The following is a 72,089-nucleotide window of genomic DNA, read 5'->3' as shown; positions in this document are numbered from 1 at the left end:
GATAGAGATTACATTAACTGTAGATTGCTGTAGGTAGCATAGACATTTTCACAATATTTGTTCTTCCAATCCATGAGCATGGAACATTTTTCCATTTCTTTGTGTCTTCCTCAGTTTCTTTCATGAGAACATTATAGTTTTCTGAGGACAGATTCTTAGCCTCTTTGGTTAGATTTATTCCTAGCTATCTTATAGTTTGGGTGCAGTTGTCAATGGGATTGACTCCTTAATATCTCTTTCTTCTGTCCTGGTGTTGGTGTATAGAAATGCAACTAATATCTGTGTATTTATTTTATATCCTGACACATTACTAAATTCCCATATGAGGTCTAGCAGTTTTGGAGTGGAGTCTTTGGGGTTTTCCACAAGAAGTATCATGTCATCTGCAAAGAGTAAGAGTTTGACTTCATTGTCAATTCAGATGACTTTTATTTCTTTATGTTGTCTGATTGCTGAAGGTAGGACTTACAGTAATATGTTGAATAGCAGTGGTGATAGAGGACATCCCCGCTGTGCTCCTGATGTTAGGGGAAAGGCTCTCAGATTTTCCCCATTGAGAATGATATTTGCTGTGGGTTTTTCATAGATGGCTTTGATGATATTGAGGTATGTACCCTCTATCTCTACACTTTGAAGAGTTTGATCAAGAAAGGATGCTGTACTTTATCAAATTCTTTTTCAGCATCTACTGAGAGTATCCTATGGTTCTTGTTCTTTCTTTTATTAATGTATTGTATCACATTGATTGATTTGCAAATGTTAAACCCACTTTGAAGCCCAAGAATAAATCCCACTTGGTCATGGTGAATAGTCCATTTAATGTACTCTTGGATCCTGGTGGCTAGTATTTTGGTAAGAATTTTTGTATCCATGTTCATTAAGGATATCGGTCTATAATTCTCCTTTTTGATGGGATCTTTGTCTGGTTTTGGGATCAAGAAAATGCTGGCTTCATAAAATGAATTTGGCAGTTTTCCTTCCATTTCTATTTTTTGGAACAGTTTCTGGAGAATAGGAATTAATTCTTCTTTAAATGTTTGGTAGAATTCCCCTGGGAAGCTGTCTGGCCCTGGGCTCTTATTTGTTGGAAGATTTTTGATGACTGCTTCAATCTCCTTACTGGTTATGGGTCTTTTCAGGTTTTCTATTTCTACCTGGTTCAGTTGTTGTAGTTTATATGTCTCTAGGAATGCATCCATTTCCTCCAGATTATCAAATTTGCTGGCATTTAGTTGCTCGTAGTACGTTCTTAAAATTGTTTGTATTTCTTTGGTGTTGGTTGTGATCTCTCCTCTTTCTTTCAGGATTTTATTAATTTGGGTCCTTTCTATTTTCTTTTTGATAAGTCTGGCAAGGGGTTTATCAGTCTTATTAATTCTTTCAAAGAACCACCTCCTAGTTTTGTTGATTTGTTCTAGTGTTCTTTTGGTTTCTATTTCATTGATTTCTGCTCTGATCTTTATTATTTCTCTTCTCTTTCTGGGTTTAGGCTTTCATTGCTGTTCTTTCTCCAGCTCCTTTAGGTATAGGGTTAGGTTGTGTACTTGAGACCTTTCTTGTTTCTTGACTAAGGTTTATATCACTACATACTTTCCTCTCAGGACCACCTTTTCTGTGTCCCAAAGATTTGAATAGTTGTTGTTTTCATTTTCATTCGTTTCCATGAATTTTTTCAATTCTTCTTTAATTTCCTGGTTGACCCATTCATTCATGAGTAGGATGCTCTTTAGCCTCCATATATTTGAGTTCTTTCCAAATTTCCTCTTTTGATTGAGTTCTAGTTTCAGAGCATTGTGGTCTGAAAATATGCAGGGCATGATCCCAGTCTTTTGGTATGAGTTGAGACTTGATTTATGACCTAGGATGTGATCTATTCTGGAGAATGTTCCATGTGCACTAGAGAAGAATATGTATTCTGTTGCTTTGGGATGGAATGTTCTGAATATATCTGTGACATCCATCTGGTCCAGTGTGTCATTTAAAGCCTTTATTTTCTTGATGACCTTTTGCTTGGATGATCTGTCCATTTCAGTGGGGGTGTGTGTGTGTGTGTGTTAATGTCCCCTACTATTATTGTATTATTGTTACGTGTGTCTTTGATTTTATTACTTGGTTTCCAGAATTGGCTGCTCCCATGTTAGGGGCATAGATACTTAAAATTGTTAGATCTTCTTGTTGGACAGACCCTTTAGGTATAATATAGTGTCTGTCCTCATCTCTTATAGTCTTTTGCTTAAAATGTAATTTACCTGATGTAAAGATTACCACACTAGCTTTCTTTTGATGTCCATTAGCATGGTAAATGGTTTTCCACCCCCTCACTTTCAATCTGGAGGTGGCTTTGGGTCTAAAATGATTATCTTGTAGACAGCATATCGATGGGTCTTGTGTGTGTGTGTGTGTGTGTGTGTGTGTTTATCCATTCTGATACCCTGTGTCTTTTGATTGGGGGCATTTAGCCCATTTACATTCAGGGTAACTATTGAAAGATATGAATTTAGTGCCATTGTATTGTCTGTAAGTTGACTGTTACTATATATTGTCTCTGTTCCTTTCTGGTCTACTATGTCTAGGCTCTCCCTTTGCTTAGAGGAACCCTTTCAATATCTACTGTAGGGCTGGTTTGGTGTTTACAAATTCTTTTAGTTTTTGTTTGTCCTGGAAGCTTTTTATCTCTCCTTCTATTTTCAATGATAGCCTAGCTGGATATAGTATTCTTGGCTGCATATTTTTCTCATTTAGTGCTCTGAATATATCATGCCAGTTATTTCTGGCCTGCTAGGTCTCTGTGGATAAGTCTGCTGCCAATCTTATATCTCTACCATTGTATGTTATAGACTTCTTGTCCTGAGCTGCTTTTGGGATTTTCTCTTTGTCGCTAAGACTTGTAAGTTTTACTATTAGATGACAGGGTGTGGACCTATTTTTCTTGATTTTGATGGGGGTTCTCTGTGCCTCCTGGATTTTGATGCTTGTTCCCTTTGCCATATTAGGGAAATTTTCTACTATAATTCATTCCAATATACCTTCTGCCCCCCTCTCTCTTTTTTCTTCTTCTGGAATCCCAATTATTCTAATATTATTTTATCTTATGGTATCACTTATCTCTCATGTTCTCCTCTCATTGTCCAGTAGTTCTTTGTCTCTCTTTCACTCAGCTGCTTTATTGCCCATCATTTGGTCTTCTATATCACTAATTCTCTCTTCTGCCTCATTTATCTTAACTGTAAAAGCCTCCATTTTTTTATTGCACCTCACTAATAGCTTTTTAAATTTCAACTTGGTTAATTTTAGTTCTTTTATTTCTCCAGAAAGGACTTTTATTTCTCCAGACAGGTTTCTCTAATAACTACCAGGCCTTTTTTGAGCCCAGCTAGCACCTTGAGAATTGTCATTCAGAACTCTAGTTCTGACGTATTGCCAATGTCTGTATTGATTAGGTTCCTAGCTTTCGGTTTTGCCTCTTGTTCTTTTTTTTTTTTTTTTCCCCTGTGGTGAGTTTTTCGACCTTGTCATTTTATCCAGATAAGAATATATGAATGAGAGAATAAAATACTAAAAGTGGGGCAAAGACCCCAGAAAAATGTATGCTAACCAAATCAGAAGAGACACAAAACTGGAAGGAGAAGAAAGGGGGAAAAAGGAAATAAAAATAAAAAATAAAAAAAATATGGTGAATAGAACAGAGCTATCCACTTGATTTTGGGTGTATTCTGGCCTCTTAGAAGAAACATCTCCCAAAATTTTAAAGAAAGAAAAACTTACACATATACAAAAATAAGAGTAAATATGATAAAGGGATAAAATATGACTGTAAAGATGAAAGTTAAAAAATTCTAAAAAGGAATGGATATGCTAATTTGATTGGAAAAAGAAAAGAAAAAAAAAGAGGGAAGAATGTGCTCAGGCTGGAGGATAGATCAAAGCCACTTGCTAGATTTAGGGTATATTTTGATCTATTGGCAGAAATTGTATCACAAAATTTTAAAGGAAAAAAACCCTATATGTATAAAAAAATAAAGTTAAATACACTGAAGGCATAAAATATGACTATAACAATGAAGTTTTAAAAGAATTTTTTTTACAAATTTTTTTTTAAAGATTTTATTTATTTATTTGACAGACAGAGATCACAAGTAGGCAGGGAAGCAGGAGAGAGAGAGAGGGAAGCCGGCTCCCCACCGAGCAGAGAGCCTGATGCAGGACTCAATCCCAGGACCCTGGGATCATGACCTGAGATGAAGGCAGAGGCTTTAACCCACTGTGTGACCCAGGTGCCCCTAGAAAGGTTTTGTTAAGATAAACTAGTTAAAAACATTAAAAGAGGAAGAAGGAAAAGTTGAAAAAATAGAATAAGAAATAAAATCTAAAAAAAAAAAAAAATTAACTTTGCATGTCTAAAGGATCATGGGGAAAATGCCATGAATTTTGTGTTGCTTTCCCTAGCCCTGGAGTTCCACTGTTCTCCTTGCTCCCTCAGCTTGTTCTTGCCTGGGTGTTCTTGCTGATCTTCTGGAGGTGGGGCCTGTTGCAGTGGGTATCAAATGTCTTTGCCTGAGGCAGAATTACACCACCCTTGCCAGGGGCCAGGCTACATAATCTGCTCCAGTTCACTCTAGATAGCTTTTGTTCCCTGAATGCTTTCTGTAGAGCTCTAGATCACAGGAATGAAAATGGCAGCCTTCCAATCTCTGGCCTGGTGGAGCCAAGAGCTGGGGCCCCACTTCTCAGTTTGCCCTCAGTGATAAGCAGTCAATCACTCCTGTCTCCCTGGTCTCCGGCTGCCCTCTATGCTCACCCGGCCTGTGTCTGAGCATTTTTATCTCTGGTGCACAGCTCTGTTTGGAGTCTCCAAACCCAGCAGATTCCTCAGGCGCATTCCTGTGTCACTCCTCCTGGAGGAGGAAGGAGGGAGTCTCTCTGGATCTGCCACTTGTGCAGTCTCTGCTAGAACAGCAGTGGCCCAGCTGTGCCTTGGATCACAGTTTAAGGTAACCCTGGGCTGAAAGCACCCCCTCCCTTGGCTCCATTTCTATAGTCGTCTTCCCTGCTCCAATACCTGGGAGCTCTGCCTCACTCAGACACCCCTGATCTGTGACCCCACGGAACCTGAGACCACACTGTCCCCACGAGGGCTCCACCCCCCACTTAGCCTCTGGAGTGACATCCCTCAGTGGAGCAGACTTTTTTTTTTTTTGTGGTCCGCTGCTCCACTGCTTGCTGGGAGCTGGTCCCTCTCCCTGCGGGTCTATCTTCCCATCGCTTCGGATTCACTTCTCTGCACATCTTGCCTTTCAGAAAGTGGTCGATTTTCTGTTCCTAGAATTATTGCTCTTCTTTTCTATCTCCTGTTGTGTTTGTAGGTGTTCAGAATGGTTTGATAACTACATTGCTGAACTCCTGGGAGCTAATGATATTTCAGTCTGCTATTCCTCCACCATCTTTGTCTTAGTCTTTCAACTGAGTATTCCTTTGAGGAATGGAACTCATTCAGTACATCAAAGGCATTGGGACAACAAATTTCTTTAATCTCTCAATATTCTGTCACTATCTGTTGCTTGACCAGATTGATATGTTCCAACAATGTTGACTGTAAGACAAATCCTATTTTACTATTGACTCACATTAGAATACTGGAGATGTGTTCCAGTGTGCACCTCTTCCCTCTTGCCAAATGGAATGATTTATAAATACTGAATTATGTATTAAGAAGAAATTTTTATTCCCATGATTATTTACAAGGTGGGCTGTTGTTCAGTGTTTCTCTTCTGCCATAGGTCCACTGTTATTTTTATCCTTCTGATGAAGTTCTAGAACCTAGGTGAGGTTCGGTGGGCTGAGGTCCAGAGCCGATGACCAAGAAAGAATTCTTGAGACATCTTTGGTGCAGACTGGTAGTTTATTAAAGCACGGGGACAGGACCCGTGGGCAGGAAGAGCTGCTGCCCCAGGTTGTGAGGGATGGCAGGTTAAGTACCCTGTGGTTGGGGGAAGGTGAGGAGAAGGAAGCTTTCAACGGAGTTTTCATATGCTAAAGAGGGCCTACAAGGTGCCAGGAGACCACTGTTGTCTTTTAGCAAGCCATTAATATCAAGATAGTTGGGAGATTCCTGTCTTGCAGGATTGTGATCTCTGCAAGTTAACTATTTGTTTCTCCTTTATGGTATTACCGAGGAGAGTGGATGGAGAGGGGGTGCAGGGTGCCAACTTTTGCTTTGTCCTCAGCCAGCCTCCTGCTCCCTCATCATTCCCCCCTGAACAATTTTGACCCTTAAATCTTTAAGGTAGTTGAAGTTGGAAAGTCTCATCTTCTGTAACTTCTTCCTGCTGAATAGGGGCGTAGAGCTGTCCCTACCTACTCAGGTCAACATTGATCATTTGAGGAACGTATAGGGGAGTTACGAAAGGCAGAGGCAGCTGCATCCAGTGCTGACAGTGAATAAGTGTCTCTGTGCGTGGTCAGGATCATCTGTCGCTGAAGTCATTGCAGCAATGGAGTCTCGGCACCAAGTAGAGAAACATTGAACAAAGCAACATATTAAGATTAATAAGGTTATAAGAATGAGAAGCCCGAAAAGGAGACTTTTGTTGGCCATAGTCCTCCTCCAAACCAGGAACTTAACCATTCACTGAGAGAGAGAGAAGGATCTTGTAGAGCTTTAATCTGGGCATTCATATCTTTTATTAGTCCTGTGACATTTTTGTGATAGTCTGGGATTTACCTGCAACATTCTGCTTTGATAATTGAGCATGTGCCACCCTGTGCTGCTGTCAGGACATCTAAGGCCATCCTATTTTGTAGGACTGCCTTGTGTATCTGTGAGACTTCAGTATTAAGTAGGGAGATGCTATTTAGTGAATCATTGAGTGCCTTTGTAGTATATTTATTAAGGGCTTCTACATGCCACATGAGATCCTCTAGTCCCACAGATGGAACAAAAATGGATGCTAAGTGATTATACCATTTAAAAACAGATGGTGTCCATCTTTGTTTTAAATTGGGGAGATTAACTGGAGTGGTGATGGTTTTAGTAATGTGCCCATGAATCCAGGCAAATCCTAAAGTACAGCGACCTGTCCACCCTGGAGGAAGCCAGGGCCACAGGTTAGTCCACATATCCAGTGGGTTCCGTTTGGAGCTGACCATCTAATGCCAGGTCGCCTTATCCAATCAGTAGCAAACCAGTCAGTAGTCTGGAGTACTATTACTTGGGAACACATTTCTAATGATAGCCATCCTGGATGTCGTGTGTTATTTGCTCAAGTATCATATGTATGATTTCTTTGTTCCCAGCATAAAACTGCCTTTTGACTGAGCTGTCCAATAGTGGGTGTGAACCACAAATATGTATCCCAGATCTGATATATGCCATCCTCAGTATAGCGATAAGGAGGGATTTGTAACTTAGGCCCATATTTGCTTGGGAGTTATGGCTTGACAGCAATCCCCTTTCCTTTCAAATAGCTCCATGGGCATGTAGTACCAGGAAGGCATATCTGGAGTCAGTGTTAATGTTTATTTTTAGGCTTTGGCAATTGCAAAGTGCTAGTGAGCACTATGGCATACCTAGCTTTTCTTATTTTTTTTTATGAAAACTACTGTCATCAGTAAACCAACTGTCATTCGTATTTTTAACAGGGGCATCTTAAATCTGGCCAAATAGAGTAAGCAAGATCAATAACCTCTGAACAGTTTTTGCTCTATAAAGAAAGAAGCACAATGGTCAGGTTCAGGCATATGGGTAACTAGGTTTAAAGTTTGACAAGTTTTAAGTATTATTTCTGGCATATCTGTTAGTGTAGCCCAGTATTTAATACGTCGGCCTCCATCATCCATTGGTGGCCTTTGGCTTCTAAAACAAATCTGGACCTGATGTGAAGTCATTATAGTCAGGGACTGTCCCATAGTGAGCTTTGAGGCTCTTTTTACAAGGAGGGCTGTTCTATGCTTAGCTAAAGCATCTGTTTGCAACTGTACCTCAACAGAGGTGGCTTCTAGGATAAATATGACTAAGGGATGAAACCATTAAGAAGCCCTTTGAGCGGTCCAGCCTTAATATCCTGAATACAGAGGATCACTGGCAAGTAGGAGAAAACTTGTCAAGAGGTAAGAGGAGTCCCCCATGCATCATTCTATCCAATCATAAAGAAAGTGGAGTCATCCATTTTCTCCACAAGTCCATAGTTAATCCTATGGAGTGCGGTATACTGGCTTTTAGGTAATTTCATTATCCCAGCCACACACAAGGTGTTAAGTTATACAACTGTAGGGGAATCAATCCCATTTTTCTAGTTGTTAGTCATGTGCCATGGGGTTCTAATAATCCCCACAAAATAATAAGATCGACTAAAGAAGCTATTGTGCAACTTCTCTGAAGTTTACCTCAAATTGTTTAGCTTAGGTAAACAACATTTAAAGACAATCAAACCTAGAATTTAACATCCATAAAGGTGTGTTACTAAAACATAATTTTTCTCTCTAAAATAACCCTCATTTCCAGAGATAGCCAAATCAGGACTAATTCACTTGAGAAACAAGTCCAGTTTTAACAAACTTGGCCTAATTATTTACATAAGCTCAGCAAGAACAGTGAGTGTGATCACACAGATCTCTTTTAGAATCTGCTTTGCTGGAACTTTTTATAAGGAATCTCCAGGTTGAACTTTTTTTTTTTAATAATTTTTTTCCCTTAAAGATTTTTTTTTTTTATTTGACAGACAGATCACGAGTAGGCAGAGAGGCAGGCAGAGAGAGAGAGGAGGAGGAGGCAGGCTCCCTGCTGAGCAGAAAGCCCGATGCGGGACTCGATCCCAGGACCCTGAGATCATGACCTGAGCTGAAGGTAGAGGCTTTAACCACTGAGCCACCCAGGCGCCCCTCCAGGTTGAACTTTTAATAGCCTCTCCAGGCCAGAAGTCAAGCTTCGTCCTTGCCATCAGGCATGCCTGCAATACCTGTTGATTTGGGTGAATTCTTCTTCCTGAGTTTCCCAAAGTATCCTGCCAGGAAGTGACATTTCATTACTCACCTGGTGAGGTTGCTGGGAACTCTGTAAGCAAGGTATCAGGCCAACAGTCCCAAGGGGCTTTATGGCTCCAGGTTTCATAAAGTCAACCTTAGTTCCTTAAAGCTGTCTGGTCATATCTGAGTCTATGCATGTCTTTCTCAAACATGACATTCCAGTCAAAGCCTTGGTAAAATAACCCATGTTTCCAATGCTGTCCTGTTACAAGGAGAACAGATTCTTATTGAACTTATGCAAATGACTGATTGCCATGGAAGAAAGAATACTTACTGAGACCTTTTGGTTTCAGAGGGTTCAGATAGAGAGAAGTTGAATGCCTTGATTCATTTACAAATCAATACTTTTACATCTCTGTAAGTTACAGGTAACTTAAGAAAAAGTATCCCAGGTCTGGAAGAGCAAACATTAGAGAACCAGCAATGTTTAAAATAAGACAAAAAATTAAGAGACACAACACTATAATCTTTTAGTTCATTTAGTCCCATGTTACTAAATCTGGTGAATGCACTTTTAGTTAGTTTTGGAAATTCTTACCCATTTCAGTTTTAGGATTTTCAAGTGTATCAAATATCTGTATTTGTCCTGAAAGTCCTTTATATGAATCTCCTTGAAGATAAAACTCATTTTACAAGAGAATTAAAACAATTATAAATGACAAAAACTCAGAATGCATATGGTTAGAGCTGACGATGAGAGTTTACAGTTTAGCTGGCAAGGAAATCAGGTTATTTCTGTGACACATAACATTTCCATAATTACAATATCAAGTGATGATCTCTCAAAACATTAAAACTTTAGGAAATGCATAGAATCTCTAGAATAGTTATAGCATTTTCCCAAATGTGACCCAAAGTTCATCATTGGTTTAGCAGTACTTCATGAGTAACTTCGCATACCAAGGAAAAGCCTGAGTTAAAGAGATTTACAACTTAAATCTTGTCAACATTTGCTAAAATCTTATAAAGTTTTAAAGCACATGCCTAAATATAATTAGGGATGTTAAACACCTGATAAAACAAAACATAGAAACTGGGTTTTCTGGGCAGGCAAAAAGAAAACCATTTGCATTTTCATAACAGCAGATCAATAAATCTAAGAAGACTTTGTCCTTTTGAACAGAGAGAATTTCAGTCTTACACCAATGTACCTTTAAAACCCATTCATTTCAATCTTAGTCTGTCTTGACCATAGCTAAAATTCCTTTTCTGAAGATTTCCCTTCACAAACCTTCTACAACTTTCCTTTGCATTCAGGTTTTGTCCCAAGCCATTTCCTTCCAAACAACCATCTCATTCAGGACAAAATTACCTTCTCTTACCCTCAACAAAATGTATTCCCATTCCTTAAATCCTTCTTACATATCATCTACTTTCCTACATACAGAGTTGTTTCCCTTATTTCCATCAGTCTTACAGTTAGCAGAATTTTGTATTTTTAGAAACACCTTAATCTCTAGTGAAGACTAAGTATTAACCAATTGTGAACTATTACAACAGAATTCTTCAGATGCCAATTTATGAATCAGTTAAGCACAAAACATGTTTACCAACAGATTTAAATATTCTTAGTTTCTTTGCAGAAAGAAGTCAAAAAGCACAAACCTACAACCAGTAATTAATGACTTAGCATTTTATCCTGTTTGGTTAAGACCTAGATGTCCATAATTTAATTCCATTTGTCATCCAACCAAAACTTTTAAACTTTCAGGTTACCAAAGACTTTGAAAGCTATCTCAGCAATTACCCATTAAAACTTTGAGACAGACAATTAACCATCAGTTTAGTCATCTCTTTGCTAACAAATTTTAACAAATAACACGAGCTTATTTGACCTTCAGTAAACTTTGATAGAATAAAAGCTTCGCATTTACTGCTGTAACTTCAAAGACACGTCTATCTTAATTAAACCAACAAACTTAACTTAGTTCCAATACTGATTTACGTTCCACCTGGGCCCACTCCACTTTGAATGTTTACCTGAGACAAGGGGGTGGGTGGGGGAGGATCTGGAGTGGGGGGTGTTAGATCCAGGGCTGCTCTTCTTGCTCCTTGACAGTGAGGAGAAGGAGCCACAGTGCATGGTCTAGAGGCCAGTCATGCAGGCTGCACGCACGTTGGTGCAGAAACACGAGAAGGGGAAACAGAGGAAACAAAGTGCTGCTAGGAGGCAGAGAAAGGATTCCCGGTTTTAGAGCTCATAAGCCCCAACAGAGGAGCAGACACCATGCTTTCCCACTGGCAAGGGGGGAGGGGTTAAGCAGTCCACGTCAGGCCAGAGAAGACAGGGAAACTTCCCTGAAACAAAGAGAGTTTTGGCAGCTGCTTGGAAATATTCCTTATGGTCTCTGCCTCGAGTTAGACTAACCCCAGTTGGCTCCAGTTATAGCCATTAACACAGGAAGTGAGTGAGGGAGAAGCCCCCACGTCTATTAGGAGAAACAGAGAGAAATAAAGTCAGTCCCCTTTGCTAGGGATGGCCCAGCAACCTGGGCTTATCTGAAGTCCTACTAACGTAATTATCATCCAGTATGTCAGGAGGAAGTTTACTAGCTGACTCATTTTGGCAAAAGCCCCTTAGTTTGGGGTCCTGGTGCAGAGCAATGAAGGCCTAGGTATGAGCAATGAGGGTATCCTAGGTCCATTTGCCCTGTTTCCTGCAGAGGAGATCTAATGGATAGATCCCACTGAGGCCATGCAGTGTTACAGGAGCTCAGTCCTTTCCTAAGTTTTGCAATCCAAATTATTTCCAGTGGGTTAAAAGGCACCCCAAGGTAGAGTCCTTGGGAACTTTAGAAGCCTACTGAGGCCATGCTCCCGGAAAAGTAAAGAAGGTCCATTACCAAATCCCCCCTGACTCCTGGGTGGCGTCCCACACAGGATATGTCAGAGGTTCCCGTGTGTCAAAAGCGACCGGAGGTGTCCACCCTCAACAAAAATCGCTATTGATCACCATCCTGCCTTCCCCGGGAAGGCATTCCTGCCATAAAAGGCCCTGGAGGGGTGCCGGCGTCCCTCCTCTTCCCCATCGCATCCTAGGCTGCTGATGGGTGCCTGGTGAATGGACCAAAATACTGTGCCATGCCATGCCACCTTCTGTCCTGAAGACTGCATACTGTTTTGCCATTTTAACCCATGGAAATACTAGGAAAGTTTTTGCAAGGGGAAATTACCCAATTTCATAGCTTTAAGCAGCCTGTAGAAGACACTGACAAGAAACAGTAAAGACTGAAATCCATCATGGTCTATGCGACATTCCAACACATGTGGTCCTTGCAGCCAACTTCCCCAGGAAACGGTCCCCGGTTGCGTTTTAATTCAATCGGGTACTGGTTTCGGCCGGCTCCCAGTGGAGGTCTCTCGGCCAGAAGTGGCTAGACCAGGGATGTGGAGGGGATCACATTAGATCAATCAGGAGGAAACCTCACACGGGAGTCTTAAGATTGGCAGCCGTCCTGGTGACTTAGGTGGCTGTCCCGTGCCCAAGAGAGACAACTTTATAGAAGAACAGGAATAAAGAGAGGCCATCAAGTTTCTGGGTCTTATTGCCATTCCAGTCAGGGTACTAACTTACAGCCAAAAGGCAGATGCTCTCCTCCCCGTAGAGCAGCCATGGGCTAGAGGATTACAGCCTGAACAACTGACATGCAAGTGTTCCAATAAGACCATACTCCTTGAAAAGCCCTGAAATGAGAGTAAAGGAAGAGGAGAGAAAGTACTCACCAATTTTGCACTGAAGCTCAGAGTCCAAATGTAAAGACTCACAGCCCCACGTTTGGGCACCATATGATGAAGTTCTAGAACCTAGGTGAGGTTCGGCGGGCTGAGGTCCGGAGCCGATGACCAAGAAAGAATTCTTGAGACATCTTTGGTGCAAACTGGTGGTTTATTAAAGCACGGGGACAGGACCCGTGGGCAGGAAGAGCTGCTGCCCTGGGTTGTGAGGGATGGCAGGTTAAGTACCCTGTGGTTGGGGGAAGGTGAGGGGAAGGAAGCTTTCAACGGAGTTTTCATATGCTAAAGAGGGCCTACAAGGAGCCAGCCTCCTGCTCCCTCATCACTTCTTCAGGAAAAAGATTTATCCTAAGCCTGCTTGACTTCCTGAGCATACATCTCCACTTTTTCTATGGACCTAAATAGTATTTAGAAAGTATAGGTGTGATGTTATATCTCACCACTATGTACTGTGTTTTAACACAAGGTATTCATTCCAGTGTAAAAATTCCTTATGTAATGATGAGGGAGCAGGAGGCTGGCTGAAGACAAAGCAAAAGCTGGCTCCTTGCACCCCCTCTCCACCTGCTCCCCTCGGTAATGTGTGTGACATTCCTCAGGCACCCCTGACCACCATAAGAAACAAATAGTTAACTTGCAGAGATCACAATCCTGCAAGACAGGAATCTCCCAACTATCTTGATATTAATGGCTTGCTAAAAGACAACAGTGGTCTCCTGGCACCTTGTAGGCCCTCTTTAGCATATGAAAACTCCGTTGAAAGCTTCCTTCTCCTCACCTTCCCCCAACCACAGGGTACTTAACCTGCCATCCCTCACAACCCAGGGCAGCAGCTCTTCCTGCCCACGGGTCCTGTCCCCGTGCTTTAATAAACCACCAGTTTGCACCAAAGATGTCTCAAGAATTCTTTCTTGGTCATCGGCTCCGGACCTCAGGCCACCGAACCTCACCTAGGTTCTAGAACTTCATCATGTAACATTCTTAAATACTTCAAAAAGTAAATTAAATCACCTTTTAAGAAATCAATTATCCGAATTAGAGTTCAGGTAAAGTGCATTTATTTAAAAGGTATCATTTTAGTTAAAGCTCAGATTTCTATCATCTTCTTAACATTGTCAAAATGCTTTCATGTGGTTTATGGTTTCATTTATAAAAAGTAGAAAAAAGCCAAATACTTAGTCCTCAATTGCTACTGATTTATTGTTGAGTTGACTGGGGCCATAAGGTCTTTATAAACTGATAAAATGTCAGACTGAGAATTTTTTGCGTGTGTTTCAGTTTCTAAATGAGGTATTTGTTATCCTCAGACAAGGTACACAACCTCTGGGTTGTTACATTTAAAATAATAATTTATCATTATCCTATTTCCTTAGAATATTCTTAAAAAACAAAATTAAAATTGAGTAAATTTGAAGATCTAATTGACTTCATTAAATGGTTCATGAATCAGGCACTATATCCCACCTAGAGAGTAGATGTTCTAAGAAGTCAGTACAAAAACAGCAGGTTTTTGTAGGAAGGAGGGTGGCACCAGGAAGTTATTAGCAAAACAATGGAAAGGATTTTCAGTCAGAGTCTCCTTCCTCTGGGGGTTGGGGGGAGAAGGTTTTATCACGCAGATTATGTCATCTTCCTCTGGGGGTTGAAGCACTAGTGCTGACCAGAAAGTTTCTGACTAACCTGTTAAGACTACATTTCTGGGGGAGATTGAAACTGCAATTAGGTTAGGAATTAAATCCTGGTTTGGAAATTTGGCATAGCGTAAGTGTTCCATCTTGATTGAGCCTGTGTTTTTTTTTTTTTTAACAGTGTTATGTGAATTTATGGATTAATGATCAGGAAATCTTCTGAGATTCATGAATGAATCTGGCTTTTTAAAGGCGTCTCACAGGTACTCAACTAGTTTATGATATAACTAATTTATGCATTCTGAATATATTCATTATCCTTTCTCTGAACTATTTCATCCCTTTCTCATGTTTTTATAAGAATTTAAGACCTTCCAGATTGAGTCATAACTGTATTAGGGAATATAGCCTAAGATTCTACGTTCAACTGTGGCAATAAGACAAATTTTCTGGGAAGATGGATATGTTTGCTTTTCATGACATCAATCTTAAAAGTTTAGGAACACTCCCTAAAAATTCTAACTACTCCCCAATTCATTAAGGTTTGTCATACATAAATGTACTTTAACATCATTATTAAGTATTTTATATTTGGACCTCTGTGTTTTTCTACATGCTGATAAACAACTAATTTGACTAATCTCTACCCATTGAATTGACTGATTTATTGACAGAATAAGTTGGATGCTTTGATATTTTATAGATGTAGCCAAGAGCACACATAATAGATAAACTGAATAGGGAAAACCGTTGTGACAGTTAGACCTGAGAGCACTGTCAAGACTCCTGGCATTCGAGATCCCTTTTCAGGGAAACCAAATGGCATGACAGGACCAATTGTTAGATCAGGCTAGCATCAAATATCAGTAACCATAAAAAAATATAGGAACTGATGGTAGACCCGAGTCAGGACCTAAGTACCAGGTGTTATCAAATGTATATGTAAGTATAAGTGACCCTCTCACCATCTCATCACATATAAACTGGATTGTCATTTATTTTCAAGATAAAAGTTAAGATAGGAAATTCCAATGGTCTGGGCCATATGCTTCCAGATGATTTACTTAGACAAAATCACTCATTTAAATTGGGTGACGAGGGAAGAAGGGGATATTTATAGAAGTGTAGAAGCCCAAAGTAGCAAGGAAATGGGACTGATCTCATTATAATTGACCAGAATTCACCTGGAGTATTAGAATCCTTTTGGAAACCATCTTTTTAAGAGATATGATCAGACAGGTGTCCTTTCAGAAGAGGATTGCCAATATGATGAAGGAATTCCAAGCCACAGCATAGAGGAACCCAGGGTGTTTAATTAGGAGTGAAAAAAAAAAATGTTTAGGGAGGGCTACTTCATCTACAAGGGATTAAATTTGTTCTGTGTGGCTACTTATGACAAATCTAAAAGCAGATTTCAATTCAGTATCAACTGGAGGCCGTCTTAACAAGAAAGGGAAGCCTTGATAGTATTTCTTATTATTATTGGTTCAGGTACATAGATGGAGGGCAGGAAGATGTAGGGTAGTAAGAGAAGTGCATGAATGCTTGGATCAAGTGAATTGGTAGAGTACTGGATCTGAGTAGCTAATTAATAAAAATGAAAAAAAAAATTGAAGTACCAGTATAGGTCTCCCACTTCTAATTTTTTTAACCAAGTGAGGTCTGATAAGGTTTTGAGGATAACATATTTTGGTAATGGATATCACTTTTATTCTCTTCTTGAGTGAAACACATTGCAAATTGGAGCCAAGCTGTCTGGGTCTGAATATAGACTGTGTCACTTATCAGCTGAATGACCTTAGGAAAAATTCCTTTAATTTTTGTGCCTCAGTTTCATCATCTGTAGAATGGGATAATAATACCTACCTCAAGTGTGAAGCCAATGAATGGCGCCTCGTTCACAGTACGTATCCCATAAGTTATCTATCAGCTCTTAATTGAGATGTAGGTATAGGAGTTAGCTCGAAGATAAACTATCAGTGCTAGCACTGATAAAATAGAAATGGATATTATGGCTTATATTGGTATCCAAGTAGGTATGCTAATACATTACCCCTGCTCAACTTGCCCACCTGGTCTTTGGCCCAGCTGAACCATCATAGGTCTTCTCTGTAGGAGTTAGTCTCTTTCCTATTTGGCACAGAATGTGAACATCCATGAACAAGATTGCTCCAGAAATGGAAAAACTCAGAAGGGGCTAAGTTGAGGATGCTTAGTTCCTTTTTTCCTAGCTTATTAAATCAAATAATTCACTTCTACTCCCCCAGAGAGGAGTAAATGAGGAATAAAAGAGGAGTATTATTCTAGTGGAGCTCTCCTCCCATGGAGATCTAAGACAGAAATGAAGGTTTACCTTCTGAAGAGGACACTAAGAAAAAAAAAAAAACCCTACCATTTCAAACACTATCATTTCATATCCCCCAAATAAAATAAAGCAAAGTTCTTTAATAAACTTAACCTTCTACCACATTACCCTGATTTTTCACAGACCTGCAAAATTTCATTAGGATTTGGCACCAGTCCTTCGACTAGCCTTTGGGAGCCACTAACCAGATGACTTTTAAGTGCTTTTTTTTTTTTTTTTTTAATTTTATTTTTTTAAACATATAATATCTTTTTATCCCCAGGGGTACAGGTCTGTGAATCGCCAGGTTTACACACTTCACAGCACTCACCATAGCACATACCCTCCCCAATGTCCATAATCCCACCCCCCCAACCCCCCTCCCCCCATTAACCCTCAGTTTGTTTTGTGAGATTAAGAGTCACTTATGGTTTGTCTCCCTCCCAATCCCATCTTGTTTCATTTATGAGATGTTACAATTCTATGATAGAATTTCATTTGTACCTGGTCTGCAGAAGAGAACCAAGGGACTAAACCTGGGGCAAGAGACAGGCAGATCCTAAAAATGTGTTTGTGAAAGGGTTGGCAGAGCAGGGTATTTTTTTCTCCTTGGAATCCTTAATCATATTTCCATACTGTCGATATGAAGAAGAATTTATCTAAAAGCCAGAGGCTTGTTGTGAGGAGAACTTGATGTTGAACCTCTGTGCCCAGTTTTGAGCTTTGGGATTTTCACTGCCAGCCTATGCACCATGATATTTGGAAGAAAGTACAGTTGTGTCAGGTTTAGCATCTCTCTCAATAATAACATTTCAAATGTGTTTATTTCTTTGTCTTAGTATTTTATTACCAGCTTGTTGTTCTCCTCATCCCACATTCCTACTCTGCCCCCCTCCTTGTAAATGGATGAAGCTATGTTGCAGCAAATTGAAATAGAAAACCACATATCCAGGGTGATTTATCATTAACATGAAATTCTATCCTAATCTGAAGGTTGAGGAGCAAGAATCCCAAGCTATTTCAAAATTCATATTACAAGACAGACAATCAGATACCCCCAAACCACAACATCTTGTACTCTATTAATTGTACACTGATAGAGCCCTTTGGTTGCATTTGTATTTCTGAATAAATATAAACATATGTCACCATTTTTTATTGATTTTTGACTTTCCTAGGAAGGAAATACTGTTAAATTATAATAAATGGTGTCAACTAAAACAAATAGCATAAAACCCATTAAGAAGGCATTTATGGCAGAACTTGGTTTGATTTGTTGGCTTCAGTTGAAATCTTGCCAAAATAATGTCTTCGGAAACCAAATAAAAATTTGTTTGCAAATTTGTCTGCAGCAAGCATTTCTAGAGCATAAAAATCCTTAAGAATCAATATGGTTTTATTCAGTATGCAAATGTACTAAAAAGCATTAGAGCAAAAATTCCATTGCTGAATTATATGATAGTGTTAGTGAATTAATAAATAATAATAGATGATAAATAATATAGTAACTGAGTGAGATAATACATTTATGAAGAAGTAGAGGGAGAAAAAGATTAAGGGGATAATCTTGGGAGAAGATCAATTTTCAGATAAGCTAAACTAACATTTTATATTCATAAAATTAATGGAGTTTAGTTCTGTAACTCACAAAGTCCAGTTAAACTAAATTTCACTGCAGCCTTTAAAAAGGGAAAGGAGATGAGATGCAAAATGCCTGCTTCTGAAGTGGTAACCATTTGAGTTCTAATATTAGTCAGCCTGCATCTATAATTTGCATAACTGTGTTTGCCTTCCAGGTAATTGGGAATTTAATTGCTATCAGAATAAAATCTGAGTCTTAATTCCAAATGATGTCAGTGCAATGTATCCCAAAGTGCAGTATTGAGAGTCACTGTAATTAGGCAAATGAGAGGGCTGCAGTTGGATCTGGGTTTCAATATAAAATCAGAAAGAGTTTATTTTCAGTATACCCCAGGTTCTCTTCTGCACCAATCCTCTTTCTCCTTTCACTGCCTTCCAGGATGCAGTTACCAAAAAATGCCTCACCTGTGGAGCTGAAGCTGCGTCTGCCTTTCTTTGGCTCTCTCTTCTCCTCCCACTGAAACAGAGCCACCTGAATTTCCACCCTGTTTCTAATCTCATTCCTGGTATGTTTAAAGGAGCTAATTTGATAAATAAGTCAATGTCTTTATGCTTTATTTCTCCCAAGTAGTTTATTTTTATTTTTGCCAAGTAATATAATAATAATAAAAATAAAAACAAAAATAAACTGAATCTCAACTACCAACTACTATCACCACAGTGTCATAAATGAAAGCGCACTTTAATATCCTTCCCCACTTCAATGAAAGTAGGAAGGATATAGTTGCAGAAGAAAGAACAATCCTTTTAACTGAATACATTTAGCTTTATGACAACTCTCATTATGTCGACCTTATTTTTCTGATTTTGTAAAAAATAAGTGAGTCTTCATCACAGCCCAGCACTATTTTGTGAACTGGTGTTTGAACATTATTTTGTTTTGTTTTTAACTTGATAACATTGCTGTGGTGTTCAGAAAAGAGGGCTATGGTTCTTGTTATTGATTTTCTGTGGTAAAGTACAGTTATGGAATAAAGCAGGAAGAGGCTATGGGGCTCATCTTAGGTGTTGGAGATCTGGGGTAAAGTAGAAAGAATGCATGGAGTACAAGAAAGACAAATAAGGCATGATAAGTGGGGAAGGAAACAGAGGCATAATAGGAATTTTACAAACCTGACTGCTCAAGGAGAAATGCCTGCAGGTTCTTTTCCTGGTTCTCACAATCTCTTTGACATGAGTAGTTGCAATTATAGGGTTTTGTATGGCGGGGCTGGCTTTTTGCTGTCCACATCACACTGTGCAGCCAGCTTCCTTGTCTCAATGATTGGATACTGCAATTCCTCTTCCTCCGTAGGGCACAATTGATAGTACCCCATTCTAGGTTAGCAAGACAGCATTTCAAAATCGATTTGAATTTTGCAAAGTGTTTGGTAAGCAAAGTCTTTTAGAATCAGGGAGAGCAAAGTTGCTAAGTTATGTATATGTTATATTGCACATTGTATATTTGTATGTGTATGTGTATTCCAACTTCCAGTATAGATCATACCAGTTTTTTTTCTTTGCTAAAAAAAGGACCAAAGGGACTAAATCAAAGCTTGAACTAAGTGCTATCAGGATTCTGACATTGGGAGTTGTTAGAAGCATTGTGAAGAAAAATCCAACAGAACAGTGCCCTGTTGTTAGCTGTGAGTGAAACCCAGAGACCATCAGAGGGAGTACTTTAGCTGCTGTGAAAGGGCTCAAAGAAAGACAGATAATAAATGTACAGCAAACAATCTAATGTCAGAAATGATCACTATTGCAAAATGAGACTGAAAACCCATTTTTTAGCAATTTCTACTGATAAAGTCCCAACTCCAGCCATGGCCAATATTAGCTAGATGATTCTTTGAATCTGGCTAATGTGGAGTCTTGCAAGGACAAAGAGGATTTGCTCACTAACCAGTAAGAGGTACTGGTCATGTATGCTTAAATGTGCTAATAGTTCTGGTCTTTAATAGTATCAATTTAATGAAGATGATGTTATGCCTTTTTAATTGTTCATCTGTGATTTGACATTAGCTATCCTTTCTGACAACTGTGAAGATTTGTTGGCCAGCACTGACATTATCTGAAACCTAGGTCTTTAAATTATCAGATCATTCCCACATTTCCTTTGTCTTTGCCTTTCCTAGTGCTTGGTACTCTATTGACTGGCCCCACTTGCAACCCAGACCACACCCCACTCTATTCCTAAGTCAATTTTTAAATGACAGAAAATATATCAGCAACCTCAGACCTCTTTAGTGGAGCTTGAAACACTGAGTGAGGAATGAGCTTAATGCACTCATAATTCTACCCCTGAATTTCAGTGCTCCCCACCTCTCTTTCTAGGTGACTTTTGCTTTAATCTCTCATTCCATCCAGTTTGTCCAGTAGTTCCACCATATCTCCCTCTAGGGCTATGCCCCCACTCTATATCTTGGCTACTTCCTGCCAATCTTCTTTCCCTAGACTCTTGCCCCAGCCCGCTCCTTGGTATCCTATCAATTGGCAAGATACGGACAAGTCATGATGATGATGGACACTATGCTTGACTTCTGGGTTGGAAACTTTCTATAATTTCTTGTTGCTGGATTAGATCTCCTCGTTTTGACCATTGTTTTAATCTATGGATACTGCTCTGGAAATCACTATCCTGGCTAAGGTCAGCCTCTGCATTCCGGTCAGGTTTCCTCAGCACCTATCCTAGTTAATGGGTCTTTGCTTGGTCCATCTTCCTTTTCCATCATACTCTGTGACTGAATCTATCTGTGATTTGTCTTTGTAGGTGATGTGATGGGTACTACAAAAAGCTGTATCCTGAAATCTCTACCTGTGATACCTTCAATTTATTACTATTAGGTTTAGCCCTTTGAAATAAGGGATTGTGTCTATAGCAGTCATCTGTTAAAATGCATATGTTCCAGTAATCTTTGTAAGAGTAGACTAGGCTAGTTTGTGGCAATGACTAAACCCAAATGAATGTGTAATATATCAACACAATAATTTATTTCTTGTTCACGTAGTAGTTTGTGTGAATATTCAGATCATCAGGAGGTTCTCCTCCTCATAGTCATTTAAAGATTTGAATTTTCCCTATCTTGTTGCCCCTCAATTTCCTAAGGCCTCATTGACATCTATACCCAGCTGGTGGAAAAGAAGAGTGAGCCTGGAGAGTCAGTAGATTTGGAAGGACAGCTAACAGTCTCTGCCATACCAAATAAGGATAACACACTGATACATTTTTTTAGCTTTTGATACCTTAACACAGTTTTGTTCATTAAATTACTAATACTTTAGGAAGCAGATTACAAAAGAATAGGATATAGGCTAGATGTGGGGAGTGCAATAGGAGAGAGTAGGGGAGTGCATTGCTAATATATGTGTCAGTGATGGGAAAAGTCAGGTTTCTTTCTTTTCTTTTTGTTTTTTCCCATTAATTAATCTATGACCAACGTGGGGCTCGAACTCAAGAACTTGAGATCAAGAATCGCATGCTCCACTGACTGAACTAGCCACATGCCCCAAGGTCAGGTTTCTTTGTTGTGACAAATGTGTGGGAACAGGACTCTCAGGAAACCAGGGGTCAGTAAGAGTGTCTGTTTTGTTTCAGGTTAGACCTGGTTCTACTATTTATTCAAAATGCATGCCAAGTGAGGGTCTTCAAAATGTGAACAATCTAGTTTTATGCCTATTTCTGCCAGTCATCTCTGTCTTTTTCAAGGAGTGGGAACAAAATACTTCCAAAGCCCTGGTTCTCAGTATGCTCCACCAGGTTCCTACATCTCATAAGATTTTTCAGCTTAATACCACACCGGAAGAATTAAAATCCCATCAATTTCATGATTCTGAGTCTTTGCTCAGGTCACAATGAAGCAATAGCTTTCTTTTAGCTATCCAGTTGGTGGCAGACTGCCCACTGGGAACCTTTAATGTATGAGGCAAAATCTTTTCATGTAGATATTGGGTTCTGTTTCCTGTTTGGCCACTTTACACAAACAAGGATGGACCTCTGGTTCATTTTTGTCTTCTCTTCCTCCACAGCCCTACAGACTGTGAGAGACTGACCCATGCTGGTGACCTACTGACACATCTTTAACCACCTGGGCTGGAGCCTGAGTTGATTAGGCAGGAAACAAGGAGGTGAGTGGGAGGGTGGGTGTTGCCAAGCAATGAGCCTCAGCTTTTGTCTGCAGAGTTGTTAATGGAGCTGAATCTGATCTGTGTTTAGCTGAAAGCACTTTGTAAAGGCAGATAGGAGGCAAAGGTCTGGAGATACAGGGGCATAGAAACCATAGCTTTTGCTTTTTAGCTTGTGTCCTGGATATTTTCACTGAATGGCAAAAGAATCATTGAAGGTGGAGAGTCATGGGCAGTCTATCCATCTTGGATGAATAGATATCTAAGAGTCTTAGGGCCTTGTTAGAGGTAGATGGCTATTCAATATGATGTGAGGAGTGCTCCAAAATACCCTTTTCTTGCAGTGCCTTACACCCTATTATTGAAGATTACTGTTTAAGGACTTTCTAAATGAATTTAATAAGTGTAGTTTATTTAATAAATAATTGTGTAGTATTTACTATATGCTAGGCCCTGTCTAAGGGCCTAATAGATATTAACATACTTATTCCTTTTAATTCCAGAGTCTGCTCTTAACCTTTACACAATTCTGCCTCTCAGAACATATGATGTTACATTTATTTTGGAGATGTGTAACCCATTCTAGCAGATATTTTTTTACCTAATCATAATACTATCCCTTCCACCTAGTAGAGAGCAGGACTCCAAATACTTTGAAAGGAAGGGGCATAAATGGGTCTGATGAAACTGTTGGGGGGGATGAGGGTGTCAGGACGAGGGTCTTATTAAAGGGCTAGATCTCCTGGTACCTGTGCTCCTTAAATATGCAGCATTTAAGGAATAGTGCTCTCACCTCTTCTATTTTGTATGAATTTGATTCCAGTGGTTAGCATTTTCAGTCTCATCTCTTGTTTTTATTTTAATTTAATTTTTTTGTTTTGTTTTTTATACTCAGAGGTGATATAGGCTGGATATGAAACAGATGGACTTCCATTCACCCAGGGAACAAAGAGTGTTTGGGGCTGACTAGAAAGCTATGGGTGACCATCTTAAAACTGGTTTCTAGTTCTGTATTCAGAGTTGGTGCACCTTGTGTAGAGGCTGCTATGAGAGATTTCTTCCTCTTGCCTGGTTTCCCTATGGATAATTTGGTGCTAGATGCTGCTTTCCGATCATTCAAAGCTCCCATTAACTTCCTCCACACACTGTACTTTATAGGTGACTGACTGCCTCCTCCATTGGCACCATGTGGCAAAGGGTCACTCTGTCCAGAATGTTTTCACATAGCCCATTGTTTTTAGTCTATAATGCTTTTTATACACCCCTGCACATGGCTCTTCAAAACCGCAATTTTCTGTATTAGACTTATATGTCTCACTAAATATTCCAGAGCAATATCTGATGGAAAGGGGGTTGGTGATTTTGGTATGTATTACCCCCACCAGTCCTTGTCCTCAGAACATTTTCCCCTGCCAGATACTAAGTCCATCATTCACCAGAAATCCAAGCACCCACTATGCTCAGGATGCTAAGTAAACTACTCTAGTAAAGTAAGCATGCTTTAGGCACTCTGAACTGACCTCACTGGGCCATTACACTCTCTGTTCCTAAAGAAAGAAAAGCTATCTTGATTGACAAACAGACTTTTCATTCCCTGTGTGTAACTGGGGATTCAGCTCTTACACATCGGCACTGAGCTCATTGTCTTCATAATTAATGCTAAAAAGAACAGATCTAGAGAGAACACAGAAACAAGAGGCTAGGTCTCCAGAGGGAGCTTTAGAAGTGGACTCGGTGCATTTTCCCCTACACCATTAATCCCCCATGGTCACATGTGGGGAATACAAATGCCTTCCTCAGGCCCTCTGGTTCAATTTCACCATAAGACAGTTGACCTATCGCCACTGTGAGGAGCAAAGCCTTGAACAAAGCAGCTGCCAAAAGGACTTTGTCAAGCTGGAAATGAATTATTAATACGGTTCTGAAAGGGAATGGCATCAGAAACCAGGCTCTTTATTATTTACATTAATGAGCTGGAAGTCAATGCAGTGAAAAAAATCCCAAGTTTGGAGAATGCTACATTTTGAAGTTCAACGAGTAAAGAAACAATGAAATCCAACAAATATAAATCCAGACTAATATGTCTCTGCCCAAAAAGCCCAAAGGGGAAATATTTTCAGAGCAGGAAAGGGCTAAATCAGGGTGTCAAGTCATTACTGAAATTCCCTACTGTCAGTTTGAGAATGAAGTTCAGACTTAGGAAGAAAAAATGCCAAGATTGCCTGCTGAACAGGAACAATACAATGCACCTATCCAAAGGAGGCAGCATTTTCTCTATTAGAGATGTGTTCCCAGTACAATATGCCATTTGTCTCTTATCTGAGTTAAACAGTAAATTATTCCAATACAATATCATATTCTGTGCCTCACATAGATTCCAAATCTTCACAGCTTGACTGGCAGAAGCTTGTGTATATGTGCAGGCTTTCTGTGTACGTCCTCTAATGCTAGCTGCTTTTCTTCTGCTACAGATAGAGTCTTCTTTCCTACCAATAATCTCCTATCCTTGATCAGAAATGGTCTTTTGTTTAACCCTCTCTTTTTTCACTCTAGCCATGTATTCTAAATATTTCTGTGAGCCCAGTCTGGTGATACCATAATCAGGCCTTGCCTTCATGAGAAGCATGATGATTTCCTGAGATGAGAGACAAGGCAATGTTTTGCCTCATTGTAATAAATCCTTTCCCAAAATGGTATTTTTATTTTGTTTGAACTATCCTTTGTCCTATTCTATATCTCTTAGTTTCTCTACATTTTGTCACTTGTCCTCTTTCACATTTATACCTTTTACAGAGCTCCCAGTTTCTGTCTTATCCTGTCTTCAAGTGTTTGTGATCTCTTGGTTATTAGTTGTGTATCAGGCATCTGACCCATTATATACCCTCACCTTTCCTGTTCCCTTTTGCTATGACTCTCTACCTTGCTTAGTCTGCTTGGCCCAGACCCACTGACTACTCTGATTTCTAGAAACTGCATAATCTTTATTAAAATTCCTTACATTACTAGCCTGCCTTCTCTCTTAAGTAGTACTTGGACTTGATAAAATTGATGCTTTGGAGTGATGGCATTATGGCTACTTTTCTTGTAGAACTCTACTATTATTTTTCTAATATGCCTTTGGGTCAGCTTGAGGAGAGATAGAAGGATGGCTGAGGGTGTGCATGTGTATGTGTGTGCACTTGGACACACACCCCTAGAGAGCTACTTGGAAATTAATTTGATTACTCTCTGTTAAATATCTATTGCAGCAAAGCAGGAATTTTAAAATAATCTTAAACAGTGTCAATAATTTCGCTTCACAGTGGTAGACCTGGGCTAAACTTGAATCTTGGTCAGGAAAGCCTTTGGCAAAACTTGAGAAAGGTTTGATCTGATTTAGCAGCGTTTATTAGTAGAGCATAATATAGCACATGTGTATAATCTTTTTTGAAGTAACAATTGTGACTGATCATAAAAGATCTTTGGCATTTAACAGTTTAAAAATTATTTTAAAATATATTGTTATTTAATCTTTTTATTAAGTCAAACTATATGAAATTGCTGCTATTTGAACATTTGGACCTACAAAATGAAATGGTAATCTCATACAGTTCACCCTCATAGTTTACAGATGAGGCAGCTGAGGTTTAGCAAGATTAAATGGCTTCTCCAAGGTCACTCATTTGCACACTAAGTAGTACAGCTGGGATTCAGATTCCCCTGTCTCACCTTTATTTTCTCCATTGCTCTTTTGTTTCAAGTTCAAGATTCTCTTAAAAAGCACTGGCCACAATTTCCAGAGCTCAAGTATTAGTGTTTTTTTTTTTATCTACAGTGGCCCACTGGAATTAATGATTTTGAAAAGTTCCTAAATATTTAAGAACAGTCAAAAATCTTAAACTGACAAAGAAAAAGAATAATAAATCATGCAAATAGTAATGCCCCACCTGTGTGTCTTCTGCTTTGGAATATGACAGTATCTGATATCTGTCTCACACTTGTTTCTCTCCTAATCCCTACTTTTTTATTTGTTGTATCTTTTTTTTTAAATCATCTTCTCTTTGTTATTCTCCATCCCTTCTACCCCAATCTTTTGTCTTGAGCTTAAGCTCTTGAGCTTACTTCTCTCTTTGGAGGTCTTTTTCTTGGCCAAGGTCTGATTGTACAACTGACCTCAATTCAATTAATTTCGCCCAATACTGTGGAACAGGAAAACTGGAGTCCGGAATCAGGCATCCCAGCAGGAGCTATTGTCACTTCTCTCTAAGAGCTTCCTGTTTTCTAACAGGAAGAGTTTCCAGAAGAAGTTGGCTGGTGTCCCACCCTGTGATGCTAGTGATGTTGTCCCAAGGGGACATCCTTCCTTTCTTTGCTGGGCCACAATACTATTGTGAAGTGGTGCTTCACTTAATTAAGTCAAACTGGCGAGCATTGTGCATATTAATGAGCACCGTAATGAGCATTAATTTTTGATGTTCTTTGTTAACAAGCATTATAAACTATGACAAATTTTGGTTTGACTTTGTGCCAAAATGAAGATGAGCACTTTTTTAAAGCTGTAAATCCAAAAGCTTCCCCTGGGATGTGGAAGGCTGCTCATTAATACTTCTGGAGCACCCGGTGTGGTGTGGTGCAAAAACAATGAATACTGTTACTCTGAAAAGAAATTAAAAAAAAAATAAAAAGACAAATAAAGGGCCCAATACGGTTCCTATTGTCCTTTCCCCCACTTGCCTTCATCTTGCCTTTTTTTTTTTTTTTAAAGGGATACTCCCCTTAAAGCACATACACAGTCACACTCAAAACCACTTTTCACTTTAGACTGTTGGGAAAAATGTTCACATCTTGGGAGTTACTAGACCTAGTAATTGCCTGCAAATTTCAGATAATGAACCTTCCAGCTTCAAAACACAAATGCTTGGCAGGGATAAATAGATGGATGGAGAGATGTTTCTTTTAATTGAGAATTGGAAATGTCATTAGAATTTCTTTTAAAGAAGCCATGTTTTGTTCTGCTAGTTGTTAAATAAGAAAAGTGCAAGCAATGATGTGTTTAAGGCACACGTCAAACCCAGAAGGAAGAATAGGGATGTTGGGAGGGGCATGAAAAGGTCTTTTGGTTCCAAAACTTCTTCCCTGAGGGCGTACCAAGGTGCCCCAATTCCCCTCTTTGGGTTTCCTCTTTAGGGGTTTTCTGTTTTAATGGAGCTAATGCTTTATATTACCTGGGAGGAGTAACCCATTAGTTACCTGGTAACAAGATTTGATTATTTCATTACATTCATTGCCAAACCTCAGGCTGAGGGATTAAGGGCCTGAAATATAGAATGAGTTTACTTTGTTGGAAGAATAAGGCTGGGTTGGGTAGCCATAAGGAAGTCATGGGGCAGGAGGTTACTAGTATCTTGGTGTGGATGGGCACTGAATAGTAACTTTTTCCTGCTTTCCAAATTTCCTAAATTTGCTATAGATCTTTCCATGCTAGATCTACTAAAATGAGGACATAAGGGCTAGATGTGTGGAGATTAAGAATATGGATTTTGGCTTCAGATAGTCCTGGGTTCGAATCCCAGCTCAAACAACTCCTAGCTGTGCAGTCTTGGGGAAATCACTTAATCTTCCTCAGCCTTAGCTTCCTCATTAGGGAAATGGGACTATGTGTAGGAACACCTACCTCACAGGAATTTGCATCGATTAACATGAGTTGATTTGTGTAAAGTGTTTAGCACAGTTGCTGACGATAAACAAAAAATAACGAATGTTATCTTTTTGTAAAATGGTCTGATGTGTGGAGTGTGCAAGGACTCAGAGTCATCTCTCTCTCGCTCTCTCCTTTCTTCCTCCCTTCCTTCCTTTCTTCCTTCCTTCCATTTTTCTTCCCTTCCTCTATCTCCACCTCTCTATTACTTGCTTTTTTAAAAAAAATTTTTTTTACCTTTGTTGTGGGTTATCTATGGAGTATTTATCTTTCTCAGATAGATTTCCTCATCAGTCACTGCCATTCTCAGGTCTATCTCCCCCGGCTCCCTCCTCATTGTATTCTTGTGGATGATTTCAACACTGTTTACGGCATCTAATGATTTCACAGCACATCTGCCTTCCTGATCATAGAAGGGATTTCAAATCCAAAATGAAATAGGTTTTGGGTGAACTCTGATATTATTTCCTCTTTCTTCGCTGCCCATAATAAAAGTTGTTCTCTCAATGTGTTACCTTCTTACCTGCCAGTGATGTGGAATGAATAAATGAGATAATAATTTGGTATAAGGGAAGGAGGTAGGAAGAAGGGGTGGATTTTGCAAGGATTCTCTCTATTACTATTAAATCCAGGAGTAAATTTTGGCTGTGCTTGTAGGCATGCAACCACATTTAATGTGACAGGCAGACTCAGTCAACTGACACCTACTTTTTATGTGTCCAGTTCTATGCCAGGTGCCCCAAAGCTACTAAGACTTATGAGACACTACTTCTGATCTTAAGTTGCTTAAAATCTAGCTTAAAAGTTCAGATTATATGTTTAATAGTTAAATAATATTATAAATAATAGTTCATAAAACTGTTAGATGAAAATAAAGTGGAAAAAGTTTTGTGGGGGAAATGGGACCTGAGCTAGGCGTTGAAGGTTGAGTTTGGATAGTAGAGGAAGATGGAAGGCATTCCAGTTATACATATGTTGCCGGTGGTAAGGAATAAAGAGAGATACTACTAATAGTCTAGTAGCAGGAATAAATATGATGTGTGCAGGAGACAAGACAGAATGAATGACAGAAGCAAAAAGTACCTTGTAGAGAGCAATGGGAAATATGACTATAAAGCATAAATACGGCCAGCTTCGAAGGGATTGAAAGACTGGCCGAGGATTTTTTTGTATACAATGTGATGATTTGGTAAATGTATGCTTTGGAGAATGATTACCAAGAATGAGATAATTAACACATTCATCACCTCACATAGTTAATTCTTTTTGTGTGTGTTTGGTAAGAATGTGTAAGATCTACTTTCAGCAACTTTCAAGTATAAAAGACCATATTATTATAAATTGTTACCATTCTCTATACTAGAACCTCAGAACATATCCTTCTTATAAATGAAAATTTGTGCCCTTTGACCTACACGACCCCATTTCCCTTTACCTCCAGCCCCTGCTAACCACCATTCTATTCTGTTTCTATGAAATTAGCTTTTTTTAAAAAAGATACGATATATAAGTGATACTATACACTATTTTTCTTTCTCTGTCTGGCTTATTTCACTTAGCATAATTCCCTCCAGGTTCATCCATTTTGTTACAAATGGCAGGATTTCCTCCTCCTTTATGACTGAAACATATTCCTCTGTGTGTACGTGTGTGTGTGTGTGTGTGTGTGTGTGTGTGTGTGTGTGTGTATTTATCACATGTTCTTTATCCATTTTTCTGATGAAGGGCATATTTTGGCTAATGTGAACAATGTTGCAATAAACCTGGGTTGCAGATATCTCTTCGAGATATTGATTTCAATTTCTTTGGATATATACCCAGGAGTGAGATAGCTGGATCCTATGGTATTTCTACTTTTAATTTTTTGAGAAACTTTCATAGTGTTTTCCATAATGGCTGTACCATTTTACATATTCTTCAACAGTGGACAGGGTTCCCTTTTCTCCATATCCTCGCCAACTTGTCTTATTGGTAATGGACTGAGATTGCATGATAGGTAATAAGGAGTCATCATATGTTGAGTAACAGGGATATAATGGGATTAGAGCAGAGAGATCATTGAGGTAGGGATTAGGTGAGAAGCCATTGCAATGGTATAAGGCCTACAACTAAACCAAGCTCCAGGAGCTTAGTGTTCCCTGGGAGCTTGTTAAACATGCAGAATTTTTCAGGCCTTACCCCAGGCCTACTATTTAAGTTATCCCTCATTGTGTAACAAATCACCTCAAAACTTAACAGTTTAAAACAGCAAGCATTTATCTCACATTTTTGTGTTCAAGAATCTCAGTGTAGGGCTTAGCTGGGTGGTTCTAGCTCAGGATCTTTCATGAAGTTGTAGTCTAAATTTTGGCTGGAGCTATAGTCATCTGAAGGCTTGACTGGGGCTGAAGGGCCTGCTTCCAAGCTCACTCATGTGGCTGTTGGCAGGAGGCTTCAGTTTTCACTAGCTACTTGTTGGACATTTTAATTTATCACTATGTTGGGCTCTCCATATCCTGCCTGAGTGACTTCTCAACATGGTAACTGGCTTCCCCCAGAGTGAGTGATCTAAGAGAGAGAGAGAGAGACACAAAGCGACTAAGAGAAAAGCCACATTGTCTTCTGTAATCTAATCTGAGACATGATATACCATTATTTTTGTCCTATTATTTTGTCTTGGTCATGCAAACCAACTCTGATACAATATAGGAGGAGACAAAATAGGAAGTAAATAATGGGAGTTGGGGAATGATTAGAGGCCATCTTGTAAGCTGGCTACCATATCTACTGGTTCAGTATCTGCATTTTAAAAGTTCTCCAGGTCATATGTATGCATGTTATATATTGGCCTAAGGTAATATTCCTGCAAAAGCAAATGGTGAGGAAGAGAGATGTGAAAGAATAAAGTTATTGATTCAGTAGATCTAGGGAATGAAGTAGAAGGAAGAATCAAAGTAAAGAATCCAGTTTCTAGCTTAGGAGATTAAAAAGTAGGAAGGTTGAGATGAAAAGGGGATGACATGCTCACTTTGACATGCTGAGTTGGAGGCAATGGGATATCTAGATTTGAAACTTTGAGAATGTGATGCTGGCATTTTGGTGGAAGGTGAACTGGGAGAGACAGCAGTAGAATAAATGTAGTGAAATCATAAATGAGTATAGAAAGTTTGAGACAAATGAAAGGACTGAGGCAATGAAGAGGAAGGGGATCTAAAATTAGTAAGAGGTAGTCGAAAGTGGAAATTATAAGCAAAGTAGAAGATGGGTGGGCAGGAGATGAAGCCAGGCAATCTAAAATGCTAGGGAACAATTGTTTCTATTTACATTGTTTCTACTTAAAAATTATTTAATTTTTAAAATAGGTATTACTTAAGTATTTGGTACAATATTCAGAAGGTATAAAAGTAAGTCACCTTTCATTCTTGTCTTTCAGCCAGATGTATCCACCCAGGTATGTTCTTTGCATATTTATTTATTAAACAAATGTTTATATGGCACTTGCTCTGTGTTAGGTAGTATTCTAAGACTTTTATAAACATTAACTAATTTAATCCTCAAAGAGCCCAAACATGGTAGGTAATATTATTTTCCCCATTATACGGATGAGGCAATTGGCACAAAGAAGTCACATAAGTATTAAGTGGTAGCACCAAGAATCAAATTCAAGCTGGTTGACTTCAGAGTTCATACTCTTAACCATTGGGTTCGGCTTACTTTCACATATATATATATATACACACACACATATATACATATATACATATTTATCTATATATAAAAATTGGGGGGAATATATATATTTCCCCAAATTTTAACAGATGGTAGCATACTATAGGCCACAAACGTTGTGGCACTTACTTTTTCATTTAAGTGTATATTTTGAAGAGCATTCTGTATCAGTAACATATGGATGTCTAATGATTGGACTATCATAATTTTTTTTCCTAGTTGCAGGTGTAGTGCTCAGTAATTTATCAGTTGCATATAACACCTACTGCTCATCATGTTATGTGCCCTCCTTAATGCCTATTACCTAATTACCCCATTCTCCCAGCCCCCTTCCTTCCAGCAACCCTCAATTTGTTTCCTATAGTTAAGTGTCTCTCATGGTTTTTCTCCCTCTCTGATGATTTCCCATTTAGTTTTCCCTTCCTTCCCCTATGATCCTCTGCATTTTTTCTTATACTCCACATATGAGTGAAACCATATCATAATTGTCTTTCTCTGATTGACTTATTTCACTCAATATAATACTTTCCAGTTCTGTTGACATTGATGTAAAGGGTAAATATTCATTCTTTCTGATAGCTGAGTAATATTCCATTGTATGTGTGTGTATATATGTGTATATGTGTGTGTATATATGTGTACAATGGAATTATTATTATTATACACATATATACACACACAAACATACCACATCTTCTTTATCCATTTATCTGTCAGTGGACATCTTGGCTCTTTCCACTGTTTGGTTATTGTGGACTCTGCTGCTGTGAACACTGGGTGCAGGTGCCCTTTTGGATTAGACCTACCATAATCTACAAACAAATTCCCTATTGATTAATTTAAAATACTTCTAATCTATTACAAAATCTCGAATTTATATCTTTATACTTTTGCCATTTATTATACATTAATATATATGTAGAATAAGTTCTTAAAAGTGGAATTCCTAGGTCTAAAGGTAAGTATGTCCCAAATTTGATAGATAGGGCCCAATCACTCTCCATTTAGGTTGTGCCAATTATAATCTCTTTGGCAGTTTATGAGAGTGATTATTTCCCCACATCCTCCTCATCACAGTGTGTTAGCAAACTTTTTCATCATCACCAGTCTGATGGGTGGAATATCTCAATTAGGCTTTTAATTTGTATTTTTCTTGTTTTGTATGAAGTTGAGCAACTATCATATACGTAACTTGGTATTTTGTTCTACAAATAATCTGTTTATTATACTTTGATCATTTTCTATTTGGTCTTCTAAAATTGATTTTTAGGAGATCTTGTTATATTAGGAGAGTTCCTATTCAGTGATATAAGTTGTAAATATTTTCTCAGTTTGTCATTTTTTTAACCTCATGGAAATTTTTGCCACAGAGGAATTTTTATTTCTGTGTAGTCAGCTGTATCAGACTTTTCTTTTTTGGCTTCTGGGTTTTGTGTCATACACAGAAAGAACTTCTACACTGCAAGATTATTAAAAAATGACTTCACTCTTCTAGTTTTTTCATGGTTTTATTTTTCATGTTAAAACTGATCTATCTGGAATTTATCTGGGTTGGGTATGAGTTGTAGATTCTACTTTATTCTATTTCTGGAATTCTACCTAGTTGTCTCAACACCATTTATTCACCTTTTACTTCCCCACAGATTTAAATACCACTTTTAGTATATACTAAATTCCTGTATGTTTGGGTTTATTTCTGGATGTTCTAGTCTGTTCTATCGAGGAATCCTTCCCTTTTTGAAAGGACTCTTCAGCTTATTAAAATATTCTTACGGGAGTCCTATAAATATTGGGTTGCCTTTTGTATTTGTGTTTGTTTGTACATCATTAACTACTTGGCAGCAGAAATTGGGGGAAAGAGAGAAGGAGGCAGTAAACTAATTTGTTAACAACATCTGAAACTTTAATGTAAATCAGTGAGAAAATGGGAGTTTATTTATTTATTTTTTAGATTTTATTTTTTCAGTGTTCCAAGATTCATTGTTTATGCACCACACCCAGTGCTCCATACAATACGTGCTCTCCTTAATACCCACCACCAGGCTCACCCATTTCCCCACCCTCCTCCCTTCCAAAAGCCAGTTTTTTTCAGAATCCACAGTCTCTCATGGTTCATCTCCCCCTCCTATTTGCCCCAATTCACTTTTCCTTTCCTTCTCCTAATGTCCTCCATGTTATTCCTGGTGTTCCACAAGTAAGTAAAACCATATGATAATTGACTTTCTCTGCTCGGCTTGTTACACTCAGCATAATCTCCTCCACTCCCATCCATGTTGATACAAAAGTTGGGTATTCATCCTTTCTGATGGAGGCATAATACTCCATTGATATATGGACCATATCTTCTTTATACATTCATCTGTTGAAGGGCATCTTGGCTCTTTCCACAGTTTGGTGACTGTGGCCATTGCTGCTATGAACATTGGGGTACAGATGGCCCTTCCTTTCACTGCATCTGTATCTTTGGGGTAAATACCCAGTAGTGCAATTGCAGGGTCATAGGGTAGCACTGTTTTTAATTTCTTAAGGAATTTCCACACTGTTTTCCAAAGTGGCTGCACCAATTTGCATCCCCACCAACAGTGTAAGAGGGTTCCCCTTTCTCCACATCCACTCCAACACTTGTTGTTTCCTGTCTTGTTGATTTTGGCCATTCTAACTTGCGTAAGGTGGTATCTCAATGTGGTTTTGATTAGAATCTTCCTGATGGCTAATGATAATGAACATGTTTTCATGTGTCTGTTAGCCATTTGTATTTCTTCTTTGGAGAAGTGTCTGTTCATGTCTTCTGCCCATTTTTTGACGTGATTATCTGGTTTCTTGGGAGTTGAGTTTGAGGACTTTTTAAAAAAAAAAAAAGATTTTATTTATTTATTTGACAGAGAGAGATCACAAGTAGACAGAGAGGCAGGCAGAGAGAGAGAGAGAGAGGGAAACAGGCTCCCTGCTGAGCAGAGAGCCCGATGCGGGACTCGATCCCAGGACCCCGAGATCATGACCTGAGCCGAAGGCAACGGCTTAACCCACTGAGCCACCCAGGCACCCTGAGGAGTTCTTTATAGATCTTGGGTATCAGCCCTTTGTAGTGTTATTTGCAAATATCTTCTCCCATTCCGTGGGTTGCCTCTTTGTTTTGTTGACTGTTTCCTTTGCTGTGCAGAAGCTTTTTATTTTGGCAAAGTCCCAAAAAAGTCATTTTCGCTTTTGTTTCCTTTGCCTTTGGAGACATGTCTTGAAAGAAGTTGCTGTGGCTGATGTTGAAGAGGTTACTGCCTATGTTCTCCTCTAGGATTTTGATAGATTCCTACCTCACTTTGAGGTATTTTATCCATTTTGAGCTTATCTTTGTGTATAGTGTAAAAGAATGGTCACATTTCATTCTTCTATACATAGCTGTCCAATTTTCCCAGCACCATTTATTGAAGAGACTGTCTTTTTTCCACTGTATATTTTTTCCTGCTTTGTCAAAGATTATTTGACCATAAACTTGAGGGTCCATATCTGGACTCTCTACTCTGTTCCACTGGTCTATGTGTCTGTTTTTGTGCCAGTACCATGCTGTCTTGATGATCACAGCTTTGTAGTAAAGCTTGAAATCAGGCAACATGATGCCCCCAGTTTTGTTTTTCTTTTTTAACATTTCCTTAGCAATTCAAGGTCTTTTCTGGTTCCACACAAATTTTATGATTGTTTGTTCCAGAATTTGAAAAATGTTGATGGAATATTGATCAGGATGGCATTGAAAGTGTAGATTGCTTTGGGCAGCATAGACATTTTAACAATGTTTATTCTTCTGATCCATGAGCATCAAATGCTTTTCCATCTTTTTGTGTCTTCTTCAATTTCTTTCATGAGTGTTCTGTAGTTTCTCAAGTACAGATCTTTTACCTCTTTGGTTGGGTTTATTCCAAGGTATTTTATGGTTCTTGGTGCTATAGTAAGTGGAATTGATTCTCTAATTTCCTTTCTATATTTTCATTGCTAGTGTATAAGAAAGCAACTGATTTCTGTGCATTGATTTTATATCCTGCTAAATTATTGAATTACTGTATAAGTTCTAGTAGTTTGGAGTTGATTTAAAAAAAGAGTAAGAAATCTCCTGTTTATCTAAAATTTGTGATGATCCTATAAAGCCACTCACAAGGTGATATTCTAGAATATGCTCTGAAGTCAGTCTGCCTAGATGTAAATCTTTGCTATACAGCAGTAATACTTTGAAAAACTGTGGCTATTCTCCAAAGTCCTCAATTTACTGCTTATCTTGCATATTCTTCCACGTTCTTTTGGAACATAGCTTGATAGATTTAACCTCTCCAAGTCCAGTTAACTTTGATCACTTAAGTACCTGGTATATTTGAGTTCTCACTACCACTACTGTTTGATATCTTAGAATTCTAGAGCAGGAATTGCCAAACTACTGCCAGCAGGTCAAATCCAGCCTCCTACCAGTTTTTGTGCTCAGATTTTTAAAGGATTATAGAAAAACCAATCTAGTCAACCAACCAACCAACCAACCAAAGAAGAATATGTAACAGAGGCAGTATGTGAACTGCAAAGCCTAAAATATTTACTATCTATGTGACTTTCTGCAGAAAATGTTTCCTAACCTCTGTTCTGAGTATAGATTAGTTCTTTGTCTTTGAAAAATCATACTTATCTTGTCAATGACAAAGCAACTTTCCTCTTAAACTCTAAATGTAATTACAAGGCATTTACATGGTACAGAAATAGGGTCTTGTTTTATTCTCCATCTTATACCTCATCTAACCCTCATTTTCATGTAGCAGATGATGGAGATTTAAAGGCTCACAAGGGAATTTCCTTTGCATGACTTTGAGGCAGGATTCATGGTTGAAAACCTGCGTGAGCTTTTGAGACAGACTTTTCAGGCTGTGACCCAACCTTGTTGCAGATTTGTTTAGAGTAAATCAAAGTAACTAGACATCAATTTATTTTCGAACCATCTATTTTCTTCTTGGTTTTCTTGTGCACTCTAAAGGAATTATTTGTTTCCTTTGCTGTTCCCCTTTTCCCTCTTCCTCTGTGCATGTACACACATATATGTATTCTCTAGCTGAATCTCTGGAGTCTGGAAATTATTTCTTGGGTACATGAAATCATTGAATCATAGAATATTAACGGAGTCATAATACCATATAATGTTTTTTATAATATTCAGGGAGCCTCAAAAATATTTTACACAATTGAATTGTATACACAGTTAAACCAAGGCTCTAATTTTACACACCAGATAACTGGAATCACGGGAGGTTTAGTTAAATGTCCAAGTTCCCACAATTAGGAAGGGACAGAGCTGGACTAGAGGATGCATCATTATTAATTAATTAATGTTTCATTATCAAAACCTAAAGCACTTTCCCTGCCAAGTATGTCTCCTCTTTTGCCTGAGGTGCTAAAAGTGAGCTGGGTTGGAAAAGAGGAAGAGATTGTCCTTCTAGCTTATTCTCTCTTCCTTAGCATTCAGATTGGGCCTTTCCAGGTTACTAGTTTCTCTCTCCAATATTCCACATTGAGGAGAAAATAACCTATTAAGTTTTATCGTTTTATTCTTACTTTCCTTATTGTACCCTGATTGTTGGGACTGCTCATTTTATAGTTCATTTTTGGAAAAAAAGCTATTGTTGGTTAGATAGAAATGAACTATATTCTTTTTTTCTTCCCAAATATCTCATCATTTCCAATCTCATCTGGACTATAATGAATTAGAGTACATTTACTAAGATAGAGAAGCCCCGGTTTCTTATAATCTCAACCTAGGTATACTTTGGCATGTAGGGGCTAGGATTTCTAGACTTCACATTTTTGTCTTGACTCCCAGTTTTTCCTAGAGCTCAGTTAATCTGTTTCTCTCTCTCTCACTCTAACTCTTAAAATGTGTTTTAAAGACTTGTGCAACTTCTTAGGAAAGGCTTCTTTGTTCATCAGTGGGAAGATAAATAATGTAGTGTCTGCTTCATTTTAGAAACTACTAAGTTCATTCTTTTACAACTCTAGAGAACTAAAATACATTTTTTTCCAAGGTAGAGTGGACCTTAATGGTATTTAACAAGTGGAAGCTGCCTGCAGAGTGATAGAGTTTAACTGAAGTGGAAAAAGATTATTAATTTTTAACCGCTGAGAATGTCTTTGGCTGAATTCAAAGAACTCTCCACATTTCAGAGGGTATCTTAGGTCTTCCATTCTCTCAGCTTAAACTCCAAGCTTTTCAAGGACCACTTAGCATTAGCTATACCTGTTCAGCTAAATCACTCTCCATATTTTCAAAACTAAAATATATTATCAGTGTTTTGGAATAAATGATGGAGACGTTGAGCAAAAAGCTGTGTGAATTAATGCAACATTTTGATGTTGTATTGACTGGGATATGGGTCCTTAGAAGAGCCACTTACAATATTAATATGAATTATTCTGGGTTGCTTGGGTGGCTCAGTCAGTTAAGGCCCCAATTCTTTTTTTTTTTAATGGTGTTATTTTAGTCACCATAAAATACATCAGTAGTTTTTGATTCAGTGTTCCAAGATTCATTGTTTATGCACCACACCCAGAACTCCATGCAATACATGCCCTCCTTAATACCCATCACCAGGCTCACCCATCCTCCCACCATCCTCCCCTCTAAATCCCCTGGATTGTTTCTCAGAGTCCACAGTCTCTCATGGTTCATCTCCTCTGATTTGCCCCAATTCACTTTTTCTTTCCTTCTCCTAATGTCCTCCGTGTTATTCCTTGTGTTACACAAATAAGCAAAACCATATGATAATTGACTTTCTCTGCTTGACTCATTTCACTCAGCATAATCTCCTCCACTCCCATCCACGTTGATGCAAAAGTTGGGTATTCATCCTTTCTGATGGCTGAGTAATATTCCATTGTATATACGGACCACATCTTCTTTATCCTGTCATCTGTTGAAGGGCATCTCAGCTCCTTCCACAATTGCATTATTGTGGACATTTCTGCTATGAACATTGGGGTGCATATGGCCCTTCTTTTCATTACATCTGTATCTTTGGGGTGAATACTCAGTAGTGTAATTGCTGGGCCATACAGTAGCTCTATTTTTAACTTTTTGGGAACCTCCATTTCTTAAGTATTTATATAGAAACAAAAGAGAAACTGTTTCATGCATTTAGGAAAAAGATAAAAAATACTATAAAACATGGGGGGAGTTGCAGGATTTTTTTCTAAAAAAAAGAAAAAGCAAATATCTATCTCTGGTCACGGGGTATCTCTACCTGGCTTCAAGCTTCTTTTCTGACTTTCACTCAATATACATTGGTGCAATGCTTACTCTGCCCAGACAATATCTTTTGTCCTATGGCTCATAGGTCTTTTTAAAAGTGAGAGCCATGAAGGTTGGTTGCAGGCTTCTTTGTAGCTCCTGCTGCTAATGATCATTGGCTTCATTTTGCTTCACTTCTCCCATTTATTACTTTGACACTTGGTGAATTGAAATCCTTACTCCCCTCACTCCTCAGAAAGGCTTAGTGTCTTTAACCGAGTAGCAGGCATTCATGGAGTACACTGGTATGTATACAGTAGATGTTGAAAAAGAGCTAAACTTGGAGGCCCTCCTTAATGAATTAGTACTACATTTTGAGAGATTGGGGGGCCCTGAGGGAAGAAATATTTGAGATGTGTGCAGAGAATGGTGAGGTGTCCTAGGCTGGGAACCTTAATTATGTCATTGACATTTTTAAGTTTCAGAGCTTTGGTTTATTGCACATAAAGCTGAATTAGTTAGGCTAGTGATTCTTACCCTTTTGGACTTTCCTTACCCCAGCACTTTGGTAACAGGAAAAACAAGAAGGTATCATGCTAAGATTGCCTTCTGGTGGCATTCTCCCATTCACTCATACCCTTGAGCAAGCTGACCTTGGTTCCTGTGCACCCATCATTGGAGCTCTATCTGAGCCTGTTTCCTGTCATAGATATTCTTTTTTTTTTAAAAGATTTTATTTATTTATTAGAGAGAGAGAGAGAGCATGAGCACAGGCAGACAGAGTGGTAGGCAGAGGCAGAGGAAGAAGCAAGCTCCCCGCTGAGCAAGGAGCCCCATGTGGGACTCGATCCCAGGACGCTGGGATCCTGACCTGAGCCGAAGGCAGGCGCTTAACCAACTGAGCCACCCAGGCGTCCCTCTTTTTTTTTTTTTAAGATTTTATTTACTTATTTGACAGAGAGAGAGATCACAAGTAGGCAGAGAGGCAGGCAGAGAGAGAGAGGGGGAAGCAGGCTCCCCACTGAGCAGAGAGCCCGACGCGGGGCTTGATTCCATGACCCTGGGATCATGACCTGAGCCAAAGGCAGAGGCTTAACCCACTGAGCCACCCAGGCACCCCATAGATATTCTTAATATCTCCACAACCCATCCTCTCTTAACTGTCATGATTCCTGTTCTCTGAGGACTCTATTCTACTCAATGAAAAAGGATAATCAAGACACCAGATACATGAACCCATGCTAATCTCTTGCTTCTCTCAAGCAAAAATATCTCCATATAATTTTAGTGCACAAGATTCCAGGAAAGTCTAAATGCTGAATCTTCATTCTTGAATTCTCTTACTGGATGGTGAGACTTTTACATATTAGACAAGTCAGTGGAAGAAAAAATTTTGGTGGTGGTGGTACTGTTGTGTTCTTTGGTATTTCCTTTTTTCCCCACTTTTTAAAAAGTTTTTGTTTTAATTCCAGTTAGTTAACATACAGTATTTATAGCAGGTTCAGGTATACAATATAGAGATCCAACACTTCATTACATTACCCGGTGCTCATCACAACATCCCCATCATCCCGGTTCTCATCACAACATCCCACATCATCCCCATCACCTATTTCCCCCATCCCCCACCTACCTCACCTCTGGTCACCATCAGTTTGTTCTCTATAGGTAAGAGTCTATTTTTTTTTAAATTAACATGTAGTGTATTATTTGTTTCAGAAGTACAGGTCTGTGATTCATCAGTCTTACACAATTCACAGCACTCACCATAGCACATACCCTCCCCAATGTCCATCACCCAGCCACCCCATTCCTCCCACCCCTCTCCATTCCAGCAACCCTGTTTGTTTCCTGAGGTTAAGAGTCTCTTACAGTTTGTCTCCCTCTCTGGTTTCATCTTGTTTCATTTTTCCCTCCCTTCCCCTATGATCCTCTGTCTTGTTTCTCAGATTCCTCATATCAGTAGAACACATGATAATTGTCTTTCTCTGATTGACTTATTTCACTTAGCATAATACCCTCTAGTTCCATCCACATTGTTTTAAATGACAAAAGTTCATTTTTGATGGCTGCATAGTATTCCTCTGTGTGTGTGTGTGTGGTATATATATGTATATATATCTATGTACAGATAAATGAATGAAGAAGATATGGTATATGTATCTGTATATAGATATATATAGATATATGTATATAGATATATATATATAGACATATATACCATGTCTTCTTTATTCATTCATCTGTCAATGGACATCTGCACTCTTTCCATAGTTTGGCTGTTGTGGACAGTGCTATTATAAACATTGGAATGCATGTGTCCCTTTGGATCACTACATTTGTCTCTTTGGGGTAAATACCCAGTAGTGCAATTGCTGGGTCATAGGGTAGCTCTATTTTCAACTTTTTGAGAACCTCCATACTATTTTCCAGAGTGGCTGCACCAGCTTGCATTCCCATTAACAGTGTAGGAGGGTTCCCCTTTCTCTGCATCCTTGCGATCACCTGTCATTTCCTGACTTGTTAATTTTAGCCATTCTGACTACTGTGATGTGGTATCTCATTGTGGTTTTGATTTGTATTTCTTTGATGCTGAGTGATGTAGCACTATTTCACGTGTCTGTTGGCCATTTGGAGATATTTGCAGAAATGTTTGTTCATGTCTTCTGCTCATTGTCTGATTGGTTTATTTGTTCTTTGGGTGTTGAGTTTGATAAGTTCTTTATAGATTTTGGATACTAGCCCTTTATCTGATATGTCATTTGCAAATATCTTTTCCTGTTCTGTCAGTTGACTTTTGGTTTTGTTGACTGTTTCCTTTGCTATGCAAAAGTTTTATCTTGTTGAAGTCCCAATAGTTCATTTTTGCCCTTGCTTCCCTTGCCTTTGGCGATGTGTCTAGGAAGAAGTTGCTGCAGTTGGTGTCGAAGAGTTTGCTGCCTATGTTCTCCTCAAGGATTTTGATAGATCCCTGTTTTACATTTAGGTCTTTCATCCATTTTGAGTCTGTTTTTGTATGTGGTGTAAGGAAATGGTCCAAATTCATTCTTCTGCATGTGGCTGTCCAATTTTCCCAACATCATTTTTTGAAGAGACCATCTTTTTCCAGTGGACATTTTTTCCTGCTTTGAAGAAGATTAGTTGACCATAGAGTTGAAGGTCCATTTCTGGGCTCCCTATTCTGTTCCATTGACCTATTCGTCTGTTTCTGTACCAGTACCATACTGTCTTAATGATTACAGCTTTGTAATAGAGCTTGAAGTCCGGAATTGTGATGCTACCAGCATTGCTTTTCTTTTTCAACATTCTTCTGACTATTCAGGGTCTATTCTGGTTCCATATGAATTTCAGGATTATTTGCTCCATTTCTTTGTAAAAAATTGATGGTATTTTGATAGGGATTACATTATCTGTAGAAAGCTCTAGGTAGCATAGACATTTTCACAATATTTCTTCTTCCAATCCATGAGCATGGAACGTTTTTCATTTCTTTGTGTCTTCCTCAATTTCTTTCGTGAGTACTTTATAGTTTTCTGAGTACAGATTCTTTGTCTCTTTGTTTAGGTTTATTCCTAGGTTATCTTACGTTTTCTGGGTGCAATTGTAAATGGGATAGACTCTTTAATTTCTCTTTCTTCTCTCTTGTTGTTGGTGTATAGAAATGCAACTGATTTGTTTGGATTGATTTTATATCTTGACACTTTACTGAATTCCTGTATGAGGTCTAGCAGTTTTGGAGTGGAGTTTTTGGGGTTTTCCAGATGAAGTATCATATCATCTGCAAAGAGTGAGAGTTTGACTTCTTCTTTGTCAGTTCAGACGTCTTTTATTTCTTTTTGTTGTCTGATTGCTGAGACTAGGACTTACAGTACTATGCTGAATAGCAGTGGTGATAGTGGACATCCCTTTTGTGTTCCTGACCTTAGGGGACAAGCTCTGTTTATTCCTAGGTTATCTTATGTTTTTTGGATGCAATTATAAATGGAATAGACTCTTTAATTTCTCTTTTGATATTTCTTGGAAATAACCATGTGTAAAAGTCCTAGTGAGAATTTTTCATACATTTGGATGCCATGGCCTAAGTAGTTGCCATTCCTATTATACTGCCTGGAAACAGAGAGGTTCAAGTAGGTACAGTTACTATAGAGTGGAGGGTAGAGGGACATGTTCTAGCAAAGGCAATGGAAAAACACCCAATTCTACAAAACAAGGCCCCATTATATATGGAAACTGCTGCCAATGTTCAGATTTGCTTACTAGAGGGTAGATATATTCTGTTTCAAGCAAAAGAGATTTTAACCTTTCCTATGACAATGTTTCAGTCACCAACACTCTCAATTCTTCTTCCCCAATAAGTTTTCCATCTTTCAAATACCATTTTCACAGCTTTAGTTATGACTGCCTTAAGCCTGGATAATGACCACAAATAACTCATCAGTTCCCTACTCCCCACTATCATCTTCACTTTCTCCCTTCTGCAACCTTCTCTTTGCAATACATAATAGACACAGCAAAATGTTTATTCAACTGAATGAAATTCCATAAATTAAATTAACCTATAGTGTGGTTGTGATTGGGTCCATTCTTGCTTGATCTCAGTCTATAACTTTCCATTGCCTGAGGAAATAGGTACAAGCTCCATAAAGAGCTCTTCCCACTCCTTTCAGCTTTATCTCTCACTATTTCCCAAGATGAACTGGAGGTTCCTACAACACCCAACTTAGTTTTTGTCTTTTCCCACTGCCCAGTGCTTTCTCTGTATTAAATTTTTTTTCCAAATAAACTTTTAGAATAAAGCAAGACCTGGGTTTGAATCCTGGCTTTGGCACTTAAACACTTAAGTGATTGTTAAAATCACATAAATGCTCTGATTTTTAGTTTCTCTCTACATAAAGTGGGCATGTTAATTGTACCTACCTCACTGGATATTCTACCTCCCTAGCCTTTCATCAACTGATATTTGAGATCAAAATATCACCATTGTGAGCTCAGGTTATGATTTTATTTTTTATCCAAACAAATTTTGTTTTGTTGCATATACAATTGAATGAGCCAGGGTTAAACCACAGATCAGCAACATTTAGAGGCTGATGTTACCCTGGTAAACTAATTTGTTACTATCCACATCTGTCCCTTGATACCTAAGTAATATTTTTGCAAAGAAATTAATCCATTCAAGTTTTCATAGTGAATTACATGCATTTTCTTTTAGGATTTTTTTTCAGAATTTTATGGCGAAATCAGTGACCCACTGAGTTGTCAAACTATGATTAAGAACTATAAAGCTAGGCCCTTCACATTTCATCATTTGTTTATCAAAGATTTACTGAGCACTTACTGTGTGCCAACACTGTGCAAGGTGCCAAGGCTACATAATTGAGTAAGACACAATTTTTGTTCTCAAAGAGCCCATAATTTGGCAAGAGAAACAAATAGGCAATCCAACAATGACAATATAGAGTGATAAAAGCTGTGAGAGTGGAAAGTACAGGTGGCAGAAGAACTCCAGTAGGCCATTAAACAGTACTTGGTGCCCTGAAGAGTAGCTGTGTTTTCCCTTGTACATAGAGGTGACACTTAGAGCCTTGTATCTGCTAGTTAGTTTTCACAGAGCCAACCACATACTCTCTCGGTGACCCCAGTGACCAATGGCACAAAACTTTGAGATGACTGGCCAGAGTTCAGGTGTCAGTCAATGGCTGTGGAAGAAAGCAGAGCTAATTGGCCCACAAGGGATTCAAATTGGCAAGCATGGCCTCGTTAGCACTGTGCTTGCTCCTCCCTTCTACATGCTCTGGCTACCAACTCAGCTTCCCAGAGAGACCTTTAGAATCCAGGTATCTTTGGTCAGGTTTTTGCTCTCGGAGCCTTATAAGCATCCCTGAGAGTATTCCTCACCCTTGATTTTTAGAAGAGGAAATCAAGTCACAAAGAAAATTGGATTGAAGTGAAATTGCTGACAATATAATGAGGAATTTTCTAGGTTCTTTGATGAGTTTTACATCCTCATGTGATCTGTGCACAACCAGAGTGGGTAATAGACAGCTTCTACCAACACTTGATCTTCTAAGCTGCAGAGGGTTGCTCATTGCAAATTGTAACATTAGCTCTGAAAATGAGTCTTTCAAACACAGATGGGGAAAAAGTTTCCTGATCATCCCTTTCTTTGTTTCATCTTCACGCCTCCTCCAAGTACAAACCATTCTGTTCCTCCAAAACACCAAGTTTTTTCCCAGCACTCCCCAGTCCTTAACAAGCTGTTGATGTTCCAGGAAATGTCTGTTCTTATGAAAGACGCATCATGGCAGCTAAACAGCTGGAGTCTCTGACAGCCAATCAGCCAGGCCTTGGGGTATAAGTGTGATGAGCAACTCAGCTAGAAAATGTCTATTCTTTAGCTGAGCAAATGTCATCTCCACCAGGAAGCTGCAAAAAGGATGGTGAGAGACTGCACTGAAGTGTCTGTGAAGCTGAAAAAAAATCTATAAATATAAATATGCTGCAATATGGGAGTGCCTGATTCAAGGGTAAATATATAAATGTATCTCTCTTTAAAATGTTCAGAAGCACTATTTACATGCTCTGCACATTAAATGGAATAATTATAAGTAATATGTCTTAATAGATTATTAACCTTAACAATATTAATTCATAGATTTTCCTAAGATAGATTCTTGCAAGAAATTAATAGCATTGTATAACTATACAGTCCTTTGTGCTTGAAGAAAATGGCTACCTACCACAAACAGGATAAGACCACTGAGTTTGGCTGTTAATTGGAATTGGCTTACTCTAATCCTTGTATATACTTATTAAGGTTATCAACGTTTTTCTGAGCAGAGGTTCCTAGGCCAGTAAAAAAAAAAGGAAAAACTGTGTGTGTGTGTAGATAGATAAATATAGATATATACTTGAGACCTAATATTAAATTGCCAGAATTTTATTTTGCCATGTAAGAACACATATACACACAACTACCAAGTACTGTTGTTATTTTAAAAAGAAAAGGCTGTTTAAAAACAAGCAAGTAGGAAGTCCAGAGTATTAAAATAAAAACAACCATTTTGTTGACTACATTAAATTATATGACTAACTTAGCCTCTGTAAAAAAAAAAGATAAAAAAGAACTTAGACAAAAAAAAGACAGAAACATAATTAAATTTAGTCTTTGTTATCCTTATCTTTGTTTTTATTTCATCTCCAGCAGGGGCAAACTGCATCACAGACTGGCACAGGACCATGAGCTGGCATATGGGAACAACCTATTTTAAGTGTGAGCTGTTTCCAGCTATAAGAAATGGGGTAGGGACTAGCACTCTGAAACAGGTCCCTCACAAAGACTCATTCCAAAAGAGGGCATGGAATAGACCATGCCCTCTTATTATAGGATTTTTATAAGCTCTCTAAGCATTTCTTAAAAGATCTAGGTATAGGTCAGATTCTCTAGTCTGCTGACATTGTAATTAATGGGTTGTGAAAATCTGATTGGTCAGAAAAATTGTTAGTGTGTTACAAAATGAAGCTACTCATATCATGGAAGAGTCAGTCAGTAATGGTAAATTTCCTAAAATTAAACTCTTTGCCCAGATTTCTATTGAAGTAATTTAACATTTAACTAGCTGACCATTATCATACTGCATTAAGTAATCAAACTTTCTGTATGGCTTTGACTATTTTCTTTCCATTAGTTGACTATTTTTTACTTTATGTCTCTTTGACCAATTTTAATTATTTTATCATTTTGGGTATCATGCTGGATTCCCATTATTTTTTTTTTTGGACACTGTGATCAGGATATTAGAAATTGTATGCTATTAAAAAACAAAATTCAATGGAGTAAATTTGAAGATCTAACTGGCTTTATTAACTAATTCATGAGTCAGGCAGCATCCCATCTAGTGGGTAGAGGGGAGCTCTGAGGAGTAGTACAAAATAGGTTTTTATATGAAGGAGGGTAGGGAAAGGAAGTTATTAGCAAAGCAAAAGATTGTTTCAGACCTTGGTCACCTTTCCATATAAGAAAATGCAGGGGGTCTTTTCATGCAGATTATCTCATCATCCTTTGAGGGGGAGGGGAAGGGAAAGGGACCATGTGACAGATTACCTCTTTGGTGCTGATCAGGAAATTCCTGACTAACTGATTAAGACTACATTTCTGGGGGAGATCAAAATTATAGGTTAGGTATTAAGCTGTAATTTGGTGACTTGGTTTAGAGTAAGTGACTCCATCTTGGGCCTGTGGGTTTCTTTTTAACAATGTTGTCCTCTTTATGACCTTACCGTTTTCATCCTGTCATGTTCTCACACACATGGTTTACACCTATCCTAGGTTCCTTCCTCATGCAGACTTTTGATATTTGTACATATTGTCTTTTGGCTATTTCTTACGCTGTTACAATTCTGACATCTTTTCCACTTTACATTTTTTCCCTCACATCTCTCACTGTTCTTACTTCTTTGTTTCATAGTAATGTGTACATGCATTTCTCAACTGAAAATGCAATTCAGTTCACATATATTTGGATTCACTGTTTGGATTCACTGTTTGGATTCACTGTTTGGATGGCACTGTATTTGGCTCTGTGGAGGAGTCAGAGATAAGCGTGGCCCCATTTCTGCCTCTAAGGAATTTATGGTTGAATAGAAGGTAAAGATAAATATTTACCCCAATATCCACTAGTAGCCAGACCATAACAGTTTCCCAAAGAAGAAATATGAGGAAGAAGAGATTTTATAGCTAGGTTCAGAAAGAAGAGAATACTTGAGATGGAACTTGAAGGTGTATAGGATTTTGACAGGTAGAGATAGAATTGGGAGAAGAGCACGAGCAGAGAGTTGGAATGATTTTCCATGACGGGCCATACCTAGAGAATTTGGAGCACAGACATTACCATTTGTTTGACTAAAGCAAAATGTAAGTGCTATGGCAAAGACGAAAGAATAGAAATGATAGTAATTGAAAGACTTCATTGATTTAAAATCAGCAAATTATGGTAATTGGTTTAACACAAGTATTTTTAATTGTGTTAAGAGTAGTGAGTTGAATAAATTAATTAAAAAACACATGGAGTTAATTGAGTTCACATCTATTAGCTGTGCAGTCTTTAGCAGGTTACTTAGCAGAGTTATACCTCAGTTCCCTTACCTGTAGAAAATGAGATAATGGTTAAAATAGTGCCTGGCTTATAGTAAGCGCACAATAAATTGTAGCCATTATTACTTAAAAAGAGTCAGCTTGGGGCGCCTGGGTGGCTCAGTGGGTTAAGCCGCTGCCTTCGGCTCAGGTCATGATCTCAGGGTCCTGGGATCGAGTCCCGCATCGGGCTCTCTGCTCGGCAGGGAGCCTGCTTCCCTCTCTCTCTCTCTCTCTCTCTCTCTCTCTCTCTCTGCCTGCCTCTCTGTCTACTTGTGATCTCTCTCTGTCAAATAAATAAATAAAATCTTTAAAAAAAAAAAAGAGTCAGCTTACAGGTTGAGTTTCAGTTTCTCTCTTGAGTTATCTCTGCATATAGGGAAGGACTATCTACTAATTTGCAGACTGACCACTCAAGATCTATGCCTGGGATCTCTGCATATTGTCATGATCTGGAAGTCTTGTACTAGGCAGAACTTAGACTTGAAAGATTTCCAGGAAGAAAGAACAAATAATGTGTATTCCAAGCTTACCTGAAACACTAAAAGTCATTTTGCTTGAAGTAGACAATTTTCCAGATTTAGTCACAAGATGCTCAGTGCTGTTTCCACCTTTTTGAGCACAGGTGTGAGTCAGTTAGGCATGGGTGTGTGATTTTCTAGTCTTTCAGATGACACAAAGAAAGTCTGATTGCTTTGCTTGGCGCCTAACAATAGGCAGCCTGTGGGTTCACTCACCACATGCTAGGAGGAAACATTGTTTTCCGCCTGGGGTATGTTTAAATCAGGGAGTTTGTTTGGTGGAAGAAGGGTTGGAAGAAATTGCTGCTGCCAGTGACTCTGCATTAGGGAAACCAGGTTTGTCAAACTTACCTAAAAGATCAACTACAGGGGCGCCTGGGTGGCTCAGTGGGTTAAGCCGCTGCCTTCGGCTCAGGTCATGATCCCAGGTCCTGGGTTGGAGCCCCGCATCGGGCTTTATGCTCAGCAGGGAGCCTGCTTCCTCCTCTTTCTCTGCCTGCCTCTCTGCCTGCTTGTGATTTCTCTCTCTCAAAATAAATAAAATCTTTAAAAAAAAAAAAAAAAAGATCAACTACAGGGGCGCCTGGGTGGCTCAGTGGGTTAAGCCTCTGCTTTCAGCTCAGGTCATAATCCCAGGGTCCTGGGATCAAGCCCCACATCAGGCTCTCTGCTCCATGGGGAGCCTGCTTCCCCCTCTCTCTCTGTTGGCCTCTCTGCCTAGTACTTGTGATCTCTGTCTGTCAAATAAATAAATTAAAAAAAAATCTTAAAAAAAAATGAACTACATTGTTGGGGTGTGTGGTATTTAAATGGGGTATCTGATTGGATGGGGGCCCCCAAATGCGGGGCAAGCATCCAGTGGAACCAATGGTGTGGGCATTGTAAAGATTCATCTGAGGCAGAACGAAGGAGATAGAAGTTTATTGAATACACAGCAGGGGGGGAGGGGCAGGGCAGGATAGCAGAGGAGAGGCCCTCTGCACCCATAAGGCAGTGGGTTAGGAATACACTGCAAAGGAGTGGACTGCCAGCAGGCCAGCAAAGAAGAGGATGGATGTGTGCAGTGAGGCAGTGGGTGGAGCTGTTTTTAAAGGGGGAAGGTGAGAAGGTATGACAATGTATGGAATTTTACCATTTTTGGTAACTGTGCTTAGTTATAAGTAGTCTATTGGTTAGTTAGGGTCTAGTTTGTTGAGAGATTTTTGATTACTGATTCCATTTCTTTGCTGGTTATGGATCTGTTCAATTTTCTATTTCTTCCTATCTGAGTTTTGGTAGTTTATATATTTCTAGGAATTTATCCATTTCTTCCAGATTGCCTAATTTGTTGGCATATAATTGCTCATAATATTCTATTACACTTACAATTACATCATAATATACTCTGTTTGTATTTCTGTGGTGTTGGTTGTGATCTTTCCTCTTCCATTTGTGATTTTATTTATTTGGGTCCCTTCTTTTTTCTTTTTGATAGGTCTGGCTTAGAGTTTATCAATTTTGTTGTCTTTCAAAGAACCAACTCCTAGATTTGTTGATCTGTTCTGTGTTTGTTTTTTTTTTTTACTTTTATATCATTGATTTATGTTCTAATTGTTATTATTTTCCTTCTGCTGGTTTTAGGCTTTATTTGCTGTTTTTTTTTTTCAGCTCCTTTAGGTGTAAGTTTAGGTTGTGTATTTGATTTTCTTCTTGAGGAAGGCTTATATTACTATATACTTCCTCTTGGGACCACCTTTGCAGTATCCCAAAGGTTTTTGACTGTCATGTTCTCATTTTCATTTGCTTCCATATATTTTTTTCCATCTTTACTCTTTAGTAGGATGTTCTTTACCCTCAATATATTTGTGGTATTTCTAAAATTTTTCTTGTGGTTGACTTCAAGTTTCATAGCATGTGGTCTGAAAATGTGCATGGTATGATCTCAATCTTTTTGTACTGGTTGAGGCCTGATTTGTGACCCAGTATGTGATATGTTCTGGAGAATGTTCCATGTATGCTCAAAAAAATGTGTATTCTGCTGCTTTAGGATGAAATACTCTGAATATATCTGTGAAGTCCATCTGGTCCAGTTTGTCATTCAAAGCTATTGTTGCCTTGTTCATCTTCTGTTTAGATGATCTGTCCATTGCTGTGAGTAGGGTGTTAAAGTTCCTTACTATTATTGTATTTTTATCAATGAGTTTCTTTATATTGCTTATTAATTGATTTTATATATTTTGCTGCTCCCAAGTTGGGGACATAAATATTTGCAATTGTTAGATCTCTGTGTTGGCTAGACACCTTTATTATGATCTAGTGCCCTTCTTCATCTCTTATTACAGTCTTTGGTTTAAAAGGAAACAGACAACAAAACTAAGAGGCAACCCATGGAATAGGAGAAGATATTTGCAAATAACATTACAGATAAAGGGCTGGTATCTAAGATCTAAAAAGAATTTCTAAAATTCAACAGCCAAAAAACAAATGACTCAGTCAAGAAATGGGCAGAAGACATGAACAGACACTTCTCCAAAGAAGACATACAAATGTCTGATGGACACATAAAAAAAAAGTTCCACATCACTTGCCATCAGGGAAATACAAATCAAAACCACAGTGAGATACCACTTTACACCAGTCAGAATGCCAAAAATTAACAAGACAGGAAACAACAAATGTTGGCGAGGATGTGGAGAAAGGAGAACCCTCTTACACTGTTGGTGGGAATGCAAGCTGGTACAGCTACTCTGGAAAACACTGTGGAGGTTCCTCAAGATGTTAAAAATAGAGCTACCCTATGACCCAGCAATTGCACTACTACGTATTTACCCCAAAGACACAGATTTAGTGAAAAGATGGGGCACCTGTACCCCAGTGTTCATAGCAGCAATGTCCACAATAGCCCAACTGTGGAAAGAGATGAGATGCCCTTCAACAGATGAAAGGATAAAGAAGATGTGGTCCATATATACAAAGGAATATTACTCAGCCATCACAAAGGATGAATACCCAACTTTTGCATCAACATGGATGGAACTGGAAGGGATTATGCTAAGCGAAATAAGTCAAGCAGAGAAAAACAATTATCATATGGTTTCACTCATATGTGGAACATAAGGAATAGCATAGAGGACCAAAGGGGAAGGGAGGGAAAACTGAAAGGGGAGATGTCAGAGAGGGAGATGAACTGTGAGTGACTATGGACCCTGAGAAACAAACTGAGCATTTCAGAGGGGAGGAGGTAAAAGAGTGATGGGTACCAAGTAGGGCACCATGGTGTGATGAGTACTGAATGTCCTATGTAACTAATGAATCATTGAACACTACATCAAAAACTAATGATGTACTATACAGTGGTTAACTGAACATAATTAAAAAAAAAAACAAAAAAATAACATCTAGTTTGTCTGATGTTAAGTATGGCTCTTCCAGCTTTCTTTTGATGTCCATTAGCATGATAGATAGCCCTCCACCCCTCCCTTTCAATCTGGAAGTGTCTTTCAGTCTAAAATGAATCTCTTGTAAGGAGCATATTGATAGGTCTTGGTTTTTTGTTTTTTGTTTTTTTAATCCTTTTGGATTCCATGTGTCTTTTGATTGGAACATTTAGTCCATTTACACTCAGAGTGATTATCGATAGATATGAATTTAGTACAATTGTATTACCAGTAAAATCTCTGTTCCTATAGATGTCTCTTCTCCTTTCTGTACTTTTTTGCTTTTGATATCTCTTTACTGCTCAAAAAGTCCCCTTTAATATTTCTTGCAGATCTAGTTTAGGGGTCACAAATGTCACAACCTCCTTTAGTTTTTGCTTTTTGGGAAACTCTTTATCTGTTCTATTCTGAATGATAGCCTTGCTGGTATATACAGATATAGTATTCTTGGCTGCATATTTTTTTCCCATTCAGCAGGTACTGTTGGCCTCCCATGTTTCTGTGGACAGGTCTGCTGCTAACCTTATGTGTCTACCCTTATAGATTAAAGACCTTTTGGTCCTAGTTGCATTCAGAATTCTTTCTTTGTCTTTGTATTTTGGAAGTTTCACTATTATATGTCTTGGTGTTGACCTGTTCTTGATATTGAGGGGAGGCCTTTGTTCCTCTTGGTCTTGGATGCCTGCTTCCTTTCCCAGATTAGGGAAGTTCTTAGCTATAATTTATACAAGTAAACCTCCTGCCCCCTTTTCTCACTCTTCTTCTTCTGGGACTCCTATGATATGGATATTATTGTACTTCATGAAATCTCTGAGTTTCCTAAGTGTATATTCTTGATCTAATAGTTTCTTTTCTCTCTTCTTTTCAGCTTCATTATTGTCCATAATTTTATCTTCTTTATCACTGATTCATTCCTCTGCTTTCTTCCATCCTTGTTGTGATTATATCCAGTCGAGTTTTTATCTCAGTTATAGGATTTTTTTTAAATTTTTGCTGGACTGGTTTTTAGGCCTTTTATTTCTGCAGCCAGAGTCTCTCTGGTGTCCTCTATGCTTCTTTCAAGCCCAGCAAGTATTCTCATGACTGTTGTTCTACATTCTTGTGCAGATATATTGCTTCAACCTGTTTTGAGCGAATCCCTGGCTGTGATTTCTTCTTGATCTTTCTTCTGGGGAGAATTCTTTCATCTTATTATTATGTCTAGGTTTCTGTCTTTTGTGTATTATGAAAGCTTGGTATGTTTTCTGCTCTTGAGAGTAATACTTTATTAAGCGGGGGTCCTACATTGTCCAGGGCCTGACAATGCATCAGGAAGTATTTATGGTGTGTGCTGTGTGCATACACATTATGGTGTATGGTATATGTTGTGTGCATACATATGCTCCTCTGCTGGTGTGTTTCGGCTGTTGTTTCCCAGAAGTCAGTCATCTGCAGAGTTCCTCCTTGCTTGCAATGTGGAATGTTTGCATCTGTAACTAGGTATACTTTCATTTGTTTGTGAAGGTAAGTCTGATTTTTAAAAAAGTCCTGATCTGAGAAAAGAGAAAAGGAAAAAGAATAAGAAGCAAACAGACAAACAAAAGGCATAAACCTGATTCCAAAGAAAAGGAAAGAAGGAAAAAGAAAGGGGAGGAGCCTGATCCAAAAAATGAGAAAAGGAAACAAGCAAGCCAACAAATGAACAAAAAAACCTATAAGCCTGATGCCAAAGATAAAGAAAAAATATACAAAATTTTAAAAAGTGAAGAAACTAAAGAAAGCCTGGTCGTATTTCCACCAGACCTGAATTGAACCTGATGTTTTAGAGCACTACATGTTCTGAAGCCTTGATCCATGTGGAGGGCCTGTATTGGTTTTCTAAGGGAGAGAGGCCCGCTGTACTGGCTCATAGTCAGACCTGCTCTAATTAATATGCCCATGCCAATTGCTGGGGTTTGGGGTTTGGTATAAACAACTCCAACCTCCAATGGAAGCACTGTGTTTCTCTCTGAAATCCAACAGTCTTGGTGGGCAGGGGCATAGAAGATGATGTCACTGTGCCCTCTCCTTCCCAGGGAGGGTAAATTGTGGCTGCTGTTGTTCAGGAGGCCCTCATGGAAGGATGAAGAGTCTACTCTTCTATATCCCAGGCTCTCATCAAATCCCTGCCTTCAACCTGTCTGTACCCAGCTGTCAGCACACCCAGTGACACAGTTTCCCTGTATTTTTTTTATTTCATTTTATTTTATTTCTTTTCAGTGCTCCAAAATTCATTGTTTATGCACCACACCCAGTGTTCCATGCAATACATAACCTCCATAATATCCACCACCAGGCTTACCCAATTTTTATCTCTAGACAGCTGCAAGGATTCAAAACAACAAATCTTAAAATACCTGGCCAGGCATGGACCTACTCCCTTTCCCTGGAGGAAAGCCCTGTAGCCCTGCGCCCAGCACCTGTCTGTCTCAGAAAAACAGTAGCCATCCTGTGTGAATGCCCAGAGTCTATGTTAAAGCACAGCAAAAAGCTGCAACCAGGTTATCTGCCTTCTGCATATGCCTCTGTTGGTATAAACAACTGCTGTTGAAGATATTCTGTTCTCCTGCTGTTGAATGGCCACTCAATGCTACCTGGTGGGTCTGTTGTCCTTGAAGATGCAATATGCCCTTTCCCAAATGCACTCTCATAGGGGAACATTCTCTCATGCAACCCAGGGGAATCCCCATACCGTAATACCTTGTGTGTACCCTATGCACTACTGTGCTCTCTCTCCTACTTTTTCTTCTCTCCCTGACTCTCTCTGGAAAAGGACTCCCACCCCTCTGCAGTACGTGGCTTTTTTCTCTCCCAATTCACCTCTCTGAACCTTGCATCTGCCACATCACCTCCCTCCAGTTGTGAAGATTGTTTTCTTAATCCTCAGATTGATTTCGTAGTTGTTTAAAATGATTTGTTGTTGATCTAGCTGTGTTCAAGGGACAAGGCAAGCCCAGTGTCCCCACAGTATTCTGCCATCTTAACTCCTCCTAAAAATTTGCTTTATAATCCTGTTTGTTTGCTCCTTGTATTGAATATCTACAAGGGACCAGGCATTGTAATAGGCACTGGAGAGGAAAGGATATTATCTATCCACAAGGATCTTCCCTTCTGGGAAGTGGTAAGTTCAGTAACAGAGACATGAATGAGATAGAGCATGATCACCAAGCTGGGGGTATTGGGGATTTTGTTTTCTTTATCTCTGTGGTCACATGTGTCTCCACGGGCTTGCATGACAAATAGTAAGAGGTCAAAATAGTTTTTGACTTTACAACAGTAAGAGGTAAAGTTTACACAACTCTGCTGCAGTCCAGAGGGTGGAAAATGTCCAGCCACTGAGACAAGTCATAGCATCCAGAGTCTTTTCTGCATCAAAGGCTCACTTCTCCGATGAATGAACTATGAATCTCTCTCTCTCTCTCTCTCTCACACACACACACGCACACACACACACACACACACACACACACACACACACCCCAGTTTTCTGGGCATTTCTCTACCTTGTGAAGATCTGTGCTTAGCTGAGGTCTTTAAGAGCCATCCCATACACTGTTAGAGCCCGGCTGCATTGGTTGTGACAGCTCTAGGGCCCATAAATCCTTCTGGCTGCCACGTTTACTTAAGACCAGACATGGGCAATGTCTTCTTTAAGAAAGATACAAAATGTGGAAACAAGCTACACTTAACCCTATTCTGTTCAGTAGTTAAAGGTGGCTTATGTGAGTCAGGAAAGACGTAACATGGGGAAAGAAAAAACAGAGAAGCTAGAGATGCCATTAGCTGATGCAATAGTTTTGAAAAATCCATTTTCTTGGCCAGCTGAGCCAGTTTTTGTTAGTATTAAAATGTGAATCCTGAACTATGCTGCACAGCTTGGGATACTGAGGAACATTCTTTCTATTTTCTTTCTTCTTTAAAATATTTATTTATTTTTATTATTTATTTTTATTAACATATAATATATTATTAGCCCCAGGAGTATAAGTCTGTGAATCGCCAGGTTTACACAGTTCACAGGACTCACCATAACACATACCTTCCCCAATGTCTATAACCCAACCACCCTCTACCTACCGACCCCCCAGCAACCCTGTTTGTTTTGTGAGATTAAGAGTCTCTTATGGTCTGTCTCCCTCCCTATTCCATCTTCTTTCACTTATACCCTTCCTACACTCCCACCACCCCACATTGCCTCTCAACTTCCTAATATCAGGGAGATCATATGATAATTGTCTTTCTCTGATTGACTTATTTCACTAAGCATAATACCCTCTCGTTCCATCCACATCATCACAAATAACAAGATTTCATTTCTTTTGATGACTGCATAGTATTTCATTGTATATATATACCACTTCTTCTTTATCCATTCATCTGTTGATGAACATCTAGGTTCTTTCCATAGTTTGGTTATTGTGGACATTACTGCTATAAACATTTGGGTGCACGTATCCCTTCGGATCACTACGTTTGTATCTTTAGGGTAAATACCCTGTAGTGCAATTGCTGCGTCATAGGGTAGCTCTATTTTCAACTTTTTGAGGAACCTCCATGCTGTTTGGAATGCCCACCAACAGTGTAGGAGGGCTGCCCTTTCTCTGCATCCTCGCCAGCATCTGTCATTTCCTGACTTGTTAATTTTAGCCATTCTGACTGGTGTGAGGTGGTATCTCATTGTGGTTTTGATTTGTATTTCCCTGATGCCGAGTGATGTGGAGCACTTTTTCATGTGTCTGTTGGCCATCTGGATGTCTTCTTTGCAGAAATGTCTGTTCATGTCCTCTGCCCATTTCTTGATTGGATTATTTGTTCTTTGGGTGTTGAGTTTGCTAAGCTCTTTATAGATTTTGGATACTAGCCTTTTATCCAATATGTCATTTGCAAATATCTTCTCCCATTCTGTCAGTTGCCTTTTAGTTTTGTTGACTATTTCCTTTGCTGTACAAAACTTTTGATCTTGATGAAATCCCAATAGTTCATTTTTGCCCTTGCTTCTGTTGCCTTTGGTGATGTTCCTAGGAAGAAGTTGCTGCAGCTGAGGTTGCTGCCTGTGTTCTCCTCAAGAATTTTGATGGATCACTTTCTCACATTGAGGTCCTTCATCCATTTTGAGTCTATATTTGTGTGTGGAATAAGGAAATAGTCCAGTTTGATTTTTCTGCATGTGGCTGTCCAATTTTCCAAACACCATTTGTACAAGAGACTGTCTTTTTTCCATTGGACATTCTTTCCTGCTTTGTCGAAGATTAGTTGACCATAGAGTTGAGGGTCTATTTCTGGGCTTTCTATTCTGTTCCATTGATTTATATGTCTGTTTTTGTGCCAGTACCATACTGTCTTGATGATGACAGCGTTGTAATAGAGCATGAAGTCTGGAATTGTGATGCCACCAACATTGGCTTTCTTTTTCAATATTCTTTTGGCTATTCAAGGTCTTTTCTGGTTCCATATAAATTTTGGGATTATTTGTTCCATTTCTTTGAAAAAAATGGATGGTATTTGGATACGATTGAATTAAACGTGTATACTGCTTTAGATAGCGTAGACATTTTCACAATATTTGCTCTTCCAATCCATGAGCATGGAACATTTTTCCATTTCTTTGTGTCTTCCTCAATTTCTTTCATGAGTACTTTATACTTTTCTGAGTACAGATTCTTTGCCTCTTTGGTTAGGTTTATTCCTAGGTATCTTATGGTTTTGGGTGCAATTGTAAATGGGATTGACTCCTTAATTTCTCTTTCTTCTGTCTTGTTGTTGGTGTAAAGAAATGCAACTGATTTCTGTGCATTGATTTTATATCCTGACACTTTACTGAATTCCTGTACAAGTTCTAGCAGATTTGGAGTGGAGTCTTTTGTATTTTCCACATAAAGTATCCTATAATCTGCAAAAAGTGATAGTTTGACTTCTTCTTTGCCAATTTGGATGCCTTTTCTGATTGCTGAGGCTATGACTTCTAGTACTATGTTGAATAGCAGTGCTGATAATGGACATCCCTGCCATGTTTCTGACCTTAGTGGAAAAGCTCTCAGTTTTTCTCCATTGAGAGTGATATTCATTGTGGGTTTTTCATAGATGGCTTTGATGATATTGAGGTATGTACCCTCTTTCCCTACACTTTGAGGAGTTTTGATCAAGAAAGGATGCTGCTTTTTCAGTATCTAGTGAGAATATCCTATGTTTCTTGTTCTTTCTTTTATTAATGTATTGTATCACATTGATTGTTTTGTGGATGTTGAACCAACCTTGCAGCCCTGGAATAAATCCCACTTGGTTGTGGTGAATAATCCTTTTAAAGCACTATTGAATCCTATTGGCTGGTATTTTGGTAAGAATTTTCAGATTTGTATTCATCAAGGATATTGGTCTGTAATTCTCTTTTTTGATGGGATCTTTGTCTGGTTTTGGGATCAAGGTAATGTTGGCCTTATAAAATGAGTTTGGTAATTTTCCTTCCATTTCTATTTTTTGGAACAGTTTCAGGAATATACATATTAATTCTTCTTTAAATGGTAGAATTCCCCTGGGAAGCTATCTTGCCCTGGGCTCTTATTTTTTGGGAAATTTTTGATGACTGCTTCAATCCCCTTACTGGTTATGGGTCTGTTCAGGTTTTCTATTTCTTTCTGGCTCAGTTGTGGTAGTTTATATGTCTCTAGGAATGCATCCATTTCCTCCAGATTATCAAATTTGCTGGCATATAGTTGCTCATAATATGTTCTTATAATTGTATTTCTTTGGTGTTGGATGTGATCTCTCCTCCTTCATTCATGATTTTATTTATTTGGGTCCTTTCTCTTTTCTTTTTGATAAGTCTGGCCAGAGGTTTATCAATCTTATTAATTCTTTCAAAGAACCAGCTCCTAGTTTCATTGATTTGTTCTATTGTTTTTTTGTTTGTTTGTTTCTATTTCATTGATTTCTCTCTGATCTTTATGATTTCTCTTCTCATGCTGGGTTTCAGCTTTCTTTGTTGTTCTTTCTCCAGCTCCTTTAGGTGTAGAGTTAGGTTGTGTATTTGAGACCTTTCTTGTTTCTTGAGAAAGGCTTGTATCACTATATATTTTCCTCTCAGGACTGCCTTTGCTGTGTTCCACAGATTGTGAACCAATGTGTTTTCATTATCATTTGTTTCCATGAATTTTTTCAATTCTTGTTTAATTTCCTGGTTGACCCATTCATTCTTTAGAAGGATGCTCTTTAGCCTCCATGTATTTGGGTTCATTCCAAATTTCCTCTTGTGATTGAGTTCTAGCTTCAGAGCATTGTGGTCTGAAAATATGCAGGGAATGATCCTAGTGTTTTGATACCAGTTGAGACCTGATTTGTGACTCAGGATGTGATCGATTCTGGAGAATGTTCCATACGCACTATAGAAGAATGTGTATTCTGGTGCTTTGGGATGGAATGTTCTGAATATACCTCTGATGTCCATCTGGTCCAGTGTGTCATTTAAAGTCTTTATTTCCTTGTTGATCTTTTGCTTGGATGATCTGTCCATTTCAGTGCAGGGGGTGTTAAAGTCCTCTACTATTATTGTATTATTGTCAATGTGTTTCTTTGATTTTGTTATTAATTGGCTTATATATTTGGCTGCTCCCATGTTAGGGGCAAAGATACTTAAAATTGTTAGATCTTCTTGTTGGACAGACCCTTTGAGTATGAAATAGTGTCCTTCCTCATCTCTTATTATAGTCTTTGGCTTAAAATCTAATTGATCTGATATAAGGATTGCCACCACAGCTTTCTTTTGATGCCCATTAGCATGGTAAATTGTTTTCCACCCCACAATTTTCAATCTGGAGGTGTCTTTGGGTCTAAAATTAGTTTCTTGTAGACAGCATATTGATGGGTTTTGTTTTTTTTTTCATTCTGATACGCTGTGTCTTTTGATTGGAGCATTAAGCCCATTTACATTCAGAGTAACTATTGAGAGATATGAATTTAGTGCCATTGTATTGCCTGTAAGGTGACTGTTCCTGTACATTGTCTCTTTTCCTTTCTGATGTACTACTTTTAGGCTCTCTCTTTGCTTAGAGGACCCCTTTCAATATTTCCTGTAGAGCTGGTTTGGTGTTTGCAAATTCTTTTAGTTTTTGTTTGTCCTGGAAGCTTTTTGTCTTTCCTTCTATTTTCAATGATAGCCCAGCTGGATATAGTATTCATGGCTGCATGTTTTTCTCATTTAGTGCTCTGAACATATCATGCCAGTTCTTTCTGACTTGCCAGGTCTCTGTGGATAAGTCTGCTGCCAATCTAGTATTTTTACCATTGTAATTTACAGACCTCTTGTCCTGGCTGCTTTCTTAATTTTCTCTTTGTCACTAAGACTTGTAAGTTTTACTACTGGATGATGGGATGTGGACCTATTATTTATTTTGAGGGGGGTTCTCTGGGATTCTGGGGTTCCTCCTGGATTTTGATGCTTGTTCCCTTTGCCATATTAGGGAAATTCTCTACAATAATTTGTTTCAATATACCTTCTGCTCTCCTCTCTCTCCTGGAATCCCAATTATTCTGATGTTGTTTCATCTTATAGTATCACTTATCTCTCGAATTCTCCCCTCATGGTCCAGTAGTTGTTTGTCTCTCTTTTGCTCAGCTTCTTTATTCTCTGTCATTTGGTCTTCCATATCACTAATTCTCTCTTCTGCCACATTTATCCTAGTAGTAAGAGCCTCCATTTTTTATTGCACCTCATTAATAGCTTTTTTTAATTTCCACTTGGTTAGATTTTTGTTCTTTTATTTCTCCATAAAGGGCTTTTATTTCTCCAGCAAGGTTTCTCTAATATCTTCCATGCCTTTTTTGAACCCAGCTAGCACCTTGAGAATTGTCATTCTAAACTCTAGATCTGACATACTGCTAATGTCCATATTGATTATGTCCCTAGCCTTCAGTACTGCCTCTTGTCCTTTTTTTATGTGTTGAGTTTTTCTGAGTTTCTTGTTTCATCCAAATAAGAATATATGAAGGAGAGAAAAAAAATACTAAAAGTGTGGCAAAGACCTCAGGAAAATGTGTGTTAACCAAATCAGAAGAGACCCCAAATTGTTGGTGGAAGAAAGGGGTAAAAAGTTCAAAAAAATTTAAAAATAAGAATAAAGAAAATATATATATTAGAGTGGTGAGTAGAACAGAGCCACCCACTTAATTTTGGGAGTATTTCGGTCTCTTAGAAGAAAGTGCCTCCCGAAATTTTAAGGAAAGAAAAAAAATATATATATTTATACACACACACACACACACACACACACACATAAGGGTAAACGTGATGAAGTGATGGAATATGACTATAAATATGAAAATTTTAAAAAAATTCTAAAAAAGGAGTTAATAAGATAAGTTGGTTGGGAAAAGAAAGAAAAAGCAATTGGAGAAAATTTGCTCAGGCTGGAGACTAGAACAAAGTCCTGTGGTAGATTTAGGGTATATTTTTATCTATCAGAAGGAGTTGCATCCCAAATTTTTTTAGAAGAAAAAACCCTATGTGTATACACAAATTAAGATTAGATACAATGAAGGATAAAATATGACTATAATAATGAAGGTACAAAAAGATTTTTTTAAGAAAGGTATTGTTAAGATAAACTAGTTAAAAAAAACTTTAAAAGAGGAAAAAGTAAAAGTTAAAAAAATTAGAGGAAGAAAAAAATAAAATTAAAATAATTTTAATTAAGTTTGCAAGACTAAATAATCATGGGGAGAAAGCCATGAATTCCATGTTTTGCTTTTTCCTCCTCTGGAATTCCACTGTTTTCCTTGATAATAAACTTGATCTTGGCTGGATTCTTGGTGATCTTCTGGGGGAGGGGCCTGTTTTAGTGATTCTCAAGAGTTTTTGCCCGAGGTGGAATTGCCCCACCCTTGCCAGGGGGCAGGATAAGAAATCTACTACAGTTTGCTCTCTGTAGCTTTTATTCCCTGAACGCTTTCTATAGACTTCTGGAGGATGGGAATGACAATGGTGGCCTCCCAATCTCTGGCCCAAAGGAGCCAAGAGCTCAGGGCCCCACTCCTCAATGAGCCCTTGGAGAAAAGTGCTCAGTCACTCTCGTGTCCCTGTCCTCTGGCTGGGCTCCAAGCTCACCCAGCCGGTGACCAAGCGTCTCTGTCTCTGGCACACAGCCCTGTCTGAGTCTCCAAACCCAGCAGATTCCCGCCATTGGGATGGGGGAATTTTGTGTCCTTCTTTATGTACTCTGAATTTGAATCTAAATAAGCATATCATCTCTTTTTGCTCAGTACAGTGGTAAAGAACATAGGCTCTGAAATCAGACTGATCTGGATTATATCCCAGTTAGTGATTTAATAGTTGGGTGTCCTTAAACAAGTTTTGTAACCTATGTTCCTTAATTTCCTCATCTGTAACATGTGGGTGAAAATACCTAGTAACTGGGTTGTTTTAAGGATTAAGCAACAGAGGTACGGTTCTTGGCAAGGGTGTTAGCACCAGAGTGAAAATTTAAGTATTTAGTATTATAAATATGTCCTTCTTCATGTCACTCCTCCTCTCAGAAAATGTCCATGATTTCCTACTGCCTAGAGAATCAAGTACTAGACTCTTACCTTGTCAATTTTTATAAGATTGGGCAGTAAGTTAAAATACTCTAAGAATGTTTTGGACATTCTCTGTCCATGAATTCTTTGAACTATAGGGTCAGACTCAATTAAATAAAGGAGAAGACCTTTCCTGGAGAGCAGTTAGTTGTGTATAAATGTAGTTCAAGCCAGTTCTATTTCATAGAATGATACACAGAAATCCAAAATAAGTCCTCTTCATTCATTTTGGGCTACACAGGAAGATTGTGGAAGCCTGCAGAGGAGTACTGGTAATCCATGAATGGGTAACAGGTTCTTTTCACAATTAAAAAACTGATGCCCAAAGAAAATAAATCACCATAGCGACCTTGAACAAGGACACTATAGTCCTTTCAGTTTGGTGGACTTTTAGGCCAGCTTTCATTTACTGTACCATTCTGCTTCCTATTTTCTAGGGTAGGACAAATGTGGAGCTGAATAACAAAGCTCATTTTCAGACATTAATAAATTAATTGTAATTAATTTCTCAGAGCTTCTTGCAATCCCATGTCATATCTTAAGAAGAGAGTCACTTAAACATATAAGTGTAGGTGAGAGACATGAGATACTACAGGGAGGGCAACATCAGATGGTTCTAGCAATGGGAGGCAGTATGAGGGCACTGGGCATTTGGAAAGCAGAGAGTCAGAAGAGGAATGAAGGCATGCTTTAAGCAAGATAGTTTTTTACCTTTCAGGTGTACTTCATTTACCTTTGGAGCAGTAATATGGATGGGAAGTATAATGATGTTTAAGATTCAGGGTTGACTTGAAATCTGCTGAATTGAGGTCACCTATTCTTGACCTTCATCCTTTGACTGATGGTGAATTCAGCATTCAAACAAATTACTCTTTGCAGTTAAAATCTCCATAGATGAGTTCTATTGTAAGCTATGCTTAGTATTCTTGTGAATCATGCTTCTCTGTAAGTTTATCATTGAAGGGCTGATGAAGAACAGTCTATCAAAAATCATTTATATCTTGGAGGAGGAGTCAAGATGGCGGAGAAGTAGCAGGCTGAGACTACTTCAGGTAGCGGGAGATCAGCTAGATAGCTTATCTAAAGATTGCAAACACCTACAAATCCAACAGGAGATTGAAGAGAAGAAGAACAGCAATTCTAGAAACAGAAAATCAAACACTTTCTGAAAGGTAGGACTGGCGGAGAAGTGAATCCAAAAATCATTTTATATCTTCAGCTTGCCTCTAAAATTGTAATTGGTGAATGTGTACTGATGTTCAGAGTCCCCATTATGTCACTTTACTAGAAGAGCTTGACCTGGGTCCCAAATATTGACTATGGTTTCCTTGTACTATAACACTTCAGGAAACTTGCTATGCCTAAATTTTATGGAACTTAATTGGGTAAAAATTCTTAATTAAAAGAGATTTCCAGGGAATACAGTACTCATGTTATATGGCAAAGAGAAAATTTCCTGATCTTCACGTACCCAGAAAACCAAATTGGTAAGGCAGCTTCAGTGTATTGGCAAGAACACTTGACACTGACTAGCTGTGTGGCCTTGGTCACCTCACTCCTCTAGAGCCTGGTTTCTCTTCTATGATATAGGGAATAATTTTCTTACCTCACCTTACCGGAATTGGAGCCCCTTGCTTCTTCTGTTACTAAAAAATGCATTTTATTATGAATTACAGTGCAGCTTCTTTTTAATATAATTTAAGAATGTTACTATCTATCGTGCTCTCTAAGCCTTTCCCACACCTGTTTATGAGGCTTTTTTTTTTTTTAACTTCTTTGTTAATCACAGCAGATATCTCTGTCATTTGGAAACCTACTCTGTATTAATGAATATGGATTGGACTCTTCCTAATTGTTCTCTGAACACCTCCCAATTTTCAGCAGGGTAATTGATTTCAGTCAACTTCTTTAGTGCACTTTCTACACTCTTGAAGCCTGTAGTTTTTAAGTTCAGTATTTGTGTGCTTATACCCTCAGGAGTGCTTCAGTTGGATCCCATTATAATCCTAGAATTCTAACCAGTCACTAACTTGGAGTGTATTTATTATTAAACTAATTCATTTTTTAGTATGGATGAGACTTGATTAGAGCATAACCCATATACAGAACCTAAATTTTCTAAAAAGTCAAATTATAAAAGCACTCTTTAATTTAAAACGTTAAAAAAGTTATTTGGCTTTAGTGAAGAGTGTATAGAAATGTTTCCTATGCCTTTAATTGTATAGAAGTCTGAGGCAAAGAAACTAAAGGTCATATGTCAAGTGTTTATTGTGGACAATTAGTCAAAGAGAAGCCTCAGAAATGAGAGAAGCTCATTGGGGCAGTAATAATTTCATTTACAAAATTTGGTTTTAGCCTAACTTCTAGAAATGCAGAGAATAAACATAAGTATATTTGGATACACTTCCACATAATAGCTAGACTTTTCTGGTTCTGAAACTTTCCCCATATGATATATATGTATATGTGTGTGTGTGTGTGTGTGTGTGTGTGTGTGTGTGTATATCTATATATCTATCTATATATATATGAGATAAATGATATATATTCCTCAAGTTCATGTTCAAAGATCTATGGCTACTTACTATTTTTCTATAGACTTTAGAGTGATTAATATTAACCTACACTAGATATTCTGTCATTAGTTCTGACTCTGAGAGGGCAAAGCTTCTTTTAAAAGAATATTTTATTTATTTATTTGTCAGAAAGAGAGAGAGAAGAAGCAGGGGGAGCAATAGGAAGAGGGAGAAGCAGGCTCCCCACTGAGCAAGGAGCCTAATGTAGGACTTGATCCCAGGACCCCGGATCATGACCTGAGCCAAAGGCAGACACTTACCTAACTGAGCCACTCAGGCATCGCAGAGCTCAAAGCTTCTTATAAGATATTTTTGGGAGGAATACCTAAATCTAGAATAGAGCCTTAAGTACTATTTTGTACTAGAATTAACCTCATTGAGGTTCTTATTGCTATTCTTTGAGATTCTTATTTTCAGTCTTAAGCTGGACTATTGCAAAAACCTAACTGGACTCCCTATTTCTTTTATCTCTTCACTTCAACCCAATGCACACTATTGCCAGAATAATTTTCCCAAAATAATATGTATTCTCTTATTAAATCTTCAATGGCTACCTGCTACCATTGACCAGAATGCCATATCCTGTAATCTAACTTTTGAACTTACCTTTCAAATTCTATTTGTTATTACAACTTCATATATTGTGTGCTCCAGTCAGCAGAACTATTGTGATTCCTTGAATACTCCATGCACATTCACACATACCCCTGTGTCTACTTATGCTGTTACTTCAGCCAGTATCTCTTTCTCACCATCTCCTTGTATCTGCATTTTATGTCTACATTTGTTAGGTAAACATAGGACTTTCATTGGGAAAGAGAGACAATAAAGTAGAATGGCTTTAAAAATTCAGAAGTCCATTTTTCTTGAATGTGACAGTTCTGTCATGTTTCAGAATGGCAGTGGTTCTGTTTTGCATGGCTATTCAAGAACCTAGCCTTTTTATTAGCTGTCAGTTGAACAAGTTATTGCTCTACCATCCCTTAGGGTGCAGTCCTCCTCTGAGTGGTCAAAGATGGCCCACTTCATCTAGGTTCCCGCTGGAGGAAGAAGAAGGAGTGCATAAAACAGGTTATTCTCTTAAGGTTTATACCTGGAAGAGGCACAGGCCAACTTTTCACATTCCATTGGCAATAAATCACACAGTCACACATAACTGCAAAGGAGGCTAGGCATTATAGGAGGCCAGGCATTATAGTCTAGCCACATGTATGGAAGAAGTAGAGAGCAATTTTCATTGGCCAGCTCCACCTTTATGCCACACTGTTGAAATCTGTTTCATTAGCCATTTTCTTTCTTTCAGGCCTTTCTGAGCCCCTAGGCTGAAAGTGATTTCTCCTTCCTCTGAGCTACTCTAGTCCAGGGCTTCCTTACCTGTGATGTGTATAAGAATCACTTGTGGCTTTGTTAAACTACAGTCTTAATCAGTTGTTCAGGGGCTAGGCCCGCAATTCTGCATCTCTAACAAGCTCCTCAGTAACACCCCTGCACTGGTCTTCAGAACACACTGTGAGTACAGATGTTCAAGCCCATTTTCTGTTCCTCTCTTGTGGGATATAACTTTTCTTCCTTAATAGTAGTTATTCATATGCATATCTTAACCTCCTTAATAGACCATTAACTCTCATAGCAGACTCTGGATTTCCTTGGCATTTTGTTTTTCTCACCCTGCCTCTCTCCAGCACCAAGAATGGTCTTGTACACTTAGAAGTACTTAATAAATATCTGAATAATTGATAGGAAGTATCAACTATTTTAGAATGTTGAGCATAAGCTTTTAAAAAGTCTTTATTTAAATTCCAGAACAGTGTGGAGATTCCTCAAGAAATTAAAAATAGAGCTTCCCTATGACCCTGCCATTGCACTACTGGGTATTTACCCCAAAGATACAGATGGAGTGAAAAGAAGGGCCATCTGTACCCCAATGTTTATAGCAGCAATGGCCACGGTCGCCAAACTGTGGAAACAACCAAGATGCCCTTCAACGGACGAATGGATAAGGAAGATGTGGTCCATATACACTATGGAGTATTATGCCTCCATCAGAAAGGATAAATACCCAACTTTTGTAGCAACATGGACAGGACTGGAAGAGATTATGCTGAGTGAAATAAGTCAAGCAGAGAGAGTCAATTATCATATGGTTTCACTTATTTGTGGAGCATAACAAATAGCATGGAGGACAAGGGGAGTTAGAGAGGAGAAGGGAGTTGAGGGAAGTTGGAAGGGGAGGTGAACCATGAGAGACTATGGACTCTGAAAAATAATCTGAGGGTTTTGAAGAGGCGGGGGGGTGGGAGGTTGGGGGAACCAGGTGGTGGGTATTAGAGAGGGCACGGATTGCATGGAGCACTGGGTGTGGTGCAAATACAAGGAATACTGTTATGCTGAAAATAAAAAAAATAAAAATTAATTAAGAAAATAAATAAATAAATTCCAGTTAGTTAACATATAGTGTAATATTAGTTTCAGGTGTACAATATAGTGATTCAACACTTCCATATATCTGGTGCTCATCATGACAAGGAGCATAAACTTTTGAAAGGCACCATTACTTATGCCAGGTTTTGGGCTATGTTCAATGCAATCACTTGTTTGACAGTGGTTTGTTGGGAAATCCATTCCCACATAACCCAGACAAACTAAGGGAAAATCTGTCAGATAGCTGAGCTGAGGTAAGTGGAATTCAGCAAATGGAAACCACATTTTATCAAAGATTTTCCCCTCCATGGGCTGTGACTGGTTCAAAGGAAAAGCTAATCCTTATGTTTAGAATGCCTTTTCAGACAGCCTCTCTGTTTAATAAGAGTAATTTTGTGTGTACACAGCTTCATGAGTCAGTTTGATAATTTTTATTGAAGAGGTGGTTTATTTTTCCCCCACCTGGAAGCACTCAATGATCTTCCATTTGAAAAGTATCAAGTCGAGTTCCAATTAAAGCTGACTGAGGAGAACTCTCCTCAGCTTGACCCTATTTTAGCCTGTTCTTTTCTCAGTACTGACATAATGTTCTGGACCTTGAGGGTTAGAGTGGAAGAAGAGCAGATGAAGTGGGCTAGGTTTGAAAACAGACTACTTTGTAATCTAGTCTGATTCACATGGAGCAAAGCAGACATCAGGCCTTCTGCCTTACTCCTCCAGCCTGCATAATGAAACCCCTAACTGGAATTATTTTCTACTTGGAAATTGTCATAAATGAGACAGGGCTGAAGTTTTTCTTTGGTCTCTGTGTGGAAAAAGTTTTCACAAGTAAATGAATCATGTTACCAAGATTTTAGAGCTTCTTAGCTTAGATGAATAAATAAGTTTTAGTTTCTGTTAGGCCCTCAACTAATGCATCAGTCACAAACCACAGAACTTCAGAGTGGAGTCCTCACTTCTCACCTACAGGCTCTCTCTTTGGCAGTACCTTGCTAGCCCTTAATTCCATGATTAGCCTTTGGTATTCAGAAACGGATATTCAGACATGCTACTAATTTATACTGACTGCTCTCTTTCCTTACTGTGACTAGTAAGAGTTTACAGTATTATCAGTGCAGTGTGTCCTAATAAGTTGTTATTGCACATATTACTGTACATGACTTTGTAAGTATTCTACATGTTTTTTGCCTTCCCAGTCCTTTGGTGAGAACTTAGAGCTTCATAATTCAAGAATGAAAATGTTCCCAGTGGGGTTGGGACTAGGGTGAGCTAAGCCAGACCATTGGGGAGCACAATTTAAGGAGGTGCTCACTCAAACACACTGACCCTGTACTTGCATGATCCTGAGAGTGACAGTCTTCTTAAATTTTGTGCCCCAGGGGACTGGCTTGCCTTATCTTAGTTCAGATTCTGATTTTCAAGGCAGAGAGCCTAAAGTACTGGTTTCTGAGATCAATTGGATAACAGTCAGGCCTTTAAACCCTCCTATCCCCTTTCTTTTTGGTAAATGCAGAAATCCAACAAATGCAGATGGGAGAAAAAAATGAAATTCAGTAATCATGATTTTATTCATCATATGGATGTAAGACTCTCATTCTGCTCATTTGCCCTATATGCTAAAGCTAAACAAAGTCTTGACATAGATTTTATAATGAGGACACATTCATTGTTGGCTTTGGGAATCTCTCTGATTTAAATCTTGACATTGCTCCTTAGTCTCAAAGCCCCCTGAATTTTCAGACCTGCACATCTAAATGCAGACAAGCACATCATTCCTACCCACTGCCAAACTATGCCCAACTTGCAAGGCACATGTGGACACCACTTAATTAGCTGTGATGTGCATTTTGGCATATGTCAGAAGTTAAAGCCACTTTCTTAGAGGAACTCAAACTCTGAATTTATCTTTATCAAAGCCTTGTCTAAATGATAAATATACACTGCCTCCTTGCTATCTACTGCCTGGAAATAAATCACTTTAGGATTGATTTGTTAACAGCTTTCTTCACTCTAGGGGTCTTCCTTCCCTAGAGGTTATACTGTCCTTCCTCACAAATGCTGATAACCAAACAAAACACCAAGCTGATCATAGTGAACAAAGAAGGAAACTTGGGGCAAGAGTAAGCAATTCCCTTTGCACAGCCTGGAAAAAAACAAAACAAAACAAAACAAAACAAAAAAACAGCTTTACAAGACACAGTACCATATTCTAGAAACCTAACTCCCCACCGAACTACTGGTTAACAGATAGGATATATTCTCTCTTTTTCTATTTTTTTTTTTTTTTTAGCAGTGTACTCTGGACTCTGGTACTGGAGCCAGGAATTACAAACTCCTCCAGGAATCTACCAAGTAGTATAAATAAGTAAAACTGGCTGGTTTATGAGGCATTCAAGAGTGTTGGGGACTTCTGGGAAACAGAGAATGTATTTCTCATCCACTCCAGCATCCTTTTGCCACGTGGGAACATGAGCCAGATCTTATTAGATCTTCTGATTCTTTAAGAGGAGGCAACTTGATATTTTTCTAAAATGATAGTTCCCATTTTTAATTCAAATTCAATTAGCCAATGTATAGTACATCATTATTTTTTGATATAGTCAACTAATGAATCATTGAACATTGTAACACCCAGTGCTCATCATATCATGTGCCCTCTTTAATTCCCATAACCCAGTTACCCCATCTGCCCACCCACCTCCCTTTCCACTACCCTGTTTGCTTCCCTCTCTGATTTCTTCCCACTCAGTTTCCCTCCCTTCCCCTCTTTGTCCTCTGCACTATTCCTTATGTTTCACATATGAGTGAAGCCATATGTTAGTTTTTTCTCTGATTGATTTATTTCACTTAGCATAATACCCTCCAATTCCATCCATGGGGATATGAATTGTAGATATCCATCATTTCTGATGGTTGAGTAATATTCAATTGTATATGTGAACCACATCTTCTTTATCCATTCATCTGCTGAAGGGTATCTCATCTCTTTCCACAGTTTGACTATTGTGGACATTGTTGCTATGAACACTGGGGTGCAGGTGCCCCTTCTTTTCACTAAATCTGTGTCTTTGGTGTAAATACCTAGTAGTGCAATTGCTAGGTTGTAAGGTGGCTCTATTTTTTTTTTAAAAGATTTTATTTATTTATTTGACAGAGAGAGATCACAAGCAGGCAGAGAGGCAGGTAGAGAGAGAGGAGGAAGCAGGCTCCCTGCTGAGCAGAGAGCCCGATGCGGGGCTCGATCCCAGGACCCTGAGATCATGACCTGAGCCGAAGGCAGTGGCTTAACCCACTGAGCCACCCAGGCGCCCCCGTAGCTCTATTTTTAATGTCCTGGGGAATCTCCATATTGTTTTCCAGAGTGGCTGTACCAGCTTGCTTTCCCACCAAAAGTGTAAGAGGGTTCTCCTTTCTCCACATCCTTGCCAACATTTGTTGTTTCCTGTCTTGTTAATTTTTGGCATTCTGACTGGTGTAAGCTGATTATCTCACTGTGGTTTTGACTTGCATTTCCCTGATGGCAAGTGATGTGGAACACTTTTTTTATGTGTCCATCAGCCATTTGTATGTCTTTTTTGGAGAAGTGTCTGCTCATGTCTTCTGCCTATTTCTAGACTGGATTATTTGTTTTTTGGGTGTTGAGTCTGAGAACTTCTTTACAGATTTTGGATACCAGCTTTTAATCTGTAATGTCATTTGCAAATATCTTCTCCCATTCCGTAGGTTACCTTATAGTTTTGTTGATTGTTTTCTTTGCTGTGCAGAAGCTTTTTTATTTTGATGAAGTTCCAGTAGTCATTTTTGCTTTTGTTTCCCTTGCCTTTAGAGATGTGTCTTGCAAAAAGTTGCTGTGGCCAAAGTCAAAGAAGTTACTGTGTTTTCCTCTAGGATTTGGATATAATCCTGTCTCACATTGAGGTCTTTCATCCATTTAGAGTTTATCTTTGTATGTGGTGTAAGAGAATGGTCAAGTTTCATTCTTCTGCATGTTGTTGTCTAATTTTCCCAGCACCATTTCTTAAAGAGACTGTCTTTTTTCCATTGTCTAGTCTTTCCTGTTTTGTCAAAGATTAGTTGGCCATAGAGTTGAAGGTCTACTTCTGGAGACTTTATTCTGTTCCACTGAACCATGTGTCTGTTTTTGTGTCAGTACCATGCTGTCTGAGGATCATAGCTTTGAAATGAACTTGAAGTCAGGCATTGTGATGCTGCCAGCTTTGATTTTCCTTTTCAACATTACTTTGGCTATTCAGGGTCTGTTCTGTTTCCATACAAATTTTAGGATTGTTAGCTCAAGCTCTGTGAAAAATGTCAATGATATGTTGATAGGGATTACATTG

This window comes from Enhydra lutris, unplaced genomic scaffold (genome assembly GCF_002288905.1).
Source record: "Enhydra lutris kenyoni isolate GAN:26980312 unplaced genomic scaffold, ASM228890v2 scaffoldscaffold53, whole genome shotgun sequence".
NCBI classification, from domain to species: Eukaryota; Metazoa; Chordata; class Mammalia; order Carnivora; family Mustelidae; genus Enhydra; species Enhydra lutris.
The sequence above is the reverse complement of the archived record's forward strand: the minus strand, read 5'-3'. Positions refer to the sequence as shown.